General features: G+C 43.4%; 1 protein-coding gene and 1 non-coding gene across 3 annotated transcripts; one reads left to right on the top strand and one right to left on the bottom strand.

The window, feature by feature from the left end:
• Positions 1-9,721: 9,721 nt before the first annotated feature.
• Positions 9,722-50,692, top strand: Mtap (methylthioadenosine phosphorylase). Of its 2 annotated transcripts, XM_028773349.1 has the most exons (8): positions 9,728-9,814; positions 20,313-20,399; positions 24,025-24,083; positions 27,591-27,758; positions 42,320-42,422; positions 43,298-43,537; positions 47,375-47,497; positions 49,932-50,692. In XM_028773349.1, the coding sequence occupies exons 1-8, from the start codon at positions 9,782-9,784 to the stop codon at positions 49,968-49,970; spliced, it is 852 nt and encodes a 283-aa protein (XP_028629182.1). In that variant the 5' UTR covers positions 9,728-9,781; the 3' UTR covers positions 49,971-50,692. The 2 variants fall into 2 exon arrangements, with proteins under 2 accessions (XP_028629183.1, XP_028629182.1); XM_028773350.1 differs by lacking the exon at positions 24,025-24,083 and having other exon boundaries at positions 9,722-9,814.
• Positions 50,693-53,359: 2,667 nt separating this feature from the next.
• Positions 53,360-53,488, bottom strand: LOC114626024. The gene has a single exon (XR_003712167.1). It is a non-coding gene; the product is annotated as a small nucleolar RNA SNORA17 (small nucleolar RNA).
• Positions 53,489-60,339: the final 6,851 nt, after the last annotated feature.

Below are 60,339 nucleotides of genomic sequence, written 5' to 3'. Positions count from 1 at the left end.
AGGAAGGAAGGAAGGAAGGAAGGAAGGAAGGAAGGAAGGAAGGAAGGAAGACAAAGGAGGACATGCCTGCTCCTATGTATGGTGGAGGAGAAAGTTCATTGTAGATAAAAGGGAGAGCACAGCTAGAGGCAGAGATAGAGACATCTGGAAGAGTCCTGAGTGAACATGGCCAGACCACACTGGGATATGTGAGGAGAGAAGAAGAAAGAGCAGGAAAGCAGCAGCCAATCAAGGGGAAGCCTAGGCCAAGAGACTGGCCAAGAGAGAATAGGGCCAAGAGAGGACCATGTGGCCAAAATGGCTGGATTATATAGGGGTGAACGACTGAGGAAAGAGCTGCCCAGCCCCAGGGTTAAAGAGTTCAGGGTAGGGCATAGTGTATGCTAGAACCTTGTAACAAATAGGGACTGAGGGATGCTGGGAGAGCCTGACAGTCACTGTCAGATAGGCACCTAAGTTAGCCATTTGTCCTGGGTTTTCGACCTAACACAGTGGATGTTAGTTAACATAGAAACTCACAATTAGCCAAAGTACAGAGGATGAATGCAGTGGAGTGTTCAACCACTAACTGGCCATCTATATCAAGTCTTCTTCCAGAAGCCCAGAGACCATCACAGAAGAGGGGAAGAAAGAATTCTAAGAGCCAGAGGTCAGAAAGGACCAGAGCAAATCAAGCATCTTCTGGACATGACAGGACCACTACAATCATGATCACTATCTGGTTGTATAGGTCGGAGATGTGAGGCCAGGACTCAGCACATGAGGACTACATGAGTGGCCCATCCATGTCACTGGGATGTCTGGGGTCTTCCCAGAGTCTTATCAGCTAGAGATCTCTATTTCACATGCTGAACAATGACTTTGTCATTTACCTCAACTTCAAGACATTCTCTTTCTCCCTCTTTTTTCCTGATCTGAATATGTATAATTCACTACCATCACCCCCTTAGATCTTCTTAGTGTTTCCATATGGCCAAACTCTATAGTTGTTTTAATGGCTTTGGTGTTTTGGTTATCTTGTATTGGTTATTTTTCTGGATATTATTTTTAAAATCCTAAGGATAAATGTTCCTGTCCATAGAGAACAGAATTGGACTGAGATGCAAGGGTCTAGTAATTTCCTGAACTATCCAATGCCAGAGGCACTCTCAGAGTCTCCAAATAGCCCTCTGTGCTCCCTGCCCCGTTCCATACAGCCAGGTCTCCAAACGCTCCCAGGATCCACAGTACACAGCAAGATTATCCATATCCCTCAGGTTTATCATGCCCTCCATGGCTCTCAGTCTTTCCAGGATCTCCCTACCACCCTCCAAAACTCAAAGTTGGCAGTGGCAGAAGCACACAACCCGTATAGTCAAGTAGCAGCGCCTGCTCAAAAAAAAGTCTAAAGTCCCTAACCTATAATTTCTCCTGATGCTAGCAGTTAGGATTAAAAGAATGAGGACCAAGTCTAGGGCAGCTTCACACTAAATACAGTATCTCCAACATCTAGAACTGCCTTCCTAGCTTGGGCATGAGGTGAGATGAGGAGACAGTGTCAGTCACCTGCACTGACTCAGTCAGGGAGGCTTGTGTGTCCCACAGGCAGTGTCCCTGTGAAAGATCTGCCAATGCAGATCCCTGTATGTCCTGGCAAGTCAGCTTCCGTTTCGTCCACCCAGACTCTCAACTATCTTCCCAGTTCTGGAACTGTCATGGTTTGAATATGCTTGGCCCAGGGAGTGGCACTATTTGGAGGTGTGGAGTTGTATGGAGTAAGTGTGACACTGTGGGCTTGGGCTTTTCACCCTAGTCCTGCTACCTGGAAGCCAGTCTTCCACTAGCAGCCTTCAGATGAAGATGTAGAACTCTCAGCCCTGCCTGCACCGTGCCTGCCTAGATGCTGCCATGCTCCCACCTTAATGATAATGGACTGAACCTCTGAGCCTGTAAACTAGCCCCAAACATATGTTGTCCTTTATAAGTCTTGCCTTGGTCATGGTGTCCGTTCACAGCAGTAAAACCCTAACTAAGACAGGGACCCACCTTCCTCAGCTTTGATCAGACCTGAGGGAGATCACAGGAGCAGAGTTCAGAAGAAATCCTGGCTAGCCATGACTCAGCTGCTGCATCTGTTGGCCCTAAGCACCAGCAAAGAACTGCAGGCCCAGGTTAACCTGCAGCTACCACAGACTTAGCCTCAACTGCCACTCCACATGTTGTCCTGGCCCCAATGAAGCTAGAGCTACAGCTGGCATCCTAGCCCTTTGAGAAACTTAAAGCTCTACCACTGTCCTAGACCAGCTCTGAGCTTAAGGCCTTTGAGCCCTGTCTTCTAAAAGTATACGGTTGACAATGTTAAGCTTTGTCTAGAATGGTGGCTTGCTAATAGGATTTTAGTTTTTTCACAAAATTTTCAGTAAGACCCTAATTCACTGACAAAAGTGATGTACACACACAGTGATATACAACATGCCCTCAATACAGGTGCTGTACAAAAGATCTAGGAAAAAATGGTGACCGGAGAGCCTAGCACTTAGGAGATGGAGTCAGGAAGATCAAGATCATCATCATCTATATAGAAACAAAGGCCAAAATTTAATTTAAAAGTACTGAAATGCCATTATAGAAAGATCAGTTACATGGAATGAGGAGTCTTCCAATGGCACCCACATCATTAGAATTGTTATTTTTGGCCCAGATAACTACAAGGCTGTGAGATGCTTCAGCTGGGAGACTTGCAGCTTCAACACCTCCAGAGGTGGAGGCCACATCCCATCCAACACCTACCCACTGGTCAGAGGCTAAAGTTTACAATGCAGTAGCAAAGCTAATATAGCACACTAAGGAGACACATTCCATGCATCTTAACGAATAGTAATTTTTCATATGATAACTTTGAATTCCTGATCTTCCTGACTCCATATCCTAAGTGCTAGGACCTTAGGTAACCTTTTTACTGAGCCTTTTTTTTTTTAATAGAACCCATATTGTATGTTGTATATCACTGTGCGTGTATATATCACTTTTGTCAATGACTTAAGCTCTTACTGAAAATTTTGTGGAAAAGCTAATAATTAACACTAATTATAAATAATTAATAATGCTTACCAAGTATTTGATAGTTCTAGATTGGGTTGAGAACACCAAATGATATACACTCACCCTGAAACCCCCTACCCACTCCTCAAGGTTTATATAGCTCTTGTTACCCTCGATATAAAAAAAGCTGTTTCACTGAAAACCATCTCCAGAGAAGTCTGTTTCTCCAGCACTCATGTCAACCAAGTTCCTTTATGACCCACTAGCCTTGCCTGTTTACATGAAGTGGAATTCCAGGTGCTTGCTGTGCATGTCCTTATAGAAAAGAAGGAAATGTAATCTATAGTCTGGTCACCAGGCTACATGACTTTAGGATGGCAGAGACGGGGATCATAAGGCTTGCCTGTGGGGGATATCCAGACCCAGAGCAAGGAGGAAAACAGTCCTAGTCCGGAAGGCCAGTCTCAGGACACGATTTTTCAGGGTTTGGACATGACTTGACCTCACTCTTGCTCCTGACTGGCTCTCCTTGCCACACAGCTTTCTGCCCCACAGCCATGTTTTAGGAAGTAAAGTGCTATAGCTTCTCCGCTACAAGCATCTGTGGGACACTCAAAGACTGTTGTTTCAGATCTGAGTTTACAGCTACACCTGACACAACCCCAGTACCTTGTTGGCTAGCAGCTGGATGCTGGGGAAACATATATAAAATATTAAAATTATGTAAGTCATGGCTTAGGGGATGGCTCAGTAGGTAGGAGGACTTGATATGCAAGCATTAGGAGCCAATTTTGAATCCCCAACACACGTTACATATGGCTACATGAACTTATATGTCACTTAGAGGACCTGGCTATATATCCTAGCATTACTGGATGAAGACAGGCAGACCCTGGGAGGTCACTGGCCAGCCAGCCTAGCTAGCCAAAATGGCAACCTTCCAACTCAATGAAAGACCCTGGATCAGGCAATGAGACAGAAAATGATAGAGGATGACAGCCACCATCCTCCTCTGGCCTGTGTATGAATGTCCACAGGCACACATGCACGTTCTACACACACTGAACATAAAAAGGATAACTCTCTGAATATCTGTATAGTTCTATAAATCAGAATTCTTGGCTGTGTATAGTGGTGCATGTCATTAATCCCAGCACAAGGGAGGCAGGGGCAAGTAGATCTCTGTGGGTTACAGGCCAGAGTGCCCTACATAGTAACTTCCAGGACAGCCAGCCAGAGCTACATCATAGAGAGACTCTACCTCAAAAGACAAAAAAAAAAAAAAGCATTGTTATAGAGTGGCTTGGGCATTTGTTTAGAATTATCTTTATAAAAATAAATTTATAGGTTAACAGAGAGGAAATGCAATGAGAACAAAAAAATAGCAGAACAGATATTAATTACTTTCCTAGGTTTATCCTTGAGATTTCTTGTCTCATAGTATTACCCATAATAACCCAAAAAAGGTTTCCAAAAGAGAAACCACTTACTATTTAATTTTTTGTCTTTCTTTTATTACAGACTTACTAAGAAAAAAAAATAAACCAAAAACTTAAACCTAGGGCAAAGCTGTTAGCACCCACTTTTTCCCATCACCACTCTGAGCACAAACCAACAAGTCTTCCTAAGGCCTATCCCATCCACACACTCTGAGTAGCAAGCGTACTCTGTTTTCTACATATCCTCAAGGCAATGGATACATTTTTAAAAAGTATTTTGTCACATGTGAAACTTAAATGCCTCCTAACAAGCAAGGTTTGTCAACCCCTTGCCCAAGGGATAAATCTTGCTTTATTGTCTCTTATTGGTAAATTGTTCAACAATTAAGGCATTACTTAGGCATTACGTTAAAGATTATTATTCACAGGCTGGTGAGATAGCTCAGTGGTTAAAGGAGGCAGCCATGAAAGCCCAGTAACCTGAGTTCAATCCATAGAATCCAATGTAAGTAGGAGACAAATGACTTCACTGAGTTGTTCTCTAACCTATACACACACACACACACATACACGTGCATGCACACACACATAAACAGCAACTAATAAAGTAAAATTTATTCTTCAGAATTGTATCTGTCCATAGGACAGGATTCCACAGGATACAGACTTACTGCCTTGTCCAAAAATATAAACCCAGTTTTGCATTCCACTATTTTAGCGTTCTCTTTCTGCTCAGTCCTTCAGCTTATTATATTGTACTGATTCTTTTTATCATTCAAACATATTTCTGACAAGGCTGGACCGGATGTGTTAGAATATTATGGTTTGGCTCCTTTTCTTTTTTGAGACTGAATCTTTCAAGGAAACCCAGGCCCGGAATTCACTACGTAACCAGGCTGGCCTCAAGCTCAAGAGATCTGCCTGCCACTGCCTCCCAAATGATGGGATTAGAGGCATGCACCACCATGCCTCACTCAGAATATTATGTTTCTAAACTTTCGAAAATTTTTCTTTGACATGTTCTTTTAAAGTAAATTATTTGACCTAACAAGATAGCTCAGTGGGTAGAGCGCTTTGTATGCAGAGTTAGATCCCAGTTCCCATATGGAGCAGGGAAAACAAACAAACAAAAAACAAAACTTCTCCTATGAGCTGTCCTCTGACCTCCACCTGCACAGCTAGAACTTCCAAGCACCCATAATCAAAATGTACTTGCACACACACACACAGACACACACCTGTTTTTAATAAAATAGTTTTAGAAAATAGAAAATCAACCATCAAAAATCCTATGGTTGCCATTGTAGTGTCAGATCATACTGTTATCTCTTTTCTGTAGTGGACAATGGGGGCGCTACTGAATCCTTTGGTGGGTAGAATGACTTTGGTTGAACCACATATCCCCATACACAGAGAAAAATGTAGTAATCAACAACTTATGGGGGGGGGTGTGCCTCATTCCTTAGAAGAGTACAGAAAAGTTTCAATTTTCTCTAGAAGTACAAATTTCTTCCCTGAAATATAATGTAAGTTACATCCCCAAGAAACCCTGAGCAGGAAGTCCATCTTCACAAGTGTCCCTTGTTTAATAGGAAATGCTTGAGTGTGGCCCACACACAACAGGCAGAAAGCTCCAAAGGGCACTGTAGTCCACTCCACGTTTCTCTGTCTAGAGATCTTTTATGTTTATATAATTGTCTATGTGTCTAGCTTTCTACAGCAAGGCAGTGAAGAGTCTAGACCTGCTGGCGCAAAGTTGTCTATGTGTCTAGCTTTCCACAGAAAGCCAGTGAAGAGTCTAGACCTGCTGACTCAAAGTTTGATTAAGATCCCTCTTATCAGATGCTCCTACCTCTGTAGAAACCTGATATGCCAGGGTGGGGCAATACCCAGGGGAGAAGAGGCCTCCACCCTTTCAGAGGAAAAAGGGAGGGATGATGGTGAAGGATTGTGGGAAAGGATGGGGGAGGGGCTTTGAATGGGATGTAAAGTGAATTTAAAAACAAACAACAAAAACAAACAAACAAACAACCCCCCCCCATCTCTCTTATCTCTTGGCCATAAAACTCATTGCATCCTGCATGCTCTTCAGTGGGTCCACACTGAGTGGCAGGCTTCCAAAGGCCCAACAGATCCATCAACTGAGAGGCCTTTAGGAAAGTACTTTCGTCCATCAGGTCTTCTCAGGCTCCTAGCTTTTTTCTATTTTTGTAGTAGATTGTGTCCGTGTGTGAGTGTGTGTGTGAGTATGTGTGAGTGTATGTGTGAGTGTGTGTGTGTATGTGTGAGTAAACATATTTGTATACATGTGTATACATATTTTTGACCATTCATGAGGAGGTCAAAGAACAATCCATAGGAATTGGGTTTCATCTCCTATAACTTGGTCCCGTTCTTCCTCCCAGCCCCATGCTCCCAGAAATAAGATTTGGACTCAATATATATTTACAAATACCTTGGCCATATACCTAGGCTCTTCTCTGACTAGAATAATAACATAAAATAACCCAATTATTTTAATCTACATTCTACCATGTCACTGGTTACCTGTGCTCAGGTACCATGTGTCTAGTCATATCTTTCCCGGGCAAATCTCCCTTGCCTGGCTCTATCCCAGAATTCTTTCTGCCTCTGGGATGTCCCAATTTCTATTCTACAATTTCCTATAGGCCATAGGTTTTTTAATTGACAGGTGATGCATCCATACAAAACACAAGATGGTCTCTCTATAGTCTCCTACATTGGGCTCTGACATCAAACTCAGGCCATCGGGCTTGGCAGCAAGCTCCCTTACCTACTGAGCCATCTCACCGCCATGTCCTAACGTAATATTTTGTATTCCTTTTGCCATTGTGTTTAGTTTTTAAGTTTCTGAGACAGTATCCCAGCTCAGGCTGGCCTCAAATATACAATCCTCCTGCTTCTGCCTTCTGAATGCTAAAATCACAGCCCTGCACCACCACACCCAGCTCTCCATTATATTTTATAACCTAAAATGATTGTAACAGAAGAAACATTTATATCTTGAGAAAACTTAGACACAGAGAGAATAATGGAAACAACTGGGTCTACACGGCTTCAGGCAGCATCCACACTCTCAGAAGATGGCAGTGCACTGAATGGAGTTGCACTGCTGTTGCCTTACTACTGACACAAACGCCAGCTCTCACCTCAAAGACAGTCTGAGAATTTGTTTTAGATCCAAGCATGAGTAGCCATGTCAGGGAACACAGATTTAGTTTAAGCCAAATACCATATTCCAGGACAGTAAGAGTTTCACTAAGTTTTCCCAGGAACAGAACTAAGAAAATCACAGAGGAAGACACTTTGAATGCATTCCTGAAAACATGACATAGGTGAGTTACAAAGAAGGGACATATGGAGTGTAGGTGGCAGATGACTCTAGGCTTGTGGATTGGTGGGAGCTAGCTTTGTACATTCCAGAAAGATTTACCCAATAGGCACAAGGACATTAAGGCACACAAAAAGGCAGGTAATAAATATCACTTAGTGGCTCAAGACAGGGCAAGATAATTTGGTTCTGGGCCTGCAACTTTTCCAACTCTCCACAGTCACTGAAATCCTGATCAGTCAATCAACCTTCTAGAATGTTATGTAGATGATACTTTTTCTCTGAGAACTTACTGGGTCCCATTTTGGCCCTGGTTTGGGCCTTGAGGACAAACCTGAGCCTGTCTTGAGTTTTGAGACCTATCTCAGTCACTTCCGTACTGGGGTGACTAAACAAGACCCATTTGGCCCTGCCTCTGCTCAGCTGTTGCTGATGTCAAACTTTGCATTTGGCCCTGTCAGTCACCCCATACCCTCCGTCACCCTTCCCGCTCCCTACGTCATCTCACCCCACCAAAACTCCCCCTCTCTATGCTCCAAGTTTATATAGGTGAGAGGCTGAAGCAATAAAGTTGAGTTCCTGCTTAGACAAGACTCCTGGCTGGGTGTGTTTCTTTGGGCTGCTGACACTCACCATTCTGCTCAGCTCTGGAGAGACCCAGACCCGGCTTTAAGGAGCCGACAGGAACTTTCAATTAACACTGCTGAAAAGAAAAAAAAACAGAATTTCCTTCCTTGATTCCCTTCCCAACCACAGAGTGATTTGTACCTTTTCTATATTTCAGGGAGCATCCTTAAGATAGCTGTCACCCAGGGTTGGAGGGATGGCTCAGGGGTTAAGAGCACTTGTAGAGGTAAATTCAGTTTCCAGTACCCATATCAGGCAGTTCACAGTTCCCTGTTACTCCAGCTGCAGGCTAAATTCTGGATGCGTGTACAAACACACACACACACACACACCTGCAGGCATTTGTGTGTGCATACATATAAATGAAATAAATTAAGAAAAAAGAAAAAATAAGATAGCTGCTGTCCAGCATTTTGTTTAGGACGGCTTGTACCATCAAAGGCTACAATGAATCATCCTAGTAGAGAAGGGTTAGGGCCTCTCAGAGTGAGTATCCAGGAGAAAGGTCGCTGGGGTCAGAGTGGGTCCTGCTGGTATGGCATCAGGAAACACAGGTCCTGATTCTGAATCCTGCTGTATTGTATGCTGCCCTGGCATAGAAAGTTTTAATTCTTGCTTATTTTATTGGGTAAGGATTGAAGCTAGGACCTCCTTGGATGCTAGATAAAACACTCTAGTGCCGAGCTAAAAAAATACCTAGCCCTCTGTTCCTTTTTTAGATACACTCTTAATATTGCTCAAGATGGTCTTGAACTCACCCTGTGGCCAAATAAGACTTTGAACATATCATACTGCTGACCGGGATTACAAATCTGCACCACTAGCCATTGTATAAAGGATATTTTAAAACGCCCCTCACCTGGTAGCACCAGGCTGGGTGTTGGGGAGGGTCCTGCCTCCTTAAAAGCTTCCCGGCAAACCGCCCCAGCCCTGCTGGAATGCGGCAGGACCTGGTTTTACAGCCCTGGCCACTGAGGCTGCCAAATCACCGCAGAGCTGGCAGTATTGCGCTACCTCACCAAGTTCTTGTGAAACAGTTAAAAGAGAAAGTGCCAAGCACGTCCTAAGTGGCTTCACTTCTACTTTGATCATGGACGAGCCATCAGACTGCACTGTAACAACAGAAGTCCCGAGAAGCCGAAAAGTCTCCAAAAGGGACGCGAGGCGGGAACCTGATTTGAGGAGGAGGGTACCAGGAGAGCAGCCAATCCCGCGCTCCCCGGGAGGAAGAGGAGGAGCCAGAGCCGGTGGACCCCGCACTGCTCACTCCCGCGCGGCGCCGGCCCCGCAGTCTCCTCCCGGTCCCGCGCCGCAGCCCGCCGTGGACTTCCCTGGTGCAGACATGGCCTCGGGCTCCGCCTGCACAGCGGTGAAGGTGAGATCACCCTACAAGCTGCGAATGGGCCACCCCTGCTGGGTTCCCTCTCGCCCCTCCGTAGGGACCGCGCCTCCAGGCTGTGTCCCCAGCCCGAGCGCCCCCCACCCACAGCTCAGCAGAGAGGGACAGGGGCGCGGCACCCCGGTGTTCCCAGCCTTTGAAGTCATCTGCATTCGGGGCCCGAGTGGTGGTAACCAGGACTCTGATGAGGAGTGGGGTGATGGAGGGGGGACTGCGCCCCGCTGCCACCCTCCTTTAGTACCACTCCCCCCTGGAGATGCTCCAGGCGGGAGCCGACGCGTGGCCCAGCTTCTGCGGCTGCTGTGCGGGTCCCTCCAGCCTTACGGGACTTGCGCTTCCGCTATCTTGACTCGGCCCACGTGGGAGAGCTGGCACTTGCTCTTTTGCACGCTTCGCCCCCCCCCCCCCAAACTTAGATTTCCTTTTGCTTTGTTTTACCTCGGCAGCGCAGAGCTGTAGGAGCTCTGAGACTTTTAAATACTGAAACGGGAGTGTGGACCGCTCCCAGCCTGGAGGCCTCTATCTTTAAACTGCTTTGCAACCTTGAAAGTTAGAGCTATTTTCTTAGGCCTCAGGTCCCGAGAGATCTGGACACAAGGGACTCTTGTGCAGCGGGAACAGCTTGCCAGAGGAGAGCATGAGTTCTGAGAGTCCGGGTGAGCCTCCCCTGGGTCTTTTAAACACATCCTGATTGATTAGTAGAGAGTGGAATAACGGAGCACAGGAAAAATTGGTTGGCTAAGTCCTTTCTAGGCTGTTTATTATTAGCCAAGAACGCAGTTAATTTGATTCACTTTAGGAATTTCCAACCCGTGATACAGGAAGTGCACTGTTTTCTCCAGGCATCCTTTCTGATTGCCTGCAGTGCTGTTTGACTCCCTTGCAAGAGGCCCATCTCTGGATTTAGCCTGCAACCTGCCTGGGCTTTGTATACTGGGGCCTTGCAGGGCTTCATGAACCACTCAGGATGAGAGGAGAGGGTGAAGTTGCTGCACCCTGACACACTGACCAACTTTTCCCCCCCCAATTATGAAAAGGATTATTTACATTTATAGAAAGCCACGGTTCCAGTCAGCAGGAACGGGGCAGAAAGGGTCTTCATGTGCAAGGTACAAGGTACAGCAGATACTTACGTATAAAGTGGGGATTTTTATCATATTTTAGGCTGGAAAGGCTAGAAATATAGTGTCTGTATTGGGTATGATTGAGTTTTTAGGAGTGGAGATAATTCCAAATGTCCATGGGTGTGTTATTTGGCCATACTTGAACTTTTCCCCTAACGGCATATTTTAGGAGGGGCCAGATGTAGTAATTTGTTCTTAACTGAAAAAAGGGTATCTTGGCATGTAAAAATCCAAGAAATGTCACTGAGGTAGAGGCCTATGATTTGAAGGTAGATCTGTGTGTCATCTCTGACCCACAATGTGAGTAAAACCAATATGGCTGGTACTTCACACTTAATCATCCCAGTCAGGATAGTGCTATCCGTGCGAGGACCAGCATATCTCAACAGACAGAATTTGCTTCGCTCTGGTTAGCATCCTGCCCGACACACCGTTTCCCTGCAAAATGAATGTGGTCTGCTTAAGAGCAGAAAGAGCTATGTAAATATTGAGTGATAATGTATTTTTTTTTATCTTGGCAAGCTTTTGAAATAAAATTTAAGAGATATAAATGGTGCTAGGCATGTCTGCTGAGTTCTCTTTAAGATTGCAACAGGTGAGAGCACTGCTGATAAGATGCTGGCACCATATTCTACAAACTGCTAAGGCAGCATCCCTAATAGAAAAGATGAAGGGTCCGTATCCAGAGTGGAATAACCTGTAAAAAGGATATCTTAGCGCTAGAGTGAAGTGGCTCAGCCTCTGGAGTGCTTGCTGCCCAAGTGTGAGAACATGAACTTGGACCCTCCACACCCATGCCGGGAAGGAAGCTGGTTGCAGACACAGCATCAATCCTGCCAACAGAGAGGCAGACAGGTAGACTCTTGGAGTTGAAGACTAGCCAGCCTAACCAAATTGGTGAGCTCATGATTTGATGAGAATGCCTTTCTCACTGAAAGACAAGTTAAGTTTAACTGAGGAAGACACCTGATGCCTACCCCTGGCCTTTGCACACACATACGTGTGTGTACACACTGCACACAGACTGTATTTTATCTGTACATCAGGTAAGAGAGGTGGATTGTTCACTTGAGATCATAAGACCATGCAGATTCTTTCTTACAGATGAGAAGCTGGAGGCCTGACGGATCAACTAAAGTGTCCTGTACAGGTCCTAGATAATGACAGGCTAATGCCTGGCATTCCCAGCAAGTAGATGCAAGATAGTTCTTGGACCTGAAACAATAGTTTCATTTGCTTTACTGTGAGTGAAGAGGAAATAGGGGGCATGGCCTGCGTGCACACACAGGCTACCACTTCTGCAGAAAACCACTGAGCATTGTCCAAGTCTGGGTGTAGGAGGCACATTTGCGTCTGGCAGGTGGTACGTGGCCTGACTCACTGCACCATCCCATCTGTTACTGAAAAGCAACCATTTTATTCTATATCCTCAATGAGAATATTCCCACACTGGACCCCAGAGGCCTGGCCTCCTATCTTCTGTTGGCAGTGGACTGTCTTAGGGCAGTGAGCTGTAGGTCCTCTGCTAGAAGGCCAGTGCTGATCACAACTACTGTGAGATGCTAGACTTAAATACAGTTAACATGTCCCACACCCAGCTCAGTGCTTGCTCCGTTAGTGCTAACTCTGGTACCTTCCTTTGCAGATGGAAATATTACCAGGGGGTTCAAGTTTAAATTCAGTACCGTTGGTTTAAGAGATATGATAGACCTTTCCGATGAAAACCATCCCGTTTTGTGTGGGCAGTCTAATGTTCATCATCTCAATGTAATCTGTCTGTCTACTGGCAGAATCCTACCCAAAAATACTTATTGGAAACCTGCCAGGCTCTGAGAATATACAGTTGAGTGAAAAACAGTGTCCTTGTTTTCTTTAAGTTTGTCTTGTATTGGGGCATAAAAGACCTTTAGGCAGTAGTTTTTAAAGTCTACAACCAGACTGGTTGTTTGAGGAGATGGGGTGGCTGGAGGTGATTAAGTCCTGGTTATAGAGCTTCCTTGTTGGCAATATCACCCTTATAAAAGGCATCAGGCCCTGAGAGCCACATGGTTCTGCCGTATTAGAGACCATGTACAAACCCAAGAGCTCTCCTTGGTACTAAATTGGCCATAATCTTGGGTTCTCCAAGGGCCTGCAGATTCTGAGAAAGGTGTTTATAAGTCTGATTTTATTCTACTTAGGCACATCGAAGACAAAGTCATAGCTGAAATGATGATAAAAAAAACCTAAGATTATAGTGGACAGCTAGGACTGAGGAAGAATTGAGCGTGAAGGCCTTGAAATAGAAACGTCTGTGCCTGTGATCATGAGAATTAGTTGGGTGTAGACCTTCAGGATATAAATCACAAGAATTTGCTAGCACCCCAAGGCAGAGAGTTTTAAGCTAGCCTTAAACTATGTAGAACGCATAGTGAGTTCTAGGTTAACTGTGGCTATACAGTAAGACCCTATCTCCAAAAAAAAAGGATTTGATTCTAAATGCTTTGGAAGCCATTTAAGGATTCTGAACCGAGAGTAGTGTCTGATTTATATTTTAAGTGATTCCTTGGCTACTCTGTACAGAATTGCCTGTACTGGGCAAAGGACAACATCTGGCCAGAAGCCATGGCACTTGTGCCAGCTTGGGCTGGCAGCCATGGAAGTAGTGAGGCTCTGCAGGCAGAGTAGAGATAGGATGTGGGAGTATAGCAAGAGGGAGAGGGTGTTTCCTGTGTCTGGTTCCACCCGTAAAGGTTCGGAGGAACCCTTTGCAAATAGAAGCGAGGAGGCTAAATACAGGATTCCTTCCACTAACGCGTTTCTGATCAGGCGCTAAAACATGAGGTATGAGTGGTCTCTTCACTACACCAGCAGAAGAGCTGCAGAGCACGTCCAGGTTTAAAGGGTAGAAGATAAGTGGAGGCAGCAGGAGGCAGAGGCCGAGAATTAATAGGAGGACATTGCCCAGGAGGACTTCAGAGAAACATGTCCAGGTTTAGCCATGGGCTGGCAGTGTGCTTGATCAGACAGAAGGCAAAGCAAGTCTTTGGCATCTGGAGAGGGAAGGGAATTTGGAGAGCTGCTTCAGTGACCTAAGTTATGCCCCTGGTGAGTTTCTCCTCTGGGAGACAAGAAAATAATGTTGATCGTGTTTAGGTGGATAAAGAGGAAATATGGTCCCTCTGTAGGTCAGTAGTAGACTCCAACAGTGGTATTAGGAAGACAGCAAGTCTGAATGTCCTGGTTTGGAAGATGGCTTTTAAAACTCTCTTCTGGACCATCTGGAGCATGGTTGGTTGCCACCGTTCTGTAAGATCGTCTGGAGCTTTGCAGCACACAGAATCTGTCCTTAGCCTCTCCCCAACAAAGTGCCAACAGTATCTCCTCCCTCCTGTGGCAGACATATGTTACATACTCTCAGACACTCTGAGGAAAGCGATTTGGTTAAAGACCCGTAGGCCATTGCCTGAGAGACTGCTTGGTTACAAGAGATGGGAGAGAGAAAGACAGGGAAGTAAGGGCCTGAGCTGCCTTGAGAAAGTTACTTGTCCTTCTTTGTGTTTTGCTAGGAGTGGTAGGATATGGAACAGAAATGGATATCACATAGTAGTCTATTTGATTTCCATGCTGGTTCTACAAGCTAATTAAAACTGACCCACATAGGAAAAAATGAGGTAACCAACAGATAACATCAATGTTTGTTCGTGATGGACCCAAGATCCTTATCTCAGGTAGGAAGTTCGTTGGTTTGACTCCACTGATTCTAGAGACATTCGCATTCTTGTCTACTTGCTCTATAGTCACACCCTCCATCCACACAGGCCCTTCTCCCTCTTAACTTCCTGTTCTCAGAGCCCTCTGGATTCCATGGAGGGCCCCTCCAGATAGTCCAGGATAGTCTCCCATCTCATCTTAATTTATTTACATGAAATAATATTTATAGGTTTTGGGGTTGGGATGTAAACATCTTTTTGGAGGAACCTCTTGAATATCCCCTGAGAACCCACATGCTAAAGATTACAGCCTGTTATGCTGTGGGGAGATGGAACAGATAGGAGGTCAGCTTTGTTCTGGAAGTTAAGTCATGTGAGGCATGCCGTTAGCACGGGTATTGGAACTACAAATGCCCATTTTGCTTCCTTGCTGCTGTGATTTGAGTAGCTTCCCTCTCCCCTCCTCCATACCTTGTTATTCTGCCTCGCCATAGGGCCCGAGTGACCACAGACTAAAACTTTGAGCCAAACCTTTCCCCATTATGGTTGGTTTTTCTCACATATTTTGTCTCCCAGTGACAGAAAGCCAGGTGACTAATGGAAGGAAGGGCTCTTATGCAGCCTGACATTCAGCTAGCTCACATTGTAGAAATTCCTTTAAAGCAGAGCAACACACTGGAACCAACAAACAAGCTTCGGATGAAATGTATGCTTGCCCGTTAATCAGATCTTCTGCAGTTTGGGACCTGACATTTGGCAAAAGGGGCTGCTGATACCCATTGGCTGAGTAGCAAGGAACTTAGGCCACATCCTGCCCTTATTCCACAAGCAAAAGAGACTTGGAGGGAACACAGTGAGTTTTGAGGAAGATGCTCCCCAAATAGTTGATTTTAGGTGTGAAATGTACTAGCTTCAGGTGCCTAGAGCCTATTCAGATCTTCCAGGCCTTCCAGACTCCTCTGACTTTTGTGACTGTGTTAGGTTGCTAGGATGGCCTTAGCAGAGCTCAGTGGACTGGAGAGCCTGCTCAGCCAACAGTACCTCACAGTACTGGAGGCTGGTTGTCCCAGATAACCAGAGTATTGCCAAGAGGATTGGTTTCTTCTGTGATTCAGGGTGGCCGTGTTTTCCATATATTTTGACCCCCCCCCCAAAAAAAAATCCTCAAAGCAAATAAGAGGTATTTGAGGCAAAATGAGCTGCACCCCAGGAACATGGATAGAAGTGGCCCCAAAGAAAATGTCCCAGTGTATCTGTCAATGGTTTCATGAAGTTTATTTTGTTACAGGATAAAATTCAAATACATTGCTGAGAACTGAGATTAGACAACGTACAGCAGAGCAGAAGTCTCTCAGATTCCGTCTGATGACCGTCTTAGCTTCCCACTGCTAGAACTTAGTGGTCTGCTAGACCAGAACATTCCAGAAGGTTTCACCTCCTGGTAACTAGGGTATTAGATAAGACAGTGTCTTATCTGTGGGTGGGCAAGAGAGCCAGTGGAATGGTCTAAGATTTAATCTGGACCTGCAACAATCCAGAAGTTCTAATCAGTCCTTCAGCCTTATAGAATCTTTAAGCTGGGAGTGGCATCTTCTCTGGGAACTTCAGTGCACAGGCTCCTCTTGGGTGTATCTGTCTCTCTCTGTTGCAGTGTCTTTTGGTAAGTGTGCCAGTTTTTTTTGTTTTGTTTTGTTTTTTTAGGTTCTGCCCTGTCTCTAAATATACTCAAGTACTGAGCATCACGACATCCGTATATAGGTTCGGACTGGGGCAAGCTATTATTAGTTTGGCTCATAGGCATTCCCTGTGGAGAAAGCTTACTGTCTTAGTTAGAGTTTTACTGCTGTGAACAGACACCGTGACCAAGGCAACTCTTATAAGGACAACATTTAATTGGGCCTGGCTAACAGGTTCAAAGGTTCAGTCCATTATCATCAAGGCAGGAACATGGCAGCATCCAGGCAGGCATGGTGCAGGAGGAGCTGAGAGTTCTACATCTTCATCTGAAGGCTGCTGGCAGAATACTCACTTCCAGCCAGCTAGGACTAGGACTAGGGTATTAAAGCCTACACCCACAGTGACACACCTACTGTAACAAGGCTATATCTACCAATATATACAAACCATCACCCTTACTTTGGGGATATGTTGTTTAGTTCATATTCTAGGTTCTGTACAGACCTCCCAGGCTCAAGCATTTGGCCTCTTGGTCCCCATAAATCTGGACTTTGTGGTTTCAGTGGGATCCTGTAAGACCACACACATAGTATTTCCATATTTGTTGGTGCTAACTGGAGCTGAAGGACTGAAATCCCAGATAGGGATTGGGCCAGATTCCACCCCAGCTGACTTTCCTCATCTTGAACTTGACATACTCAAAAGCTGCCCGTCTTCCTGACATGAGTTCATCTCAGCTGTTCTGTCTTTGGTGTTTTGAGAGTATATCTGGGAGGCAGGGCATACAAGGCTCAGAAGGATGGTTCCTGAGATCAGGTGAGGTAGGTGAAGTCCTGGTTTTGAGGTACCAGGGGAAGTGCATAGGGTACCTTGAAACAGATGGGTAGGTAATATCTCCTGTTTCAGGGAAAGTAGCTGTAAACAATGTCACAGGCATTCTTTTTGAGGTGACTGGTGGGAAATTGGGGAGAATTATGAGCAATTAAATGTGTCCCTCTTTCAGAAACCTTTGTTTGTGCAGACTTCCTGGATGTACAGAGTTGAACCATCAATTCTATCTCAGCACTTGAACCCATTTTTAGGCATTCTAGAGTTACCTGGATTTGGGATCTAGCAAGGTCTTCCTGCCTCCTAAGTATGGATGGCGGATATGTCAGTGGCTTCCTGAATCATTGTTCTCAACCTGTGGGTCACCACCCCTTTGGGGATTTCATATCAGATATTTATTTACATTAAGATTTATAACAGTAGCAAAACTACACTTATCAAGTAACAAATAATTTTCTGATTGGCAGTCACCACGAGTCAGGAACTGTATTAAAGGGTCACAGCATTAGGACTGTTGAGAACTACTGACTTAGATGCTCACCCAGCTACCCAGAGGCTCTGTATAGTGTGTTCTGTCATCTTGAGCAAAAGCTTGTCCTGACCAAGGGTCAGTCTCTTCCTATCGTAGAGACAGTGACTCTTTCTAGTAGACTTTGAGCTCCTGGAAGACCCCAGAGGGTGTTGGGAGTTGCCACCTGGTGCTCAAGCCGGCAAATAGCGGTGCTACTCTTTGTTTGTAAAGCAGGGCTAATACCTTAGGACCTCTGTAAGAGTGTCTGAAAATCAGAGTGAGGCCCATGAAGCATTCAGCATGTGAATTTTGGGAGCTTCATCCAGCTGTAGTTTGCCTCTGCCACCAGCAGGTGGTGATGTTGGCCACATATTGGCACTGCAGGCCGCTGAAGGCCCTGTTCCCTGGTGTGGCAGTATAGTATTCAGTTGTCACTCTGGTTTCCTCTAGCAGGTTTAGGTGTAGATGTAGGTTTCCATTAACAATGCCAGCCAGCTGGATGACTGGGTGGGCTTTGTAGACTGCTTTGGCCTTCCTGGTCAGTTTGATTTCGTGACAAGTATTGTCCACTCCTTGCTGAGGGCTGAGCTACCTAATGCAGGCCCATCTTGTTTCTGGGAGGGTTTGGACTGGAGCTAAAGCTGGCAAATAAGGGAGTACGAGTTTCAGGAGCTAGCCTGTTCCAGTTGCTGCTTTTATACTGTACTAGTTTGCTGCATTCTGAGAGTGATTCTAAAACAAAATGAGATCTGTTTTGTATTCAAGCCTGAAAGTTCAGTGTTGACTCAAAATCTGAGCTACTGTGGCCTAGGGAACGTCTTGAAATGACTGAGAAAACTGGTCATAAATAAAAAGTTTGAAGGTTTTTATTTGTTCAATTTTGGCTTTTGTTTCATGTTGTATATATAGCTCAGGCTGGCCACAGGGTCCCTATATACCAGAAGACAACCTTGAACTTTCCTCCTGCCTCCAAGCATAGTAGCTAAATTTCCAATGAGTCGGGTGATGATCATTTCGTATGTTGCTCTTTCTTTTTTGCCCAGTGTCAGGACACGGGCTGGACAGTCTGTTAGCCCAGGTACCTGAAAGATACGATGGAGAAGCCATGCCAGAAGAAATGCTAGAAGTCTATAAAACGGAGTAATTTTATAGATGTGTTGATCTTAAGCATATTGAAGGAATAACTGATGTTGATTTGAAAACACCAATATATTTATTGGTCAGTCTTTCCTATTTCGTTGATATGAAATACATCTGCTGTAAATTTCAATAGTGAACCACAAGGTGGCACCAAATGTCAACTGTTTCAGCCACCAGGACCTGTAAATCGGCCGCCATTCTACAGCACAATCTCACAAACTCTTTATTTTGGAACTTTACTCTGTCGAGTCAGAAACTTCTATTTTACTTTGTTGTTAAAATATTATTCAGTGAGAATACGTTTATACCTTTTCATTGTAAAAAGTGCTAGGGTCGTTTTCTATGAGGTTTCTTCCAAAGTCCCATGTTGTGGCCTGCCATTGACCTGTTTTAAGTCCTGTCTTCTTTAGGGAGTCAACACAGGAAAAGTTTCGTAATGATAATGTTACTTAACCTTTTAATGTTAAGACTTTAATATTCGTCTTTGTAATTGTTCTTGTTTGTTTCTTAGACTTTGTTAGATCAACTCAATTTTTTTTAAAGATTCATTTATTTTTATTTTATGTGCATTGGTGTTCTGTGTGCATGTGTCTGTGCACCATATATGCCCTTTGCCCTCAGCAGCCAAAAGAAGGTGTCAGATCTCCTGGAACTGGGGGACAGATGGTTGCGAGCCACCCACTGTATGGTTGCTGGGAACGTTCTTAACTGTTAAGCCTCTCTCCAACTCCAGGTCAACTCAAAGAATCGGGTTTCTTTCTCCACTTTTTCCAAGAACATAGATTTCCAGGAAGTCTCAGGAAACTGGAAAAAAAATGCTTGAATTTAAAAGTTAAAACTACTGCGAATAAGTATTTGAATTATACAATGTACGACGTGCCGTCTGCTGTTTATGTGTACATGTGAACAGCACTTTGACTTAGCAAGTGTATATGTTAGTGTGAGCTTGTCACGTCACTCCTCTTTAACCTGCATTCCCTTCCAGACGGTTATAAGAAATAAGAAAGCTTCTTATTTTATATCATGGTATAGTAAAAACGTGCCATTATCAAAGAAATAGGCCTAAGTTTTTATATCAAACTTTCTTTACTCCATTGAAATGTGGTAGAGAAGCAACCTTGACCAGAAAGTTCTTTCTACAACTTTGGGGCTCAATTTCTAACCTAAAAGTCACATTCTGTTTATTTGTGATTCAATTGGGAATAAATGTGGTGCAGTCGAAAACAGCGGCCTGTGCTTTGGCTATTTCAAGAATAGAGAAGATCATCGAGTTTTATTGTTTTGTTTGAGGTTTTTTGTTGTTGTTGTTGTTGTTGTTTTTGCTTTAATTCTTTTTAATAAAAGGCCTTTACAGGTTTACCATTCTTCAGTAATTTTCAGAGTTGCTTCCCTTTGGGGATTGGTAGGAATAGGGGTGGAGCTGTAAATATGGTTAAGTATCTTTGCTTAAATTGAAACATGACCAGATATGACAATCTTCTTTCTTCTCCTTTCTCCCCTAGATTGGAATAATTGGTGGAACAGGCTTGGATGATCCCGAAATTTTAGAAGGAAGAACTGAAAAATATGTGGAGACTCCATTTGGCAAGGTTAATGCCCAGCTGACAGAGTGCTTTGGCTTTGCTTATTACTGGCTTGTTTTGTGTTTTTGGGTTTTGTGTTTTTGTTTGTTTTGTGTTTTTGCTTGTTTGTTTGTTTGTTTGTTTGTTTTACTAAGTTATTCTCTTTACATCCTGATCAAAGCTTCCTCTCCTTCCTCTGGTCCAGTCCTTCCCTCTTACCTGGCCCCCCCACCCCAGTCCACTCTTTCTCTCCTCTACAGAGGAAGAGAGCCACGCTCATCAGCCAGCCCCAGCACGTCAAGCCAAAGCAAGGCTGGGTGCATCCTCTTCCATTGAGGCTGGACAAGGTAGCCTGGTTAGGGGAAACAGATCTAAAGGCAGGCAGTATAGTCAGAGATAGCCCCTGTTCCCACTTTAGGAGTCCCACATGAAGACTCAGCTGCACATCTGCTACCTATGTGCAGAGGGCCTAGGTCCATCCCATGGACCTCTCTGGTTGGCACTTAAGTTTCCATGAGCCCCCCCATGGGGCCAGGTTAGATTCTGTAGGTTTTCTGGTGGTGTCCTTGACCTCTCTGGCTCCCTGAATCCTTCTTCCCCCTCTTCCACAAGATTCCCCAATCTCCATTCAGTGTTTGACTCTGGGTCTCTACATCCGTTTCCAACAGTTGCTGCATTAAGCCCCTTTGACAACATTCATGCTAGATTCCTATCTGCAAATATAGCAGAATATAAATAACACTGTCAGGAGTGGTCTCCTTCTTATGGCATGGGTCTCAGGCTGGACCGGTCATTGATTTTTTTTTTTTCCCCTTCCCTCATATTCTGCTCCTTCCCTCACCCCTGCATATCCCGTAGGCAGGACAGATTTTGAGTCTAAGGTTTTGTGACCGGGTTGGTGTCCCAATCCCTCCATTGGAAGTCTTGCCTGGGTACAGAAGGTGGCTGGTTCAGCTTCCATATCCCACATTGCTAGAAGTCTTAGCTGGGGTCACCCTCACAGGTTCCTGGGAGTTTCTATCCAAGGTTTCTAGCTCATCCCAGAGATGCCCCCACCCCCAGTTGTTCCTCCTAGTACTCTCTCCTCCGTTTTCCCTCCACATGGTCCCTCCTGTTCCCATCCCTCCCACCTCCCTGCACAGTCCACCCCTATACCTCCCTCCATGCCTAATCTATTCCCCCTTTTCTCAGGTGTGACCCCCGCTGGGCCATTCTTGTTATTTACCCTTTTGGAGTCTGTAATTTGTAACATGGTTATCCTGTACTTTATGACAGATATCCACTTACAAGTGAGTACATACCATGTTTGTCTTTCTGAATCTGCATTACCTCTCTCAGGATATTAGTCTCAGGTTCCATCCATTTCCCTGCAAATTTTATGATGTTCCTAATTGCTGAGTAATATTTCAATCTGTAAATGTACCACATTTTCTTTATCCATTCTTCAGTTGAGAGATATCTAGGTTGTTTCCAGTTTCTGGCCATTACAAATAAAGCTGCTATGAACATAGTGGGGCAAGTGTCCTTGTGGTATGGTGGAGCATCTTTTGAGTATATGTCCAGTAGTGCTATAGCTGGGTCTTCAGGTAAATCTCTTCCTAGTTTTCTGAGAAACCACCAAATTGATTTCCAAAGTGGTTGTACAAGTTTTCACCCCTACCAGCAATGAAAGCTAGAACATCCTGCCGACATCCTCTCCAGCATGTGCTGTCACTTGAGTTTTTGATCTTCCGTATTCTGACAGGTATGAGATTGAATCTCAGAGTCATTTTCATTTACATTTTCCTGATGACTAAGGATATTGAGCATGTCTTTAAGTGCTTCTTTGCCATTAGAGATTCCTCTGTTGAGAATTCTAATTAGCTCTGTACCACATTTTTTAATTGGGTTATTTGGTTTGTTGGTATCTAGTTTCTTGAGTTCTTTATATATTTTGGATATCAGTCCTCTGTCACATGTGAGGTTGGTGAAGATCTTTCCCATTCTGTAGGCTGCCATTTTGTCCTTTTGACTGTTCTTTGAAATAAAAGACTTAGTGATTCTTTGGATTTCCTTGGTGTCTGTTGTTATGCTCCCTTTTCCTTTCTGGTTTTGTTAATTTGGATATTTTTTCTCTGCCTTTTAGTTTGACTTAAGGGTTTGTCTATCTTGTTGATTTTCTCAAAGAACCAACTTTTCGTTTCATTGATTCTTTGTATTCTCTTTGTTTCTATTTTATTGATTTCAGCCCTGAGTTTGATCATTTCCTGCAGTCTACTCTTGGGTGTTTGCTTCTCTTGTTCCAGAGCTTGTTTCCTCTTAGTATTGCTTTTGTCCTTTTGGGTATGTTGTGCATTCATTTTCATTGAATTCTAGAAGGTTTTTAATTTCTTTATTTCTTTGACCCAGTGCTCATTGAGAGAGTTGTTCCAATTCCATGAGTGTATAGGCTTTCTGTTGTTTCTGTTGTTGAATGAAGTCCAGCTTTAACCCATGGTGGTCTGATGAGATACAGGGGTTATTTCACTTTTCTTATATCTGTTGAGACATGCTTTGCAACCAAGTATATAATCAATATTGGAGAATGTTCCATGAGGTGCTAAGAAGAAGGTATATTCTTTTGTATTTGGGTGAAATGTTCTAGGCTGGGGATTGGGGACAAAGAGTGTCACCTGGTTGTTGCTGCTGTCGGCAGGCCTCTGGGAATCTACTGGCTTGATTTTTAAATCAAGAGTAACAGTTGGTTTTGTGTGGACAGCCTACAAGGCCAGAGGTCCTAAGGTTTTGTGTGGACAGCCTATAAGGCCAGAGGTCCTAGCACTGTATTTCCTCAGCTGATGTGTCCGTAAGACTACAGGAGACCTGAGGACATGGCTCTTGAACACACATGTGACTTCTTGGTTTACACTTCTAGAAGTCAAGATGTTCATTCATTTTCCATTCAAATCTGTTTCTAATTTAGAGCCCAGGTCACACCACGGTAATTTGCTAGACAGGCTGGTGACTGACTGGATATGAAGTGACGTTTTCTGACCCAGATGAGCCATATAACATTGTCCCGCTGAGGCTGTGTGAGTAGAGTATCCACATTCCTAATTCCACATTGCCTCTTCCAGTCACTGGCATTCTTCTGACTCTCTGAAAAGAGCTTGCAGCAAGCCACGCCCTCCTTTTCAGCTAAGGTCTTCACCTGCCCTGGGTTCTTCCAAGTCCTTTCCCATCTCGCTCTTACCCGTGGGCTTCTTACTGACTTTGGTTCTCCAGTTTTACCCTGTGACACTTCAAGTCATCCCATGGCCATCTTAGGCCTGGACATCACAAACAGGCGGTTCATCACTGAGCTCTTGATGCCCCCACAGTGTTTTCTTAACCCTTCAGCCCTTGACTTTCACACAATTTCTTGAACCACCCAAATGCCACTGATACATGCGAAGTCTCCTGGGGCACTTGCTGCCGTCAGAGCCTGCCAAGTCCGTGCCAGCAGAGAGCTCAGTCAATATTTATTGACGATAGTGTTGCTCATTAAAAATCTAAGCATCGTTCCCTGTGCTGTATCTTCAATCTCCCAAGTTTCCACCGATCTGCTGTGCTTTTTAACGATTCTAATTTTTCAGAACTGTTTGCATGTTTTAAAATTACTAGGTTGTAACTGTCTACTTTTCATTGCACGCAGCCGTCTGACGCCTTAATTTTGGGGAAGATAAAGAATGTTGACTGTGTACTTCTTGCGAGGTGAAGTATTTTATGTTGGTTTTTCAGTTTTTTATGTTTAAACATGACTACTTTGGGAGAATTTAAATTTAACTTAAAGTCTGGGGACAGGTAATAAAATAGGTGTGAGTTATATGTCTCTACACGACCCTGTTTATCACACGAGGCTCTACGATAAGTTTAGACTCGGTTTGTAAAATTGTCAGTTGACTGACACTGAAGCTTAACAGTTTCCTTTCATGATCTTCTTTCTTCCAATAATCGGGTAATGCGATGCTTTGTCCGTGACAGATCCTTGTGTAGGAGGAGCTGTATTTCTGTGGAGGGGAGGTTTTGGGTCCCTGAACTAATGTGGGTTACTTGTGCTTATCTACTCGCTCCCTAAACAGAGCTAGCTGGGTACACCGCTGCACAGAAAGCACCCTGTCATTAGGAACTCCCCTGATCACTTGTGGCCTGCAGGCAGACTCTCTCAAGCATGTCAACAGGTGGTGCCTTCTAGAAGGGTTTCATGGTCTAGTGGTGGGGAACGAGTCTCAGGCCAACCCACACTTAGATGTATGGATTTTATTATGTAAGACATGGAAAGGGGACTTTTCAAAGCTTTGTCCACAACAGTGAAGTGGAAGGTTCTTGGAAGCCAGCAAAATTAAAATGGAGTTGTTAGTCATCCCCTCATGGATTTCAGACAAGTCTTCTTTGGCCTGTAGTCATTGCTAGAAAACTGCCTAATTTTTCCAAGATCGAGAAAGAATCCATTGTTTAAATTACACAATGTTTGATTTCTTCTGGAAAAACCTACTGAAAGCTCTGGAGGCTAGCACCAGGAAAATGTGTACATCTCTGGGTAATGACGGGTCCCACCTCCTTAGACTTCATCTGTGAACTCAAGTGGAAACCTGAGGTGCCCTGTTGGTCCGCAGTTTGTTAGCTATCAAGAAAAGACATCGAAAATTCTTTTTAAATAAGAACAGGGTGATACTGAGGTATTATTTAACAGCTCTGTAGAGCACGTAGCCATTTCATTATGGGTTTACAGCTGGGGGCAAAATTCTGGCTTCCAGTGGGCTGGGTGACTTCTGGGAGGCCACAGGGAAAGTCAGTGAGAGAGCTTTGGACCAGTATGGTTGCCCACCAAACAATGCCTGCATATATTTCCACTCTTCTAAATGTGACTACTTGAGTAAATAATAGTACTCGTGTAGGTGTGTATTCAAATATGCATATAAATAGATTTTAGTGTACTTTCCAATACTGAGTAATTATGTAAGTTATAAGCAAACCTTTTAAACATTGAACAAAGACAGGTTTGTGTGTTACTTGCTTCCAGTGTATTTCTGTCTTATCTCAGGTAAAGAAATGAACTCTTGACAAAGCTACTTCCGATAGGACATCACATGTGTTAGTTTTTCAAGAGGTCCAGATAGTCTGGGCATCTATATAAAATATTGCTTATAAGAACATAAAAATGCCATGTAACCAATGTGAGTTTTAAAATTAATTTTAATTTACTTCTATTTATACACATTAGTACCTTGCCTATATGTATGTCTGTATGAGGGTGTTTGATTTTTCTGGAACAGGTATTACAGACAGTTGTGAGCTGCCACATGGGTACTGGGAATTGAACTTGGGTCTTCTGGAAGAGCAGCCAGTCCTCTTAACCACTGAGCTATCCCTGAAGCCCCCTCATATTAATTTTAAAACTTGAGCCGTTTATAGCTATTTACTTGAGTTTCCTAAATGGGGGTGGATTCTCAGGCTCATGTCTGTGTGTTTCAGGTGCTTAAATGATTTTAACCAAATGCATGTTTGTCCAACAGAGTGATATTTCCATGAAGGTGCTACTGAGGAAGAAAGACAAGGGCATTGCCCTTGGGGCAGATTGTAGTTGTAGGGGTCGACCCCAAGGAGACCTAGAGGAAGCATTAGTGTAGTAGTTGTGTGCGGTGTAGGTGCATATGCTTCTTGATCTCGGCACTAAGATCTAAAGAGGGTCAGGGCCCAAGTGAGAGAAAGTGTGGAAGCAAAGAAGGCCTAAATAAACACGAAGTGGTTCCTAGAGGTTTCAGTAGTTAGAATGCTTGAGGTCAAGGAATTGGTTCCCCAGGGAGTTGTGGGGAATTGGTTCCCCAGGGGGTTGTGGGGAATCTTGCAGCCCTTTTCGATATGTTTAGTAACAATTCCTTTTTTGTTTGTTTGGTTTTGGTCTTTGTGTTTGGTTGTTTTGTTTTGTTTTGTTTTTAAGACAGAGTTTCTTTTTGTTGCCCTGGCTATCCTAGAACTCTTTCTATAAAACAAGCTGGCTTCAAACTCAAAGATCCACCTGCCTTTGCCTCCGGAGTTCTGGGATTTAAGGGTATGGGTTGCCGCTGCAACCACCACTAGTAATAATAATTCTTTAAGGGGCTTGTCATAGGTGTGATATGCATGCCATCTTAATGAAATGGCATTTAACCTGTAAACCCTTTGAAAAACTAATGCCTACTTGATTTGTAGCTATTAAATAAAATATGTCAGGTAATTATATTTGGAAAACTAATGCACTAACTTTAAGGAAATTAGAAACTGAGATGGCCACTCTTAACAGAAGAAATGCTTTATGTTATGCTATAGGTTTAGACACAGGTTTAATTGAGAAACAATTATATATAAAGCATGTTTTATAATATGTCTGTATAAATACTTTTGGACTAACATTCATTGCATTTTTATCTATAGAAAGATTTTTTTAAAACCTTTAAAATATTGGTTCCTTTTCTATAATTATTTTTAAAAACCCTTTTTGTCCAGTTGTTACAGTACATACAGTGCTACATTTGGTGTTCATGTCTTGTTCCCCATTTAAAATAAAAGCTGTGACGTCCTGGGCCTGTAGTTTAAGTTACCACTCTTCTGGAAAGTTGTGCTTTCTCTCTCACAAAGTTTACTTCTTCTTGACGAAAGTAGTAGCTCACTGGAGCGTTGTCAGGTGTCAGTGGGACAACAAATTTTTGTCATTAAAAATTAACAGTATATTGAACAATATGTTGAAAAATTAATCATAAGTTTTTCTTTAAAAGCAAAAAACCAACCAACCAAACAAACAAAAAAAAACCAGCCCTGACTCCAAGTACAGTCACACATAGCCTGTGGTCCAGGTCAAGGTTAGATCTACAGTTCAGGGATGGGCACTGGTGGTGTGCACCTTTAATCCCAACACTCGGAAGGCAGGACCAGGTGGGTGTCTAAGTTCTAGGGCAGCCAGGGCTACACAGAAAATCCTGTCTCCAAAATAAATAAACAAACAAATAAACAAAGAGCTTTGGTTCAGTTAAGCCCAGAACAGTGGTCATGAAAGAGCTTAGTCATGAAAGAGCTGATCTGTCGTCCAGAAGATCAGGAAGTCATAGGTGGAACAGTTTCCTAGTTTACTCGGTTAGGCAGAAGGGAGGCAGCCACCAGGAACTTAGTTTTGCTCTGTTTCTTTGTAACTGTTAAAGTTCCCGGCTCTGATGGCTGATGTCCTACTTCCTTCTCCTTCCTTAGACATGGCAGACAACACACCATCATGCCTTCAAAAGTCAACTACCAGGCGAACATCTGGGCCTTGAAGGAAGAGGGCTGTACACATGTCATCGTGACCACAGCTTGCGGGTCCTTGAGAGAGGAGATCCAGCCTGGTGACATGGTCATCATCGATCAGTTCATTGACAGGTAAGTGCTAAGTGGCCTTGTAGGTAGCCATATTCAGCTCCAAGAGATGATGTGTGGGGAACATGGGAAGAGGGGGGGAGAGCAGGACACAGAACCACTTTAAGCTTTTCATTGTAGGGGGTTGGTTTTGTTTTTTTTTCTTAACTAAACTGACAGATAGAAATTACGTATTGATGAATGTAATCACTGTATGTGGACATTACATGGTGATTTATATATATATCACCTGTCACTTCACATACACAGCTCACAAATTAGCTTGGATGCAAACATTGATTTTCACTATATAAAAGATAGACCATATCACCACACCACACAGGAGATTTCAACAACATACTCTTTCTGCTCAACTGAAATTTAATGTCCTTTGGCCAATTATCTCTGAAGCTTCTGGTAAGTGCCATTTTTCTCTTCAGCTTCTGAGTCCGGTTTAGATCACACGTGAGTTCGTGTATTGTCATCCAGTGTCTTGCTTACCTCACCTCACAAAATTCTTCCAGGTTTGTTCGTTTTGCTGTAAATGGCCATTGTCTTTTTTATGGTCGACTAATTTCTGTTGTCAATGTGTCACATTTTCTATACCTGTGAGTAGGTGTATCACTGGTTGTTGAAAAGTACGTTGTTCAGTCTCTGTGTGTGTAACATTTCTATATTTTCGCTTGTTGGCTTCTAATATTTGTTCCATTATGAGCTGATAAGATACAAAGAATTATTTCACTTTCTCGGTATTTGGGGAACAGTTGCTCTGTGGCTTGAAATGTGGTTTTTTGGGGAGACAACGCCATGAGCTGAGAAGAATGTGCAGACCTCAGCACATTAAAATGAGTGTCCTGGAGTCCCTATGAAGTCTGTTTCATCTGTAGTGTGATTATTGATATTTTTTAGTAGGTTAGGAGCCTGGAATGTGTCTGCTGATGAAACTCTTTACACCTTCTGCTATTTGTGTGTCTGTATCTTTCTGTCCTTTCTTTCAAATGAGTGGGCTGTGAATTTTAGTACACTCAGTACTTGCTGCATATGTATTCAGAGTCATTATATTTTCTTCATAGATTGTTTCCATTGTGAGCTTCTGGTAAATTACCATTTTATCCTCTGCTTCTGCGTGTACGTTTCAGATCCTACGTGTGAGTTCCTCCTGCTGTCTTTCTGTGTGTCTCATTTAATTCACTTGAAGAAATTCCTCCAGGTTCATCTTGTCACACTTGACTGTTGTCTTTTTTATCTGTTTACTGTTTGTTGTCCACTGGGGAAGGCGTGTGCACTTGTTAGTGACAGTTTTCCGTGAGTAGGCCTCTGCAGTGCTCAGCACCTACTTCTGTTCAGTGGAAAGAAGACAAAGCACTTAAACGAGATAAAGCAAAGATACCTTGCCAGGCAGTGGTGGCACTCACCTTTAATCCCAGCATTCTGGAAGCAGAGGCTGGTGGATCTGTGAATTCATGGCCAGCTGGTCTACAGAGCAAGTGCCTGGACAGCCAGGGCTACACAGAGAAACCCTGTCACTAGAAACAAAACCACAGATAGATATATCTGTAGTGAAGGAAAGAACTACAGGGCATACTAGGAAGGTAAATTTTAGTGAGATGAAAATATAAGGGAAAGAGAGTAGTGAGACACACCTTTAATACCAGCAGTTTGGAGGTTAGCAAGGGCTACATAGTGAGACCCTGTCTCCAAAAAAGTTTGCAGTTTGGGGAAGGTTGGGCACACAATAAAAGAAATCAAAAGAAAAAGTCATATGCTCCTTGCTGAAGATGTGGGGGTCTTTCCAGGTTTGGGAGTGAGTGGGAAGTGGGTACTTCTTGGATCCAGTCCAGCAAGTCAGATTGGGGTGGGGGATTATGGAGACTGAGCCTATTCTACCTTGCCTACCAGCATGAGCTAAGAAGTGACTGAGCTATGGCCATTAAGGAAGCAGAGCTCTGTTTATGCCAGTGACCTTGATATGTGACCCCTCGGAGGTAGACTGCAGTCCTTCTGGCTTGTCACAAGTGTGGGCTGCTCAGACAGTTGCCCTTCACTTTCAAGGTACTCTGTCCATGTTCCTGTGTGTATGACAAACCAGTGCTTGTAAACATCCCTGAGCTTCCATGTGTGAGGATGATGACTGAGCAGGCAAGCCATCGCAGGCGTTAAGTGCTTTGCCAGTCCTGGCCACACTAGTCTCTGCCTTCATCCACCCATGAGTCTTTACACAGTTCGTCTCATGCCTTGGAGATCCAACAACACTGTTTTTGAAAAGAAGTTTTTTTCTGCTTCCCCATGTAATGCAGATGATCACATCAGGGAATGTGAAGTCTTAACTTATATTGCTTATATATTAGCAATTGGAATTATAGATATCAAGTTTGTATGTCTATAAACTTACGTAAGTCACAGTCAGTTTCCTGGGCCTATACACGATTCAGGGGTTGGCTACTTGCTAAGCTGGTAAAAAGGAGAGAGTAGAGGGACTTGTCTAAAATGAAGGGGATTTTGATGTGCCTGACAGTAAAGTAAGACAGCAGCCCCCACTTAGGGCGTCTCCCATTGCAGCACCTGTAAATATGCTGGGAAGAGCTGACAACTCCTCCAGTGCCGCCTAGCTATGCAGAGCACTGCTGGCCTGGCTTTATACTGGACTCCTGGAAGGGGCTAGATTCTGTGCCTTGGAGCTCCCATGGTCTTCCCTTCTTTTTGGAAGACCCTCCCTTCTTCCTATCATGCGGGCTGACCAACTCAGACACAACCCAGGTCTAGATCCAGGGCTTAAGTTGGTCCACCCCAATATCTACCCCATCTATGGACTGCTGGAGTGTGCTGGTCCTATGGATCCAAAGCATACAGGATCTCCATGACACAAGGCAACAACAGGTTATCTGAGTGGAGTCCCAGTGAGGACCCAGTGTTGATGGTGGAGCAAAAACCAGAGGCCTGGAACAAGACCAATGACTCATTGCAGTGAACATTTGCAAGTAAAAATGTGTGGACAGAGGGGTATACGGTAGGACCCACTGTGATAGACTACAGTTTCCATGACAACATTTTTATTCTTTTCATGGGGAGGTTGCAAAGGTGGAGGGCAGATACAAAGGAACAGGAGATGTGTGAGATTGGGACACATGATATGAAATATACAAAGGATCAGTAAAAAGTTAATAAATAAATGAATAAATGATAAATACCTGAAGCATCTCCTCCAATCCTGAGAGGTACCTGGACTGATTACACAATCCAAGGACACACTGGCTTGCGTGCTGCTCTGATTTTCCCAGGATAGTCATACTCATGACTTCCCTTTGACTCTGTAGGTTGGAAAAAAAAAAAGATTGTTGGAAAAGAATGACCTCATTTTCTGATGAGGATTGCTAACCTGTTGGTCTCTTCCAAGGCTTTGTGTTTTGTTATTAGAGCAGAAATGTAGTGCTTCTGGGGGGAATCACAATCAGTGTCTTCTCACCTGTGCCCTCTAAGGTGTGAGAGGCACGACGCTTGTGAGATGCTCGTCATACCAAAGATTGAAAACAGATTCATACCATTCATATTAAGAATGCATGTAAGTCTTAATATCCCCAGTCGGTCTCCATGGTATTCGCTTCCTGCTGTCTTCAGTTTGATGAGTCCATTTCTTCTGCCTTGTAGAACGTCCCGATTGTCAGAAAAACCACAAGTGGTTAGACCTTTGAAAATAGAATCTGGTTCACATTGGGCCTTTGGTTTTTTTGTTGTTATTGATGATGGTAGTGGTGGGTTTTATTGTTGTTTCTTCCTTCCTTCCTTCCTTCCTTCCTTCCTTCCTTCCTTCCTTCCTTCCTTCTTTCCTTTCCTTCCTCCCTCCCTCTCTCTCTTTCTTTCTTTCTTCCCATCCTTCCCTTCCTTCCCTTCCTTCCCTTCCTCCCTTCCCTTCCCTCCCCCTTTCTTTCTTTCTTTCTTTCTTTCTTTCTTTCTTTCTTTCTTTCTTTCTTTCTTTCTTTCTTTCTTTCAACACACTCTAGCATTTAACTGTATCCAGTTCCCTTCAAGCCATCAAAGAGATTTGATTATATTGGCCTTTCTTACAGCATGGAGTCAGGCTTTCCACTAGTGACCTCCCATGGTTTCTGTTGTAATTTTGTTTGCCAGACCCCTTCTTGTTTGGCCATCCTGGCACTGGTAGTCTTGTTTTCAGCGTCTGATTTTCTCTGGGCACACCCAGCTTCTCATCTGTATTCTATTGGATGTGATGAATTTTGAGGGAGTCAATTCAAGAACACGAGAGGCTTTGTGTACAATATTGGTAGCCTGTCTTGTGGAGTGTCACACACAGCCAGTGTCACCAGGGCAGTGGTCTTCTTCAGCATACCCACCATGCCATTTTTTCCTGATGCTCATTAACAGTCCCTTTGAAAGGAAAAGGATTTGGACCTTTTTCTTGGTCCAAGAGAATTTCGTTAAGCATTTCTGTTTTAAAAGGACCTTATAGGACATCCAAGATTGATAATTTGAGGTTTGTCTCCCATGCTGCATGTCCTCATGTGTCACACTGCGTCACGCCTAGGCACACTGCTTCGGGAAGGCAGAATAAAGTCTGGAACTGGGGTCTGCAGCCCGTGTCTTCCTTCACCAGACCGGAAGGGGAAACAGCAGAGTCTGGGACAAATTCTATTGTTCCTTGCCTACTCTCTGGTTACCTGGGCATGCTGGTGTTCCACTGAGAGTCAGGAATGGGGTCCAGCAGTCTACCTTTCTCCTCCAGGCCTCTGAGAGCCAAGCAGAGAAGGGAAGGCAGAGCTCTGGACTAGTGGAACCCTGTCCGATTAGAAGCGAGAGCCAAGCGTACCAGAGGAGGGGAGATAGCCTTCCTCGGGGGTCTTTAGTTGTCGGCCCTTCCCACAGTGATCCCTAATGAAGCAGCTCTATGAGATGGACCTTGCTTGTTCATACTGGTTTATTTGATGGTGGATGTAAATGCATACACTATATTTGGGGTGAGTCAGGGGTTATAAGGGAAGGGAACATTGTTGACTGAAGACTCGGGGCTATCTAGATACCTCATTAGCTTGGTGTTATGCCCATGGTCCTCAGTTAGGTGTCCTGGTTACATGTTCCAGAACAGGGAGCACCTCCACCCCTACTGGTCTCAGTTCTCTGAGATTCTCGAGGTCTGAGCTAACTCAACCTTGCCAGGTCTTTTTGAATTTTTTGGGTTTTATTTGTTTGGGTTTTTTTTTCTTTGCTTTATCTCCCTTTATTTTAATTTTATGCTGAATTTATTCCCATGCCATGAGTTTTTGTTTCTTCTGGGATATCATTTTCTTCTGTGCAACCTCTTCTTCTGGCTTTGAAACAATCTGTTCCTTCTCAGTGGGGATCATCTCAGTGTAGCCCGGGGAGCTGGGGAGCTCATGTATGTATGGTTAATCCGGCCATGAGTTCTGTAGGTTTGTCAGCACATCTTAGGTTTCTTGTTCACCTAGATGTGTTCAGAAAATAGACAATCTACATCTAACCCCTAAGTTCAGCATTACTTTCTGCATTCTTTGCATGTGCAGCAAAAATTTAGCACTCTTTCTGGAATGGCACACATTGCTTCTTTAAAGTGACATCCTTCAGATACTTGGTGGCTTCTCGGCTATCCATACTCTCGCTGGCCTGGGCAATTTCTTGGATGTTCTTAAAGTGAAGACAAAGGTTCGAGCCTCTTGATTTGCATGATTTTATAGGGTTTTCTGGGTCAAGAGAGTATCGAACCATCTTCACAGGTCTCCCCTGGCCGCTTACAGGAAGAAGCCTTGCCAGTTCTTATAGCCAACTGGTCACATGGTCCTATGTGCCCTACACTCCTGTGGGTATTCTTTCATCCCGCCACTTGTGCGGGTGGGCAGTTGACACACAGGAGTCGGTGTAGCTTCCCTCCTGACTCTGGCTATGTGGATAACAATAGCTCAGCTGTTCTCAGAGTTCCGGTTGGACTTTTAGATAGTGTTTCTTCCTTGAACTTCTTGTGTGCTTTGATCCCAGCGCCTTTTGATCTTCAGCGTCACTTTGCCGCTTAGGGTTCAAGCAGCAAGTGTATGGACCCCAGTTGCTTGCTAAGGGTCTACAGTTACTTGCTCACCAAATGGTAGCAGTTCTTTTTACAAATGTCTTTGAAGATCCAGTGGCCTCTGAACCACACCGGATCTATGATGAGGTGTCTCATGAAGTCAGACACTTGGGATAGATGCCTCCTCCCTGCTGCGGTTTGGCAAGGGCCTTTTGTAAACAGGCCAGATTCTAAGAAGAGGCTTAGATGAATTTAGAAGCATAGTTCAGGTTGCTTAGCCTTTCTCTCATAGCTTATCAGCTTTGTAGCTTATACTTACTTTTTAAGGGTTCATTGTAGAGTGTTGGATAGGGTGCTTTTTCCTGGAGGACTCTGCTGGCTTCTCCCCAATGCTGAAACACTCTATTGTCTCTTCCTAAGTTTCTGGGCACACTTGATCCCTCTCTGTTCCGTTAGATACTGTCTTCGTTAAGGTTCCTATTGCTGAGATGAGAACACCATGACTGAAAGGCAGGATGTAAAGGAAAAAGTTTATTTAGATTACACACCCAGATCATAATTCATCTTTGGAGGAGATCAGGACAGGAATTCAAGCAGGACTGGAACCTGGAGGCAGAAGCTGACGCAGGGTCATGGAGAGGTGCTGCTTACTGGCTTGCTTCCTCTTGCTTGCTCAGCCTGCTTTCTTACAGACTCCAGGACCACTGGCCTGGGGATCACACCACCTACCATGGACTGGGCCTTCCCCTCAATTAGTGAGAGAAGAAAATGAGAAATTGCTTTACAATTGGATCTTATGGATGCATTTTCTCAGCTGAGGCCCCTTCCTCTCTGATGGATCTAATTTGTGTCAAGTTGACACACAAAACCAGCCAGTACAGATACTATTTCAGATCCTGTTGTCTGAGTAGAAGAAATGTAATCCAGTCATGCCATTCAAGAAGTTGAGGGCCCAGGGACAGGGACTTCCAGCAATTTCTCCATGTATCCTTTCTTCCTATGTCATCAATAGTTGCTATATCACTGAAGTCATTGATTGGACAGGAAGAAAGGATATGTGTAGAAATTGTGGATGTGAGTCCTTATTTTAAGCTTAAAACAAAATTCTTAGAAACAGTAACTTCTGTGACTCAAAATACCAGGTGAAACAATGCCTGTTCTTCAGTATCCTTAGCTGTTAATGTCAGAATTCTGGGGGTATTGGATTCTGATGTGCTCCTTCTCTTGGTTTTTGGTTTGGTTTTGTTTTTTGTTTTGTTTTCTTTTGTTTTTCCCCAGCTTGTCTTCTTGCAGGAAGAATAGGAGAGTCCTGGGTTTGCTCTTGCTCTGTGCTCTGACTCATCAGGAAAGTCCCGCAGTAAATACATGGGCTGATAGATTATGCCTATTTATTTCACCCTCCTAGAGACACAGCCCTGCCCTGGGCTTCCCCTGTGATGTCATCGTTTAAGGCTGTAGTCTTGTAGGGGAATGCTCTGGTGTCCGCACAGGTCTCCTTTCATCTTAGGTGTGTGGAGGTTCTAACGATTAGAAATGGACTCCTGAGCTCGATAACTTGTACCTGGGACCTCACCTCTGAGGAGGCCACAGCAAGAACATTGTTTGAGGACAGTCCTGGATACCCAGATTACATAGTGATACCGACCCTGTCTAAAACCAAAAAAGGAAGTCACAGAGACTCATGATGAAGAGTTTCCCAGGGGCCTTTGCATTGCTCCGTCCTGCTCCTCTCAGAGGCAGGTGTGGACAGGAGCATCCTGTTCCTACAGCTTCTTGTGTGTCTTCCTCACTCTGCTGAGAAAGTCATCTTCAGTTTTATAAGGAAGCAGACACTACTGCGCATACACTCCCTATGTGCCTCTGCCTTCCCTTTCATCCATAACTAGTGTCCGAGTTCTCCTTTCGTATCTAGCTATGCTTAAAGTGAAGTCAGCAACCCCCAAGAAGTAGTTTCTCCTTGGATTCTGCTCCGGAATGTAGTTTCATTACATTTCCTCACAGGATCACCACGTTCCTGTTGTAACGACTGAGCTGTGGAGCTGAGTGCCATGGTCAGTTAATGGCCGGTGCTCAGTGCTCATTCTCCCACTTATGCCTGAGGAGACCTAGGTACAGAGGTGCATACCTAGGTACATACTAGCAAGTGGACTCAGGTGACTCTAGCTTGTCCCCTCACCCGCATCTGCGTGCTTCCAGCTCTCCCACCCCAGTGAGATAGCTCAGATTTTATCACTGTCTTCTGGCTCTTGCTCATTTGTAACACTGCTGGCCCTTTGTGATCCTTGCTGGAACCATCTGTCACTCTTCTGTCCCTGCGTCACAGCGTCTTATTGTGTGCACATGCTCGAGCCTACCCACTCTCCCTGCAAGCTTTCTGGACAATACTCCCCTTTTCCCACTTGATTGCCCTTTAGCTGCTTTCTATAACTTCCTGTAAGTAAGACATAAACCAAGATACAGTCACAAGTGATACCTTGGGGGCTATCCTCAGGGCTTTGGAAAGCAGAAGCCTGACCGGTGGAAATGACATTCTGATTAGCTCTTCTCAGAGACTGACTCAGCCCTTCCTGTAATTTGGTGTGAACTGTTCCAGCTTGTAGATCTGTGCTTCATTAGCTCCTGCCGCTTTTCTAGGGATAGTGTCCTAAGTTCATATTTAGAAAGCCCTAAACCTTTGCTTCTTTCTCTTTCCAGAGGAATGTGAATGATTATGTGATGGACAAGAAGACAAGTTACCTGTAAATAATTCAGGAGTGAAAGAAAATGTCACCTTCCGCTTAGGACCTGGTGATTTCTTAAATATAACTATTGCTGTTTGAAATGGACATTTTAAAAAGGGTCATCTGACTCATTAGTGGAATTTAAAATGCTAAAGCCTTTCCAGCCAACTTTTTCCCATTTACAGTTCCCAATCCTAAGCATAAAAGCACACAGTGGTACCTTTCCTGCACTTAGTATACCTATGTGTGGCTATTGTTTCCTAGGTAAACAAATAAAATCACATCGACCTGGAACAAGTTGGGACACTTAGGAACCAATAACAGCATTAGTAAATGCTATTGTCCGCTTTTACAGATGCATAGACTGAGGTTCTATCACTGTCTCTTTCAGAGCCTTGAGGCTCATTGCTGAGGTCTGAAGTCTTTTATGACCCTCAGATTTTTTGTTGAAATCCTAACCCTTAAGGGAATGATGTCAGATCTGTTCCTCTATCCCCATCAGAGTTAAGATTTTTGTGATTTTTTTTTTTGTACTGGAGGGTGGGGGTGAAGTTTTTTTTTTAAGAATTATTTATTGTATTTATTTTATAGGTATGAACTTTGCCTGTGTGTATGTGTGTGTACTGCATCTGTGGATGTCTGCCCTCAGTGGTCAGAAGAATGTGTTGGATCTCCTAGAACTGGAGTTATAGATGGTTGTGAGCTACCATGTGGGTGCTAGGAACCAAACTCAGGTCTTCTGTAACCAACAAATGAGCTTAACTGCTGAGCCATCTCTCCACCACTCCTCCACCCCGTCCCCAAGAACAAAGAATGTTTGTTCTTAATTTGCCTAGTGTACTGTTAGCAAGATCTCATAACAGATTATAAGGAGGAATAATGAAGGCCTCTTGGTTGAACAGTCTCATCATTCAGGTTTAAAATCCATTAGGTTTTTTCTTTCTTTGTTTATTTTCTGTTGTTGTTGTTGTTGTTGTTGTTACAATTGTTAAACAGTTGGGAGTACTCCTGAGATCGGAATGATCCTAATGAACTCGGAGAATCTCTTCCCCAGAAACCATCCTTGTGAGCAAAGGCACATCTCCTTGCGTGCAGTTGACTGACTCTTGCACTCTTGTGCCAAGGCTTGCTAGGGACAGAGGCCACATTTGGAAACTACTTCAGAAATGATGTTTTTGTTTCTTAGAAAACAAGTGTTTCTCTCTGGTGCATTTTTAGCTTCACATTTCTTTAAGGGAGAGTATTGACTAACACCTTCAAGCTAATTCAAAGGTCTCTACTTAAGAAACAACCTACTGGTTGGTTTTTCTGCTGCGCCGTGACTAAAAGAGCCCAGTGTTGTCTCTCTGACTACATTGGACTCATTTCTCTTGGCAGTGTGAGCATATGTGTCTCCTTCACTCTTTCAAAGAGGTGTTTTGTTTGTGCGTTACTGTTTTTGTTTTAGTGCCTGAGCTGGTCAGTTTTAACTGCCACCTTAACACAATGTAGAATCATTTAGAAAGAGAGTCTCAATGAGGAATTATTAAGGTCAGGTAGGCCTGTAGATGTGTCTGTGGGTGGTTGTCTTGATTATTAAGCAATGTCAGGAGAACTAGTCAATTGTGGGCCGCACCCATTCCCTAGGCAGAGATCCTGAGTAATAGGAGAGGAGTCTCTCTGCCATATTATGAGGATGTGATATGATCACCTTCCTCAAGCTTCTCTCACTGTAACTTCCCCACAGAGATGGACTCTAGCTTGGAATTGTGAGCTAAAACCCTTTCTCTCCTAAGTTGCTTTTTGTCAGAGTATTTTGTCACAGCAACAGAAAGGAGGGTAGGAGAGCATCTACCCCTGCTTGACAGCCTCAAGCAGTTTTAGAGGTTTCCATGATTTGTGGCCCATCAAAATGCCAGACTCCCATGTTAATAGAAGAGAGTACAAAAGCAGATGTTCCACGTGCAGCAGTGTTCCATGTGCCAGCCCCTTGTATTATATTATATTATTATATATTGTATTGTATTATATTATTTCATTCCACCCTTGCTTAGCCCATACGGGGTGAGTGGTTTTGTCTCTCCTGCCCCCACTTTTAAATAGAGGAAGTTCTGAGCCTCAGAGGTCACAGTGACTTTCCCAAAAGCAAGCAGCCAGTGAATAGTAAACAACCTGATAGTCCCTGAAATCCATGCTTAAATAGGGAGTAAAGTTAATCTCTTTACTGTGGTAGAGGAAGCCAACCTTCAGCAGTAGTTCTTTACTGCTATAGAAACCATGACTGGGTTGATCATATAACAAACTACAGAAATAAGTGTATCCATGCCCAATTGATGCTATAACAAATTAATTACAAACTTAGGGGCTAACCCAAAATTTGTCATCTTGGTATTATTTGGTTAGTAGTTTAACATGGGTCTCACTGGGCCTTTTTTTTTTTTAAGCTGTTATAAGGTTATATTACACTAGGGGTGGTGCTTAAGGTGGAGTCCATTTCCTGACCCTTTGTGCCCTGCTCTCCTTGGCTTAGGGCCACATCCTTCCACAGCCAGCACTAAAGGGTAAAATTCATATCACTCTGGCATCTACACATCTACTACCCTCTTGCACACTCAAGGATTCATGTAATGATGACTAATGATGGATAATTAATCCAGAATTATCTTACTATTTTGAAGTCAGCTTTATACTAAGCCATCTGATACCTTTGTTTCCCTCTGCTGGGTAATGTAAAGTAGTCATAGGTTCTGGGGATAAACCTATAGTCGTCTTGTGTGGTAGGCATAACCCAAATGTAACATTAAGATGCAATTGCATCTGAGTGTATCGAGGGGCAGCCACTGAAGGTTTCCATTTTTAAGCAAGGATGCAAGTGGGCATTTTAGCTGCTATAACAAAATAGTGTAGACTGTTTGGGTGCTAAACAACAGAAATTTCTCAGAAGGCTGAGAAGATCCAGAAAAGGTATCAATGGATCTGGTGTCTGAGAAGAGCTAGTCTTCTTGGCATCATCTTGCTGTGTCTTCATGTAGTAAAAAGGGAATGACTTGGTTCCCTGGGTCCTCTTTTGTATGGGCCCTAAAACCAGTCATGAGTATGCTATGTGCCTGTTCCTCATGACTGTTCCTCATGGTCTTAGTTTCCTGATATTATGACCTTATAAGGTGTAGGATTTCAGCATAGAAATCTAAAGGCTGTTCTTATATGGTGCTGTGAGGATTTTGTTTTAAATGTATATGGTGTTTGGGGTGTTGAGGACTTTGTACAAGACACATTCGGTTGGTTGGTTGGTTGGTTGGTTGGTTGGTTGGTTGGTTGGTTGGTTGGTTGGTTGGATTTTAATTGAAACAAAAGGATGAATTACATCTCTGGCCCATATCACTCAACAACAATTGAACTACACAGTTGAACTATAATTGTGAATCTAGATGGGATAGTTTGGTTGAGATCAGGAGGTGACCTTTCCGGCTTTGTTAGCAGCCTTTCCTCCAAGGCTGCGTCTGCAAGATTGTCCTAGGTTTTGTGCTGAGTTCCAGAAGAGGCAGTTTCTCTGACAGTCTCAGAGGAAGTCAGGTGTCCCACAGGTGACTCACATTTGCTTTAGGATCTCCTTTGGGGTTGCCTTGACATTTCTCAGCTGTGGTTGTAAACCCCTTGCTCTGTCCGGATTCATTTAGTGTGGACAGTTCCTCAGTGTATGATCCCTGTATGGGTATATTCTATTTATAGCGATTTAGCTGTTGACCATTAAGCATTTCACAGAGCACAGTGACGCTTGAGTTAGTGGTGCAGATGCCACGAGTAGGTGCGTCTTCATGGGGTAGAAAAGCATGGATTTTAGTGCTACTTTTTCTCTCTTCCCTGGGGTCGAGTGTTCTGAGTCCTCAACCAGCAGCTGACTCTCGGATGTCTCTAGTATGCTACCAGGGCGCCTTGGTCGACTGACTTCTCTTACTGCTTCTATAAATGAAGGGATGAGCACTGTGGATTATTTTTGTGTGGTTTTTGTTTTGTTTTTTTAAGTAGAGTCTCACTATGTAGCTCTGGAAGTCCTAGGCTAGCCTGGACTCCCAGAGAGCTACCTGCCTCTAAGTACTGGAGTCAAAGTCATATGGCTCAAGGCCCAGTGAGTACTATATTTTATTAGAAAATGGGAGGATGAAAAATGTATAGAATTTACTATAAACTTGTAATTAGATACCTTCATTTAATAAGAAACATGTAAGCCGGGCTTTGATGGCACACGCCTTAACTCCCAGCTCGAGAGTTCAAGGCCAGCCTGGTCTATAGAGTGAGTTCCAGGACAGCCAAGGGTACGCCAAGAAGCCCTGTCTTGAAGAAAGTAAAGAAAGAAAAATGTAAAGTGTTCCATTTGAAGGAAGAAATTAAGACCAGTCAACAGGTATCAAGTAACATAGCAAGATGTGGTATGTTTCCCACAGGCAGAGATCTGGGGGGACAGAAGCAGTGAACATGTTGTTGAGATAGGTGTTCCTGCATGAACCCCTGTTACCATAGCTACTAGAAGTCTCAGTGTCCCTGCTTTATAGTCCTAGTGGCACATGGGGACATTGCTACAACTTGACTCATCAAAACTAAAAGCAGGCAGATCTGGAGGTGATAACAAGGCCTCCTTTTGTTGGTCAGTCTTCCAGGGAAAACCCTGTTGACGTAGACTAGGGCTGTCAGCTGGATGCCTTGGGGTAAACTCTGACTTCTCCTTGGGGCATGTGAAAAAGAGTCACAGCACTGGGGCTTCTTCATCTCAAAGAGAGAGGACTTTGATGCCAAGAAGAGTCACTAAGAATGACCCAGCCCAAGGAATAGTTGATTTGGGTCAGTACCAAATTATGCCAATGGTGTAAATGGAACCAACAAAAAGAATTTTCCATTCTGCCCCACTCCCACACCAGATTTTCTGCTTTCAACTTTCCTGTGTCCCATCCTTGCCTCATCTCCCCTCAGCAGGAAAAGGTGGGGGCTAGGGGCTTTCCCTGAGTTATTCAGTAGTTCAACTTTAGAAAAATCAATACACACACACACACACAAAATAGTTGGTAGTTTTTTTCAGAAAGTTTCCAAGAAGTGGCAGTGAGTTCATTTTAGCCTGTCTTTTATGGATTCCAAAAACAGAATTTAGTAAAAAAACAAAACAAACAAAAATCTACAAAAGAACAAAACAATTTGAAATAAAAGACTTGAGAACTAGTTAAAACAGGTAGAAGCAAGCTGAGAGAGAGACAGATTTCCAGTGGAGCAGGGCAATCTAGCTGATTTACAGGATGCCCTGAAAAAGCGTAACTGGGATTGAGGCAGCCTTACTTTAAAGACATCACAGTCAAATGTGGGTAAGCACTTTGTATGGACCTGAAACAAAGCAATTGTTTAAAAAGTTAGGTTTTGGGGTTTGTTTGTTTGGGTTTTTGTTTGTGTGTTTGTATTAGATTTTAGGGAGACCTGGGTGTAGTCTGATTGAAAACGTACAATGTACAATTATGAAAAAGCTAATAAATAAGAAGAGTCTAGTTTTGGGGAACTAGTGTGAGTCTGGGAAATGGCACACTGAGCCTACTCTTCTGTGTACATCATGATAAAATGTTTCAGATTAACTTTGATTGACCTGCCTTCCCTGAGGTCCTGACTTAAGAGTCTCAATGGCTACACTTTCATTCCTGGTAAGACAATCCACCCAGAGCTAGAAGAGTCCAATTCAAACCTGAAGATGCTCTGCGACAATTACCTTCACTTATCTACAGCTATTGGATAAGAAGTGACCTAGATACATTAGGCTTTTCACCCTCAGAGGACGGAGACAGAGCTTTGACAGAAGTACAAACCTCACCACTTTATCTTTGTAGGACATCCTTAAGGTCTCAGACCTTCTATGATGGAAGTCATTGCAGTGCCAGAGGAGTGTGCCACATCCCAATGGCTGAACCGTTTTGCCCCAAAACAAGAGAGGTTAGTAGTTTCCCTTACGGGTCTATCAGAACGGAACGCTGTCTGCAGGTAAATCAGTTGGCTGAGTAGGTATCTCTCTGCATCTGTCAGCTTTGGTTTTGAAAAGCAGTGGTTTTGTGATGAGCCGTTTCCCATGGCTGAGGATATCTCCATTAGTTATTTTAAGCAGACTCATCTCCTGCTGAGCCAGCTCTCCAGCCCCACAACTGTTTCTGATGCTACTAATGTTTCTTAAAACCTTGCAGTAGGCTGGGCGGTGGTGGCGCACACCTTTAATCCCAGCACTTGGGAGGCAGAGGCAGGCGGATCTCTGAGTTCGAGAGTTCGAGGCTAGCCTGCTCTACAGAGTGAGTTCCAGGACAGCCAGGACTACACACAGAGAAACCCTGTCTAAAAACAAAAAACAAAAAACCTTGCAGTAAGGAAGCCCAGAGAAGATGATCTCTGAACAGAAAAAAATCAGGAGAGCCATTCACCATTCTTATTTTGCCATATGTCTTTGGAGAGGCAGCAAGCCAAAAAAAAAAAAAAAAAAAAAATTCTTCCAAAAGGCCAGAGTCCATATAAAAGAGCAGTGACCAGACAGCTATACTCTGGAAAATGGCACTGGGCCAGACCTTCGATCTGTGTATGACAAGTGATACCTTATCTGAGTGAGTGTGATCAGTCAAGACCTCAGTCCTGATTCAAGCCCTGGCATACCCTTCCTGCCTGCAGTGGACCTGAATGTGTGTGTACAGGGTTAGATGGCCTCTTTTAGTGATCTAGGTTCCCTAAGGATATGATAGCAAAAGTCTACTCTACGTGTTTAGTTTGCTAAAGTAGAAAGATAAAATCTTAGACTGTCTGTGTGATTTGTGCTCTTCTCTTTCCAGGTCCTCATAGAAACAGCTAAGAAGCTTGGACTTCGGTGTCATTCAAAGGGGACGATAGTCACAATTGAGGGGCCTCGTTTCAGCTCCCGAGCAGAAAGCTTTATGTTCCGTACTTGGGGCGCGGATGTTGTCAATATGACCACTGTTCCAGAGGTGGTGCTTGCTAAGGAGGCTGGAATTTGTTATGCAAGCATTGCCATGGCAACCGATTACGATTGTTGGAAGGAGCATGAAGAAGCGGTAAGTGGGAGTCTCTTCTGGTCATGTGAGGTGTGGGCGTCAGCCATCAAGAGAATATCTCATTGGTTTTCTTTGGGTTTGTCTCAGGGCCTTTGTACATTGTTTTGCTTTGTTAGATATTTTCTGTAGTTCCTGTTGGAATATAAGATCTTCCACAGAGGGTGAGGGAGTCCTTATCTGAGAATCAACAGTGCAGGAACTAAGAGAAAGATGTACTTTGTGTGTGGTTTCCTTGTGTTGTTGCTATTTATGTTTATTTTCATAGAGAAGGAAAGCCTAGTAAGAAAACCTTGAGTCCCTATCCTGTTCATCATACTGTGGCCACTGTCCCAGCGCCTGTTTCACCATCCAGTTATACATAATACGGCGTCACCTAGTCATGTCATCTGCCCACCCACATGTACTTGCTGGCCAACACAAATGAATCCTGGTCCTTTGGTTTTAGCAAATGCTTTATTGCTTTATTCTCGCTACAGCTGGTAGTCGGGTGTTGCTGTGTATTTATTTATAGGAGAGTTTTGAGGCCAACTGTATCTGGCCTGACAGCTTAAGAGCTCCTCCCAGCTTCATGATCTAGAGAAGCTGTTTTCAATTAATGGGAAACATTAGCTCTTATCACTTCCTGGCAGCACATTGCTTCCTGTCTGATTTTCTACTCAGTCTCAAGCTAGACTCCTCTACAGAGAGAATGGAGGCTGTTATGCCATATGGGTGCTGGGAAGCAGATGGCTAGCTTCTGTCAGTGGGAAGGCATAATGCCACAAAAAGGACACACATAAACATGGCATCCACTCAAACAGCCGTTTGTGTCATTGTCCTTTAAACAAATTACAGCCTGACATGACAAGGTTCTAGAGTGGCCTAAACTCACCTCAGTTTCCTTGTGGCACTCAACCAGTTATTTAATTTTTTTTTTTTTTTTTTCTGAAATGAAGCCAGGACAAGCAGAGGAGTTGCTCTGCTTTGTGGGATGTGTGTGTGTGTGTTTGCCATTATAACCTGACAGAACAGATTGTGGGAAAGCTACCATAGGAGCTCCAGTGTCACACCCAGGAAGCAGGGAGAGCTAGACTGAACAAGAATGGGGCAGTAGCCTTCCTTCCAAGGCCATTGCCCTAGTTAACTGCAACAACCAGCTAGCCCAGCCTCCTAGTACTGGTTCTAATCTGTGGGTCACAACCCCTTTGGGGATTCAAATGACCCTTTCACAGGTTGCCTAGACCATTGAAAACACAGATATTTGTATTACAGTTCATAGTGGTAGCAGATTACAGTTCTGAAGTAGCAATGGAGTCAGTTTTATAGTTGGCGTCTCTACAACACAAGGAGCCATACTCTAGGGTGTCATAGCATTAAGAAGGTTAAGAACCACTGCCCTAAAGGTTCCACTGGCTGAGGAACAAGCATTCAAAAGTGAGCCTGTGCTGTACATTGCGGACCCAAGTCAGGAAGGAGAGGTAGAACTGTTCACACTGTGCAGAACTCCAGGCCTGGATATGACCTTCCAAAGTTCACCCCAACTAGTCTATTTTTGTCATCTACCTCTTAAAGAATCAACAGTCTCTCACAATGTTGCTGCCCAGAGGGGAAGAAGTGTTCAATCCATGAGCTTGTGGGAGGCAGGCAAGAGTCAGGTGGCAGCAAGTGGTGTGGAGAGTACTGTCTCATGGAACCACTGTCACCCAACTCCATGGAGTTGGGCATGCACAGAAGCGAACCTTGGAGGTTTGAGCACGACTTTGAAGTGAGGGTTAGGTTGTTGCTGTGAGACACAGGGTCAGTAGGAAGGCCATCGTGAATGGAACCCAACAACAGAAACAAAGTTCAGAATCAACAGGGAACGTGTATGAGCATGAGTAGAAATAAATAAAGTGGGTTTCTGACTGCCAGAAACTCCTGCAGGTGATGAAATTGCACCTTTGCATGTGTGCCACACCGTAGCCGAGCTTCCGCTGCTGTGGCGCTCAGGACTTCCGGGACTTCCTCGTGTCATGGTGTTTGTGGAAGCCATCAGGGTGAGGAGACACAAAGATGGAATCATTGTGTCCTTGGATCTTAGCTGTCCTCTAAGCAGGATAAAGCAGGGCAAGGATCTGGGCCTGACGGTCAACTTTTCCCTGTGAAGCAGTTCATTCATACACAAAGGCAGATAATAGCATGAGTACAAGTGAGCCCAGCCACGCTCTTTAACCAGTCACACTTCATCGGTACCTCCAGAATCTTAATCCAGAAACATTGCAGGAGACAGCTAAGTAATTAGATTATAATTATGCTATAATTACTTAATATGCTCAAGCAAATTTCTAGTACCTAGTTAAGTATCATAAATGACATGCATGTTATAAGTGACTCCTTTGTGCATGCACACACATGCAAATACACACATGAGCTTCTGAAGATCCAGTGTAGCACTCAGTATATGCTTGGGTAAGCATTCTGCCACTGAGCTACATCCCCAATCCTAGAAGTAGGGTTTTTTTGTCTTGTACAGAAACTTAAGATGCCAAGTACGGTTGGCATGCACCCAAACAGCAGCACTTGGGAAGCAGAAGCAGGAGAATCATGGGTTGGAAAGCAGCTTGTGCTACACAGTGAGGGGCTGCTTCCCAGCAAAAAGGATGAGGGACAGGGAAAGGGGTGGAACCAAGGGCTTGTCCTGTTGAGTCTCCCACTCTAGGTTCCTGCAAGCTTCATGTTCCACACGTGTCCCTCTGTCTTATGCATTGGATACTGGATCTAGATACAGAAGGAAAATTAAGCATCATAATGGTAGCTTGTGACTGGAACACAAAGCGAGTTGGGATTATTGTTCTCAGGTGGTTTGTCTTGGTTTGTTCGTTTCTTTAGGCTCTTGGGTGTAGTTTGTGGTGTTAACCACCAGTCCGTTTACTCTGAGTCATAAAAATAACAGTTTCTTCTTTTTTTTTTTTTTCTTAAAAGGTGCTTTTAGAATATTTAGCTCCTGTTTAGTTACCCAGTGTAGCAAAGTAGACCGGAATTCACTTTTCTATGGACCAAGAAGGGTGGTGGCAGCTGCTACTGCTGGTTGACATCTGTGATACTTTCTTGGGCTTTTCAGAAATAACATTAGAAGAAAGGCTTTAAGATGAAGAGCAGTGTTTGGGCTCAGGGGATTAAATTTGGAGTAAACAGACTTACAGCACAGGTTTGTTTTCGTCTGTTCAGGCAGCTATGATAAAATTCCATTAAAAGTAGCTTCTAGACCAAAAGGAAGGCCTTGTTTTTATAGTTCTACAAGTTGAAAAACTCTAAGAGCAAGACTGGCTATAAGTCTGGTGAGAACCCATTTCGTGGTCATATCTGCACTAAACCTCACATGACATATAATTCATGTCTTAGTTACTTTTAAATTGCTGTGAAAAGAACCATGACCAAGACACCTTAGAGAAGAAGCAGTTTACTAGAGGCGCATGGTTCAGAGGGCAGGATGTATGGGAGCAGGCTGGTAGGCATGGCGCTGGAGCAGTAGAGTGACCTTAGTCCCTTCCCCAATGGCACACCTCCTCCAGCAGGATCTCCTAATCCTTCCAAACAGTTCCACCAATTGGGCACCAAACATTCAAACAAAAGAGCTTAGGGGGCCATTCTCATTCACACCACAACAGTAAGGGAGGCTCACTGGTAATACCAGACCCCTTCCCAAGAGCACTGCCAGCCTGACCTAATTAATCTCCTGATATTCATGACACCTTCAGAGAGGAATTCCTTGAGATGACGTTGGAAGGGTTGCAAACACCAGAGCAAGATAGGGACATGGGTAAGTGTTCGGTGAAAAGTTGTTGATGCTAGTAAAATTCTGCGCTCTTCTTTCTCCAGGTGTCAGTGGATGGGGTTTTAAAGACCATGAAAGAAAATGCCAATAAAGCCAAAAGTTTACTCCTCACTACTATACCTCAAATAGGGTCGATGGAATGGTCAGAAACGCTCCGTAACCTAAAGGTAAGTGTCCTTACGTATGTAAGCAGACTGTTCTGTGGCTTTAACTATAGTCTGTTGTTTTTTACTTTCCGTTTGATCCATCTCCTTGTGCGTTTTATGCAGGCTGATATTTCTTTTTTTTCAACAAGCTTCTTTGTTATCTAGTGCCCCAGATTCTTTACATCGTCCTTCCATCTTGGTTCAGACAACTGATGAGCTTCCTCTGTGAGCTTCCTGTGTGCTCAGCCTTTTCTTCTTTGGTAGATTGATGCAGGCTGTAGGCAGGCCTTTATAGCCAGGATATCGATATATCAGTGACAAAGTGGAGGAAAATATCTGCGTTAGGCCAGTATTACATGAAATTAAGACAATTGTTAATGATCTGTAAATGACAAGTTGCAGATTGGTAGAGTCACAACTCTAGTATTTGCTCTAAGGATATAATTTAAACTGACTGTAAGCTTAGAGAGTGCCATTTTAATGACCGTTTTGTGACTTGATTAACTGGACTGAGTAAAGAGCCTCCCTGTCACTCCACCTTAGTTTTTTCTTGTACCTAAAGAGAGAGTACCTCCAGGTGTCCTAGAGCTTATCTGTGCTCCTGGATTCTTTGACAGTCGCTGAGAGGATGCCACAGATTGATAGAAGCTACCCCTACCTGAATTAGCACCTCCCACAGGAGTGAGCCGCACGGTTAGCATAGTGAGCCCGTTGTAAAGTAGTAAATGATTAATACTGTTTTCTGTCTCACGTGGACTGCCACAGCACAGCCAACGTAGAGCCAGCCTGAAGTTGGAGAGCAGCACCTGTGAGCTGATACAAACAGGCACTGTGACCATGGTCTCAGCCTGTAGGACGGGGAAGGCCAGGAATGTTGTAATATAATGTCTTCCCTGCGAGGAGATACCCCCACTGGTTTCAGCACCAGATATCTAGGAGATATATATTTACTTAATGAGTGCATAATTTCCCTCCCATGAAGGGTTCTATGGCAGCTAAGATGCACCTGGGGAGGTGGGTGGTTGGGGGGTCCACAGGAGATAAAAAGTCTTCGAATTACAAAACAGTGGTTTGAACAGAACAGTTTCAAACAGATATACTCAAGCCACTCAAAACTTCGTTTGCCGGAACTATGGCTCACTGTGTTTCAAGTCAGTTTCAGACTCATAAGATACGATCATCCAGTTGCGAACTTTTGGTCTTCCTGATAACCTTGTGCTCACCGCCATTCCACGTTCCAAGTCAGTTCCTTAAAAGACATGTTGAGATGGTACAAATCAGCGATCCTTTTGAAGCTGATGTTGTGTGGTCATATAAATATTCACTTTAAAGGGAATTATTTAGTGTAGCATTCATCAGATTTCAAATGAAATAAAAAATTGGAGGTTGAAGAATTGTCTTTTAGACAAGCTTGAGTGTTGTGACCTCTGCTCTGGAATGATAAGGAACATGGGGCTAATAATTTTTACTCTGAATCATCTAGGCACTGAAATGTATGTTATGAAATATATATCAGTCCTTCACTCACTAGTTCATTCCACAAACACCAATCAGCCCACTGTGCCAAGCTCCAGGTTAGAACAGAACTCAGGTGCAGGGTATGGCAGCACACGCCTTTAATGCCTGCAGTTGGGAGACAGAGGCAGGTAGATCTCTGTGAGTTCTGAGACAGCCTGGTCTACAGAGTGAATTTCAGGTCAGCTGGGGTGACATAGTGAAATCTTATCTCCAGAAACAAATTGTAGGACAATACCCAGAGATCCCCTGGGATCGTGAAGATCCCATTGTGTTGCTGATTGAGGCACATTAAAACTTCAGTGACTTTACCATGATACAGGATAAGGGGTAGAAGCCAAAAGGGCTATAATTAAGCTGAAAGACTGTGGAGGAACATGTGTGATTTTCACAACAGTCCCCAGAGATGAGCACTGCTAACCACAGTTGTTACAGAAGGAAAGGACAAATAAGAAATCAAAGTTGTTCCTAAGGTCCCACGTATGGTTAGTGGTTCTCCTTAGCTACATTTTTAATTTCTGTGCGTGTGTGTGTATATGTGTGTTTATAGACATGTGTGTGCCATGGTGAGTGTGTTGAAAGTTAGAGGGCAGCTTGTAGGGTTTGATTCTCTTTCCACCGTATGGGTTCCAGTAATTGAGCCCAAGTGTCAGGCTTCGTGGCAAGTACCTTTACTCCGTAAACCATTTCACCTGCCCTAATTAGTGTTTTTTAAATTTTGATTAATGTGGAAAGTATCTGAAAAGTTTTGATAAATATGTGTCCCATGAGACCTTCCTATAATTCACAACATCTCAAGGATTCTGTTGTTTTGTTTTCGCTTTTTAAGTCTGTTATTGTTGTTGTTGTTGCTGTTGCTGCTGGTGTTGCTTTTCACAGAAGTGCTGGGGTCGTTATGCTGTCTGCTGCCTGTCATCTCTGCTCATTTTTTCCCTTTCAGAACATGGCCCAGTCTTCCGTTTTACCACCAAGACATTAAAACAGCATGGCTGACGCAAGAAGACTCTGCTGCTAGTCTTTGGGGGATTTTGCTTAAACACAAATGGGAAAGATCCGCAGCCTTCATGCCTTTGCCTGGAAAGAGAGACACTGTTAGAGACACAACCAAAATCCCGACTTCTCTGGAACCCAGAAGGAAAGCAGACAGCCTGCTGAAATGTAAGGGAACCAAGCCAGCGAGCACATCTGTCTCATTTCTCCCGATGAAACTGACAGCAAGGAAGACGGGTGAGAACATCCACTTCCCTACACTGCTAAGGAGCCAATACAAGCCCGAGATGGGACCGTGTGTTTGTAAGCTGGCACCGTGTTTTCTGCGTATTGGTGTTCTAGGAGTTTCTCTTGAAGAAGTTATGGGAGAATCACTCAAAGAATCATGTGTAAAGAAGGATATTACCTGTCTTAGTAAAATAATCAAAACTCTGAAATATCAAAAAAATTAGGTGTGCTGTGTTTCCGTTACACCTAGGCTATGGAGCAGTCAAGTCGTATTCATGTTTCCTCACAAAGAAATGATCAATCTTTACCTCTACTTTTATGTATAATCAAATAATAAAGTTGTAAAAGTTAAAATGGACTTAGAGAACTCTGAGACTCCTTTGGTGGTGAAGCAAAGATGACAATATTGTAAATGTCCTATGTATGTGATTCAAGATATATAAGCCAAATAACCCCCTTCCCCAAATAAAGAAATAAAGAAAAGTGCTGTGTGAGGAGCTTACATCTTTGCTTAAGAAAGATCCTGAGTCACCACACAGCTACTACTATTGTAACTGAGAAAGCCAAGGCAGGAGTTTAGTGCTAACATGTATAAAAAGTCAAGACTGCTTCATGGATTAAGCCAGTATGACTCAGTACAGTGTATCGGGCATTTTTTTAAGTTACTATTTGTTTTTACTCCTTATTTAAGAATTGACACATAATCAGTTAGCACTGTTTTCCTTTGTTTCAAAAAAGAAAGCAGAAGCCTAACTTTTTGTGTTTTCAAGTTACTGTTGTTACAGGTGCCCTCCAGCTCTTGTAAAGGGTCTGTAAAGTGAGTGTGCTTGTCTGAAATTGACTTCAAGATAAATAATAAGCTGTTGATTGTAAGCAATAAATGAACTCTGCTCCAGCATTGTTGAGGCCCTGGATAAGTGCAGTTGTAACCTCCGGCCCATGTTGCAATGCTTCCATCTCTGGCTATTAGCAATTCATGGAGACTCCCTCGTGAGTCCTGACCAGGGCTTTTGGTTGGTTTTACTCACTGCAGTGTAAACAGTTCTTTCCCCTTAGTCACCATGGAGCAGGCATCAGTCTTGTTGCCTTTAGAAATTAATGCTCTCTTCAACATGGAGAATGGTTTTCTTCAGTGGCCTTTCTAGCATTGTCATGTGCAGACTTCTTTTTCCTTAATCCTTCATTATGATGATAAAATATGCATATAGCGACTAAGTCTGGTTCAACATGATGCTGTCCGTTTCATCCATTATCCTACAGATGTCATAATTCCACTCTTTCCTGACAAAATGAAATCTCATCCTGTATCCTTTCCACATCCTTTATCCAGTCATTTGTTGACGGATGTGTGGGCTGTTCCGTAGTGTAGCTGTTCCGAGTAGTGTTTCAATACATATGGGTGTGCAGACTTCTCAGATGACCAGATTATACTTCTGTGTTTGTGTTGGGTCTTGGCTGTTGCTGTTTGTATAGAAACTCCACTTTGAGAACCACTATCTAAACCATTTGTCTGGTTGGTCTTTAGACAATTTGTCTGGTCAGACCTAGTCAAGGGCATCACTTGGTCCACTGTACTTTTTTTTTTTTTTACAACTTTTTATTGGTTCTAATTGGTTGAATTTCTCATCATTCACACCAATCCATTCATCTTCCCTCACCTCATACCCACCCTCCACCCTCACCACCTCCTCAGCCAACAGAACTGTTGTGAGTGTCTCACGGTGTGTCCCATAGTCCACATTTCTTGGCTTACAAATGTTCATTGCATTGAGTTCTTGGTCTGGCTTCTGCTACATTAGCAATACTGGGTCCTCACTGGGACTCATTTCATATATGTTGTCCTGTGCAATGGAGATCCTGTAGTGTTCGATCTGTAGGACCAGCTCCTTGACTCACTACAGCAGTTCATCCATGGGGTATGTGTTGGGGTGCACCAATTCAAAGCCTTGGATCTGGGCCTGAGGTATCTGAGCTGGTCAGCCCACCAGCCCTCCTGCACCCACACTACCAGGACAAGCTCTCCTCCCTCTTGCCAGCTGGCCCATCCAATGCTACAGCCAGCAAGGGGCAGATCCAGCTCTCCCATTCAGGGCCAGCAGCTCTACTGTGCCACTCAGGCCAGGTGCATTCTCTGCTGAGTTCTGCAGCAGGTGAGGGGCTGGACTGGCTCTCCTGCTCTCTCAACCGTAGGGCCAGCTCTAGGTACAGGGTCTGTTCTACTTTCATGACTCCAGAGCCAGCAGGGGAGGAGAGCATCTCTCCTTCATCTGTGACAATGCACAGCAGACAAGACAGGCCCTGTTCTCTCACATTCAGGCCCTTGAGGGCAGCTCATCTATGACCCCCACATCCAGAGCCAGTTCTATTATATTGTCCAGGTGAGATGCAGGGCCAGCTCTCCTGTCTGCCCTAGGTAGCAAGGGGCAAGTGGTAGGGAGGGGTCATCTCTTCCTTACCTGTGTCATGAAGACAGGTTGCAGGGCCAGCTCTTCCACACTCATGCTCTTGGGACCAGCTCATCAGTGACCTATCCACCCATCTGGGATCAGCTTTACGACACTATGCAGGAAAGGTGCAGGGCCTGCTCTCCTGAGTACTGCAGCTGGCTAGGGATGGGGTCAGTTTTCCCATGATGCCCAGGTGGAGCCATTTCTATACAACCCTCAGACATCAACATGTCCCCAGGTGGCAGTCCAGACCAGAAGCATCCACCTGCATCACCGACCACTCACATAGGGCAGTACCTCATTATCCTCTCATCTCCAGTTCTGCCTCTCTTGCATTGTGCCCACATTCTTCTCTTTCTCTTCCATTTCTCCACCACTTACTCGCTCCTCTTCATGGCACCCAAGGTATCTGAGGCACCTGGCAGGGGTCATCTCAGGCATAGTCTGCACCGACAGGCCTACGTGGTGCTGGCCTGGTAGTCATCTCAGCCTAGCTCTGTATCTAAGTCATCTTGGGCTCTATCTAGCCTGGGGCCCATTGTCCCAGGTGGGATTCTTCTAATTTCTAGTTTGCTCCTCACCCTGGGAGCCTGTCAGAGCCTGCACCATGCTAGACTAGTGGTCAGTTAGAGAGACTAGCTCTCTGTCCGGGGGGCCTCTTGGCACTGGATTGGTGGTGGACTCAGGCTTGCATTTTTCAGGGGTTGTTAGGATACTGATCATTCAGATATTCATAGGTCAGAACACTGAGCATAGTCATAGCCTCTCCTCTCTACCACCTACTGACTCACATGCACACAGCAGCCACACCTGCAGTGCCTCTAGGGGCAGGCTCATTGTACTTCTGTTTTAACTATTTTACTCTCTATTAGGTTCTATCAGCACACAAATATGCTTCACTTCTCCGTTTCAATATGTGTATGTGTGGTGCTGCATATCAACCCCAAAGCCTTGTGCGTGCCAGGCTAACACTGTACCATGGAGCTATACTTCTTGGCCTCCATTACAATTCTTTGTTGTCTGATTTCTTTGGCTTGCTTTGGAATAAAATCCTTTCTTAGTTTTTTGTTTGTTTTTTGGTTTTACCTTAGTGTATATACAATACCCTCTGTTGCTGTGATAAAATAACTTGACAAAAGCATCTTAAGGAAGTATGGGTTTATTTTGCTTCTCAGTTCAAGAGTGCAGTCCAGGGCTTGAGGCAACTGTTCATATTGCATCTACAATGAAGAAGCGGAAAATGATGAATGCTTATGCTTAGCTCATGTTATCATTTTTATACAGTTCAGGATCCCAGCATAGGGAATGGTGCCACCCATACTGGGTCTACTCAAGTTGGATGTTCCCACTTTAGAAAACCTAATCAACAATAATCCTTAACAGGCATGCCCAGAGTTCATCTCCTGGGTTACTCTAGATCTCATCTAGTGTTGACAACTGACATTAAGCATAACATTCTCCATTCTCTTGCTCAGTTCCAGTTCAAATTTGGACACCTCCAGTACCACTTTGTTTCCCTTGATCTAATCCACTCACTATCTGACAGCCCATTCTCTGTACTTCCCAAGCACTTTATTCTATTGTTACACTGTAATAATTGCCAATTTCATTATTCATTGGCATGTGGTTGTATTTAGTATCCCTAGATTCTTTACACAGCAACTAACACAGAAGAAGCACTGTTTGTACTTCTTAAATAAGTCTGCAAGTCTATGAAAGCTTGGCCTATTTGTATTTCAACCATCTTTACATTTTCACCTGGAATCACTGGTTCCATAGAACCTTGTTAGGCGAGCCTGAAGTAAATAGTCCACCCTAGGTATTTTCAGGCCACCTAGAGTCTGTTACCCAAGGACCATTTGTTATAATACACAACATAAAGCCATATACATAGGCTGTCTCCCAACTAGATAGTAAAAAAACTGGAAAAATGGAAAATCTAGAAAAAATGGCTTATGTGTTAATTGTTCAATAAAAATACAATGAGTTATTTAATGTATTGCCTGATTTGAGTTTTATACCTAATAATATTTTTCCTGCAATAAATTTTCTTCCTCTTTAATCTATGATGTTTAAAACTATCTGTTCTATGGTGTTTAAAACTGTCCTTAATTGTTTATATTTTAAAATAATTTTTTTTAAAAAAGAAAAACTCTACTTGTTGGAGGTCATCATAGTTGCCTTGGGTCCTCATAGTTGCTTATTAGAATGAAATTAGTATATGTATACATATTCATTACATTTATTTAGTGTGTGTGCAAGTGTGCAGAGGTCAAAGAACAACTGTGTAAGTCAATTCTCTCCTACCATGTAGATTCTGGGCATCAGACTCAGGTGGTCAGACATGACGTCGAGAGCCCTTATCCACTGAACCATCTCACTGGACCTTTACATGTATCTTACACTTCATTATAGTGACTATCTCTTTGGCACAGGGAAAGTCTCCACCGTCAAACTCTCACTAAATATTCACATAATTCACAAACCTTATTCTTGTCTTTTTTTTTTTTTAACTCATGGGCCTGATCTTGGATAATCATTTAAGAAATACTTTTTTTTTTTTAATTTGAGGAATGTTTTATTTGGTAAACTTTGGACAACAAGCTAGAGAAAAAAGCAAACTGTTATACAACAGCTGTCAAAAGCTGACCTGTGCAGTGTACAGTGAGCACTAGCCTTTTACCTTCTATCACTCTTACACATTTAAAGATAAGGAATGAGTAGAAACCATTACTGTAGATCAGTGATTCTCAGCAGGTCGTAAGTCTAACGGCCAGAGTGATAACAGAGTCTGCCTGCCTGTCAGTAACGATCCAGTTCATGACAAAAGATTATGGTGGATATTTCAGTGGGTCCTTCACCCCAAAGTTCATCTGTGGACTATTTTAGTGGAGAGGCATAGAGGCCCATAGACCTCTCATGAATTCATGATTGGCTGTTGGTGGGCAGTCTTATGTAGGTCCATGGCAGGCAGCCATAGCTGCTGTACCATAACTGCCTTGACTATGCCATGCCTAGAACACAGCATCTCACAGACTTTATGTGTGATAAAATGTTCTGTTTAGGATTAAGGACTTTTGTCCACTCCTCAATACTACTGGGTGAGGAATTAGCTTCCTAAATGTGAATTTTCAGAAGACTTATATTCTAAATGCAACAGTTGTTCTTAAGACCAAGGCATATGTCACACCTTTGTAAGTGATTCCATTTTTTCCAGCTCCTTGAGCCTGATGGTCCTGGGTAAACTCAGTGACTCCCAGCGCAGGAAAGAAACCACAGCGTTTGAAAGAGATTACAGGATGGAGCCAAAGGTGATGATCGGAGTGGGATGAGAGGGAGATTGGAGAGATTGATGGGGAAAGATTACAGTAACCAGCATATATATGTATGAAATTACCAACAAATTCAAAAAGGATTATAAAACTTTCTTAAAGATAATGGTGCCATAGTAAGGCCGAACCCCAACATTCACATGTCCCTACAAGGAAAAGACTGTTCCGTTAGCAAGTGAGCATGGTGGCAGCTTACTGTTACTACAGCCCTATGGTGGTAGCTTACTATGGCTACAGCCCTATTATTATTTTTTTCAAGTTGTATCTTGTCAACTTGACCAAACTACAGGGTAAAGAGTAATAAGGATATACTTGTGTCCATAACGAACAAACTGAGGCTTCTGGTTCTTATATTTTGTTTTGGGTTGACCTAAATAAATAGAATTATTTGATTATCTTGACAGCTACTTACTGCTTTCTGCTCTTTGCAGTATCATAATTTGGAGAAACCAGGTCTGTGAAGTTAAGGCCACTTTGGACATCACTTACAATGGTGTGACGTATGCCTTGGTCTTAAGAACAACTGTTGCATTTAGAATATAAGTCTTCTGAAAATTCACATGTAAAAAGCTAATTTCTCACCTACTAGTATTGTGGAGTGAACAGAAGTCCCTAGACACCCCAAAGGACCTTACATGATCCTTCAACCATATTAAGACACAGCAATAACAGTAGTAGTAGTAATAATAGTAATAATAATAACCACCTCATTTTATGAAGCAGTTTTGGACCTCCCTCTCAAGTAGAAGTATGATCAAGACATTATTGTTATATTTACCCATGTAAGGTATTTTGTTATAATAGCCCAAATGAATGAATTCTGTAGCCAACAAAAAAAGTTCCACGTCAGTTGACAGTTTACATCGAAGAGCCATGGAGACAGAACCGCAATTTTCATTTCATAGTTCACAGCATTCAACAAGGAACTGAAAAAGAGACAGTGGTTTCTTAAGTATTTTGTTGCAGGGCTTTTTTTCCTCCCCTAGAATTAAAAATCCATAAAACAATCAAAAAGTTGGATTTAATTTCATCTGGAGAGGAAAAAGAGAAAAGTGTGTCAGTGTTTTTAAGCTACCCCCAATTTTAAGAATTATTCAGTCTGTAAAGCTTCACATCCAAGTGTGATGATGAATTGTTAGTTGCCCTCTTTGTAACCTCAGGCCCTATAAAAATCAGGATTCCAAGGCTGGAGCAATAATACGAAGGTCAACTTCAGATATTTATAAAAATTTAAAGAATTCTATGGTAAATCCCAACTGTGCTGGACAACTTGATACAAAGCCAGATATTGGGGAAGAAAGACTTCAATTGAGAAAATGCCTCCATAGGACAGGCCTATAGGCAAGTATGTAGTAGATTTTCTTGACTGATGATTGATTTGGGAAAGCCCAGCCCACATGTCCTAGTTAAGGTTTTATTGCTATGAAGAGACACCATGACCAAGGTAACTTATATTGGGACAACATTTAATTGGGGCTGGCTTCCAGGTTCAGAGGTTCAGTCCATTATCATGGTGGGAAGCATGGCAGAGTCCAGGCAGGCATGGCACTAGAGGAGCCAAGAGTTCTACATCTTATTCTGAAGGCAAACAAGAAAAGACTGGATTCCAGACAGCTAGGAGAAGGGTTTCAAAGCACACCTCAACAGTGACACACTTCCTCCAACAAGGCCATACCTCTTAATATTACCACTCCCTGGACCAAGCATATTCAAACCACCATACCATGTGGATGGTCCATCCCTGGGTAAATTGTCTAAGGTAGAGATTCAAGCCAGTATGCAGCACTTTTCCTTGGATTCTTCTTCCCTTCCTGCCTTGACTTCCCTTAGTGAAGAAATTGTAACAAGAAATAAACCCTTTTCTCCCCAAGTTGCTTTTGGTCATGGTTTTATCACAGCAATAGAAGAGTAACTGAGACACTAATACATTATACGATTTGTTACATTTATTAATATGTTTTGGGGGAAGGGAGGCATGCACCATGGAGCACATGTGAAAGTCAGGACAACTTTCAGGAGTGGATTTTCTTTCTACCATGTGGGTCCCAGGGCTTGAACTCAGGTCGTCAGGCAGAGACATCTTCCAGTTATTACTCTATTTAAAAAATCATCACTTCATAATCTGTCTCTCCTATAATCCCACCCACTCCCCACTTCCCATATTAATTTGAGGAATTTTATGTGTTGTGTCTCTGAGGATTTCAATGCTACTTCTAAAGGATACATTTTAGTCATAGGAACACTGCCATAGAAATATGAAGAAAAATGCCTTAGTCTCAGCAAATGGAAACGATTGAAAAAATCCAATTGTGTTATAAATGCAAATTTTACACATTGTTTATTTGAAACCAGATCCAAAGAAGGGCACATTCTTGGAAGACGAGCAGTCATAAAGCTGAAGCAGGACTTGAGTTCAAAGCCAGCTTGAGCTACATATTTTAAGTTCAGCTTGAACTACATGGAGAGACCCTGTCTTAAAACAACAAACAACAGAAAGACCCAATTTAAGGACTGGACATGTAGGTCAATGATAATATTGCTTGTGTGACATTCCCAAAACCCTGAATTCAATACCCAGCACCCCTTCGATCTAATTAAATCTCACAAATTTCAATTGGCTGACATGTGTTTCATGATTTTTATCAATCTAGATTCTTCCTTTATGTCCTTGAAGTTTATTTGTTGAAAAAAAAACCCATAGTTTCATAAAGTCTACATTTTATTTCTACATCCTAAAACATCTTTTTAAATGTTCCTCTGTTATCTTGTAATGTCGAAGAGAGGCATTATTACTCTTTTATAGGGTAACTCCATTTAAACTCCTTATTATTTTGTGGATTTTTTGTTTTTGTTTTGGTTTTGTTTTGTTTTGTTTTGTTTTAAGACAGAGTCTCTCTATGTATCCCTGGCTGGCATGGAACTTGCCACATAGACCAAGCTGGCCTTAAACTCAGAGATCAGCCTACTTCTGTCTCCCTAGTGGTGATAGTAAGGCCTTCTCCACCACAGCCATCTTAAATTATTTATATGTACATATTTTAGGAAATGTCTACATTAGTAAGTTCCCATGTGTTTTTTTTTTCAAAAGATCTTTAGTGTTAATTATACCTCCTAATATGCCTGGAGTTGGTGGCCAGTAAGGTACCAATGCACCCCCAAACATCACAGGCATCTTCAGAACTGGATGATAAAATTCTGTTGCTAAAGATATTACACACTTGAGTCATAAATGGAAAAATCAATCTGGTACTAACTGACTTAGATGTTTCACTTCTAGCGTCTAGCTTTCAAAAGTCAAGAAGGGCTCTGCACACTGCCAGAGGAGAAAAGTAATCACCAATCTTCTCCAGCCATTAACCCTGCCAGCTATGATAATGTCTGGCCTGGCAAGGATTTATGACACAAACATCATAGGAGCAGCTATTATGACTGGATTTAATGCCTACTCCACAAGACAAAACCATACCTAGTGATGAAATGCCAAATCTTTTAAGTTCAGACTCCATTTAGAGAACTTGACCTAGTTTGAACTCAGGTAAACTAACAGGCTGGTAACTAGCATTAGTTTCCAAGTTGCCCCCCAACAAAACCGGAGCCTAGTTCCAGTCTCTAGGCTAATACTCAACAAAACCACTGTTTCCAGGTTACACCCTCAACAAGACCAGTGTCTCCAGGTTATTGCCCCAACAGACCTGCACCCCAGATTATGAGCCCACCCCTTGCCTAATGACCACCAATGCGGAGGAGAGCAGAAATTAAGTTTATGATATGACTCCCAGCACCAGCCAATTATGTTAAAGGTCACAGTAGCTTTCTAATTAGATGTTTGCACACATACTCCCTGCTTGCTGCTTACTATAAAGCCTTGTTCCAATAGATATTCAGGGCTCCACCACCACCAAAACCATCCTGCATGACAGCAGTGTGTTGGGGGTGGGGGGTGGGCAGCTCAAATAGAATAAAGACCCTGCTGTGAGTTGCATCAGATTGGCTCCTGTCTGTTTTTGGGGGGGACTACTAACATTTCCCTGGCACTACAGTACCACTGTCAGGGCCATGAATCTGTAGAGTCAATTTCTAGGCCCTAGAGAGAACTTACTATCATTCTGTTTAGCAGACAAACTATTAATTAAACTTACTATTATAGCTATAGCTTAGTGCATCTCTCTGCCCTCATCAGAGAAGCTTCTTGCAGTAGGTGGCAGTTAGCAGAGACTCACAACAGGTCAGGTGTGGAGCCTAAGAGACTGGAATGCTTGGCCCTAAATGAGACATCTATGTCACACACACACACACACACACACAGAGAGAGAGAGAGAGAGAGAGAGAGAGAGAGAGAGAGAGAGAGAGA

The sequence above is a fragment of the Grammomys surdaster genome, unplaced genomic scaffold (genome assembly GCF_004785775.1).
Source record: "Grammomys surdaster isolate TR1022 unplaced genomic scaffold, NIH_TR_1.0 225, whole genome shotgun sequence".
In the NCBI taxonomy this organism is placed as follows: domain Eukaryota; kingdom Metazoa; phylum Chordata; class Mammalia; order Rodentia; family Muridae; genus Grammomys; species Grammomys surdaster.
The sequence above is the reverse complement of the archived record's forward strand: the minus strand, read 5'-3'. Positions and strand labels throughout refer to the sequence as shown.

Excerpts from the sequence above, each read along its gene's own strand:
- Mtap (XM_028773349.1), top strand. The coding sequence starts at position 9,782 with ATGGCCTCGGGCTCCGCCTGCACAGCGGTGAAG. Across the intron at positions 20,400-24,024 it reads TGGAGACTCCATTTGGCAAG|CCGTCTGACGCCTTAATTTT; the intron begins GTTAATGCCCAG and ends CATTGCACGCAG. Across the intron at positions 24,084-27,590 it reads GACTGTGTACTTCTTGCGAG|ACATGGCAGACAACACACCA; the intron begins GTGAAGTATTTT and ends CTCCTTCCTTAG.